The sequence below is a fragment of the Dendropsophus ebraccatus genome, chromosome 10 (genome assembly GCF_027789765.1).
Source record: "Dendropsophus ebraccatus isolate aDenEbr1 chromosome 10, aDenEbr1.pat, whole genome shotgun sequence".
Taxonomy (NCBI): domain Eukaryota; kingdom Metazoa; phylum Chordata; class Amphibia; order Anura; family Hylidae; genus Dendropsophus; species Dendropsophus ebraccatus.
In genome coordinates, this window is record NC_091463.1 from 94,468,621 (window position 1) to 94,540,709 (window position 72,089).

The 72,089-nt window shown below is 47.2% G+C and overlaps 4 protein-coding genes across 4 annotated transcripts; all 4 read right to left on the bottom strand.

Moving 5' to 3' along the window:
• Positions 1-12,630: 12,630 nt before the first annotated feature.
• Positions 12,631-13,557, bottom strand: LOC138766586 (olfactory receptor 1L6-like). The gene has a single exon (XM_069944177.1). It carries the CDS (start codon positions 13,555-13,557, stop codon positions 12,631-12,633), a length of 927 nt encoding a protein of 308 aa, XP_069800278.1.
• Positions 13,558-19,950: 6,393 nt separating this feature from the next.
• Positions 19,951-20,958, bottom strand: LOC138766587 (olfactory receptor 1L4-like). The gene has a single exon (XM_069944178.1). The coding sequence runs from the start codon at positions 20,956-20,958 to the stop codon at positions 19,951-19,953; it is 1,008 nt and encodes a 335-aa protein (XP_069800279.1).
• Positions 20,959-43,442: 22,484 nt separating this feature from the next.
• Positions 43,443-44,372, bottom strand: LOC138766588 (olfactory receptor 1f45-like). Its single transcript, XM_069944179.1, has one exon. The coding sequence runs from the start codon at positions 44,370-44,372 to the stop codon at positions 43,443-43,445; it is 930 nt and encodes a 309-aa protein (XP_069800280.1).
• A 15,701-nt stretch (positions 44,373-60,073) lies between these two features.
• Positions 60,074-60,997, bottom strand: LOC138766589 (olfactory receptor 1L6-like). Its single transcript, XM_069944180.1, has one exon. It carries the CDS (start codon positions 60,995-60,997, stop codon positions 60,074-60,076), a length of 924 nt encoding a protein of 307 aa, XP_069800281.1.
• Between the last annotated feature and the right edge of the window lie 11,092 nt (positions 60,998-72,089).

Below are 72,089 nucleotides of genomic sequence, written 5' to 3' on the forward strand. Positions count from 1 at the left end.
TAGTCTGATGTCTTTGGGTATAGAGATCCAGAGAACTGGTGCAGCACGAGAGAAGTCTTGGAGGCGTGAGTGAGAGGTTTAGATTATGGAAGAGGTTAGTGTAAGATTACTAGCAGAACAAAGAGCACGGGAAGGATGGTAGGTGGAGATGAGGGAGGAGATGTATGGAGGGGCAGAGTTGTGGAGAGCTTTATGGGTGAGGGTTAGGAGTTTGAACTGTATTCTGTATTTAATCGGTAACCAGTGCAGTGACTGGCACAGGGGGGAGACGTCAGTGTAACAGCTGGAGAGGAAGATGAGTCTGGCTGCTGCATTCAGGATAGATTGGAGAGGGGAAAATATAGAGAAAGGAAGACCGAGTAGGGAGTAGTAGGGAGTTACAGTAGTCAAGACGGGAATGGATGAGGGCGACAGTCAGTGTCTGAGCGGTGTCAGTGGTGAGAAATGGGCAGATTCTGGAGATGTTTTTGAGATGAAGATGACAGGAGCGTGCAAGAGCTTGGATATAGGGAGTGAAGGATAGATCAGAGTCTAGCATAACCCCCAGATATCGAGCCTGATGCACAGGAGTTAGGCTAGTACCACAGACTGAAAGGGAGATGTCGGGTTTATGTTTGTTAGAGGGAGAAAATACCAGAAGTTCAGTTTTAGAGAGATTAAGTTTGAGAAAGAGAGAGGTCATAGTCTTAGAGAGAGGGGATGGACAGTCACTAGTATTTTGCAGGAAGGCAGGGGAGATGTCACAGGAAGAGGTGTATAGCTGGGTGTCATCAGCATAAAGATGGTACTGAAGGCCAAACCTGCTGATGGTCTGTCCGATGGGGGCTGTATAAAGGGAGAAGAGGAGGGGGCCCAGGACTGATCCCTGGGGAACCCCAACAGAGAGAGGTAAGGGAGAAGAAGTAGAGCCCGAGAAGGGTACACTGAAAGCGTGGTCAGAGAGGTAGGAAGAAAACCAGGAGAGAACAGAGTCCTTAAAAGGACAGTGTCACATTTTTGAAAATTTTTTAACCCCTTAACGACATAGGGCGTATATTTACGCCCTGATGCCGTTAAGGACGTTCAGAGCGGGGCCGCGCGGCGAACTCGTTCTGAACCGCCGCGGTCCCGGGTGCCGCTTGTAGCCCGGGACCGCAGGTATTAGCGGGCACGGTCCGATCGCCGTGCCCGCTAATACAGTAATCAGATGCAGCTGTCAAACATGACAGCTGCATCCGATTACCGGACGCAGTGTCATCCCTGGTGTCTAGTGGGGAGATCGCTCCTCCGGGATGTTATCCCGGAGGAGCGATCTCCGTAACTGAAGCCGGCCGGGGACCGCTCCAAGATGGCGCCGTCTCCTGCTCGGCACTCGTTTATTTCCGGCTGCAGCAGCCGAAAATAAACGAGCGCCTATCTCATGGATCTCTGCAGCATATCTATGCTGCAGAGATCTCAATGAGAGATCAAAGCACTTATACTAGAAGTCCCCCAGGGGGGGATAACCCTAACCCCAGGGGGGGATAACCCTAACCCCAGGGGGAATAACCCTAACCCCAGGGGGAATAACCCTAACCCCAGGGGGGGATAACCCTAACCCCAGGGGGGGATAACCCTAACCCCAGGGGGGGATAACCCTAACCCCAGGGGGCTTCTAGTATAAGTGTAAAAGTAAAAAAAAAGTATTGTTATTAGTAAAAATCCCCCTCCCCTAATAAAAGTCAGAATCACCCCCCTTTTCCCAGGTTATAAATAAAAGTAAATAAATAAATAAAAAATTGTAATAAAAAGCGATCAAAAAGTCGTATATGCGCAATCAAGGTACCGATAGAAAGATCACATCACAAAATGACACCTCACACAGCCCCATAGACCAAAGGATAAAAGCGCTATAAGCCTGGGAATGGAGCGGTTTTAAGTGACGTATATTTGTTGACAATGGTTTGAATTTTTTACAGGCCATCAGATACAATATAAGTTATACATGTTATATATCGTTGTAATCGTAACGACTTGAGGAACATATATAAGTCAGTTTTACCCCAGGGCGAATGGCGTAAAAACACATTTCCCCCCAAATAAACAAAATGCGTTTTTTTTTCAATTTCACCACACATTTATTTTTTTTCTGGTTTCGCAGTGTACTTTATGCAAAAATTCAGCCTGTCATTGCAAAGTACAATTAGTGACGCAAAAAATAAGGGCTCATGTGGGTCTCTAGGTGGAAAAATGCAAGTGCTATGGCCTTTTAAGCACAAGGAGGAAAAAACAAAAACACAAAAATCTAAATTGGCTCCGTCCTTAAGGGGTTAATAAAGGTACTAAGATAAACTGTGTTGTATTTTTAATTTTTTTTTTACATAGGGCTTGATTGTTTTTTACTTAAATTGATGTATACACAGGGGGCTGCCATGTTTATAGTGTCTGTGTGTGACGTCATTTCACGACACACACACAGACACTATACGGCACCTCCAGAACATTGAAGTGAACCGACGGAGTCCGTCTGGTTCATTTACACTGGAGGCTCCGTCACTGTGTACTGCGCATGTGGATAGACATGCGCAGTACACAGCTGAAGTAAATGGGACGGGGTGGCGGCGCCATTTTCATGAAGCCCCTGGTTAGTAAGAAGCACAAGAGGGGAGGAGAGAGACCGCACAGTGAGTGGGCAGGAAAACTCTGTGCAGCTCTCTCCTCTCCCCAGACACACACACACAGTGCCGGACTGGACGCCCCCCCCACTCACCATTCAGCAGACTGTTGCCGCAGGCCAGCCAGGGGTGGGCTTGGTAGGATGGTTCCCCCCAGTACAATTACGCTCACAGCTGCAGCCGCCCGGTGCCCGGACTTCTCTTCTGCTCGGCTGCGGTCATGTGACATTACTGTTCGGCGGTGCCGCAATGTCACATGACCGCAGCCGAGCAGAAGAGAAGTCCGGGCACCGGGCGGCTGCAGCTGTGAGCTTCCGGGCTTCCGGGGGGACCATCCTACCAAGCCCATCCCTGGCTGGCCTGCGGCGACGGTCTGCTGAACGGTGAGTGGCAGGGGGGGGGCAGCCTGTCACCTCAGCCTCTCCCCCATCACCCCTGTCACCCCAGCCTGTCACCCCAACCTCTCCCCCATCACCCGTCACCCCAACCTGTCACCCCAACCTCTCCCCCATCACCCCTGTCACCCCAGCCTCTCCCCCATCACCCCTGTCACCCCAGCCTGTCACCCCAACCTCTCCCCCATCACCCCTCACCCCAACCTGTCACCCCAACCTCTCCCCCATCACCCGTCACCCCAGCCTCTCCCCCATCACCCCTGTCACCCCAGCCTGTCACCCCAACCTCTCCCCCATCACCCGTCACCCCAACCTGTCACCCCAACCTCTCCCCCATCACCCCTGTCACCCCAGCCTCTCCCCCATCACCCCTGTCACCCCAGCCTGTCACCCCAACCTCTCCCCCATCACCCGTCACCCCAACCTGTCACCCCAACCTCTCCCCCATCACCCCTGTCACCCCAGCCTCTCCCCCATCACCCCTGTCACCCCAGCCTGTCACCCCAACCTCTCCCCCATCACCCCTGTCACCCCAGCCTGTCACCCCAACCTCTCCCCCATCACCCCTGTCACCCCAGCCTCTCCCCATCACCCCTGTCACCCCAGCCTCTCCCCCATCACCCCTGTCACCCCAGCCTGTCACCCCAACCTCTCCCCCATCACCCCTGTCACCCCAGCCTGTCACCCATCACCCCTGTCACCCAAGCCTGTCACCTCAGCCTCTCCCCCATCACCCCTGTCACCCCAGCCTGTCACCTCAGCCTCTCCCCCGTCACCCATCACCCCAGCCTCTCCCCCATCACCCCTGTCAACCCAGCCTGTCACCCCAGCCTCTCCCCCATCACCCGTCACCCCAGCCTGTCACCCCAGCCTCTCCCCCATCACCCCTGTCATCCCAGCCTGTCACAACAACCTCTCCCCCATCACCCCTGTCACCCCAGCCTGTCACCTCAGCCTCTCCCCCGTCACCCATCACCCCAGCCTCTCCCCCATCACCCCTGTCACCCCAGCATGTCACCCCAACCTCTCCCCCATCACCCCTGTCACCCCAGCCTGTCACCCCACCCTCTCCCCCATCACCCGTCACCCCAGCCTGTCACCCCAACCTCTCCCCCATCACCCCTGTCACCCCAGCCTCTCCCCCATCACCCCTGTCACCCCAGCCTGTCACCCCAACCTCTCCCCCATCACCCGTCACCCCAACCTGTCACCCCAACCTCTCCCCCATCACCCCTGTCACCCCAGCCTCTCCCCCATCACCCCTGTCACCCCAGCCTGTCACCCCAACCTCTCCCCCATCACCCGTCACCCCAACCTGTCACCCCAACCTCTCCCCCATCACCCCTGTCACCCCAGCCTCTCCCCCATCACCCCTGTCACCCCAGCCTGTCACCCCAACCTCTCCCCCATCACCCGTCACCCCAACCTGTCACCCCAACCTCTCCCCCATCACCCCTGTCACCCCAGCCTCTCCCCCATCACCCCTGTCACCCCAGCCTGTCACCCCAACCTCTCCCCCATCACCCCTGTCACCCCAGCCTGTCACCCCAACCTCTCCCCCATCACCCCTGTCACCCCAGCCTCTCCCCATCACCCCTGTCACCCCAGCCTCTCCCCCATCACCCCTGTCACCCCAGCCTGTCACCCCAACCTCTCCCCCATCACCCCTGTCACCCCAGCCTGTCACCCATCACCCCTGTCACCCAAGCCTGTCACCTCAGCCTCTCCCCCATCACCCCTGTCACCCCAGCCTGTCACCTCAGCCTCTCCCCCGTCACCCATCACCCCAGCCTCTCCCCCATCACCCCTGTCAACCCAGCCTGTCACCCCAGCCTCTCCCCCATCACCCGTCACCCCAGCCTGTCACCCCAGCCTCTCCCCCATCACCCCTGTCATCCCAGCCTGTCACAACAACCTCTCCCCCATCACCCCTGTCACCCCAGCCTGTCACCTCAGCCTCTCCCCCGTCACCCATCACCCCAGCCTCTCCCCCATCACCCCTGTCAACCCAGCCTGTCACCCCAGCCTCTCCCCCATCACCCGTCACCCCAGCCTGTCACCCCAGCCTCTCCCCCATCACCCCTGTCATCCCAGCCTGTCACCCCCACCTCTTCCCCATCACCCCTGTCACCCCAGCCTGTCACCTCAGCCTCTCCCCCGTCACCCATCACCTCAGCCTCTCCCCCTCACCCATCACCCCAGCCTCTCCCCCATCACCCCTGTCAACCCAGCCTGTCACCCCAGCCTCTCCCCCATCACCCGTCACCCCAGCCTGTCACCCCAGCCTCTCCCCCATCACCCCTGTCATCCCAGCCTGTCACCCCAACCTCTCCCCCATCACCCCTGTCACCCCAGCCTGTCACCTCAGCCTCTCCCCCCGTCACCCATCACCCCAGCCTCTCCCCCATCACCCCTGTCAACCCAGCCTGTCACCCCAGCCTCTCCCCCATCACCCGTCACCCCAGCCTGTCACCCCAGCCTCTCCCCCATCACCCCTCATCCCAGCCTGTCACCCCAACCTCTCCCCCATCACCCCTGTCACCCCAGCCTGTCACCTCAGCCTCTCCCCCATCACCCATCACCCCAGCCTCTCCCCCATCACCCCTGTCAACCCAGCCTGTCACCCCAGCCTCTCCCCCATCACCCGTCACCCCAGCCTGTCACCCCAGCCTCTCCCCCATCACCCCTGTCATCCCAGCCTGTCACCCCAGCCTCTCCCCCATCACCCGTCACCCCAGCCTCTCCCCATCACCCCTCTCACCCCAGCCTGTCACCCCAGCGTGTCCCCATCACCCCTGTCAACCCAGCCTCTCCCCCATTACCCCTGTCACCCCAGCCTCTCCCCCATCACCCCTGTCACCCCAGCCTGTCACCCCAACCTATCCCCCATCACCCCTGTCACCCCAGCCTCTCCCCCATCACCCCTGTCACCCCAGCCTGTCACCCCAACCTCTCCCCCATCACCCCTGTCACCCTAGCCTGTCACCCCAACCTCTCCCCCATCACCCCTGTCACCCCAGCCTGTCACCCCAGCCTCTCCCCCATTACCCCTCTCCCCCATCACCCCTGTCACCCCAGCCTCTCCCCCATCACCCCTGTCACCCCAGCCTCTCCCCATCACCCCTGTCACCCCAGCATGTCACCCCAACCTCTCCCCCATCACCCCTGCCACCCCAGCCTGTCACCTCAGCCTCTCCCCCATCACCCCTGTTACCCCAGCCTGTCACCTCAGCCTCTCCCCCATCACCCGTCACCCCAGCCTGTCACCCCAACCTCTCCCCCATCACCCCTGTCACCCCAACCTCTCCCCCATCACCCCTGTCACCCTAGCCTGTCACCCCAACCTCTCCCCCATCACCCCTGTCACCCCAGCCTGTCACCCCAGCCTCTCCCCCATTACCCCTCTCCCCCATCACCCCTGTCACCCCAGCCTCTCCCCCATCACCCCTGTCACCCCAGCCTCTCCCCATCACCCCTGTCACCCCAGCCTGTCACCCTAACCTCTCCCCCATCACCCCTGTCACCCCAGCCTGTCACCTCAGCCTCTCCCCCATCACCCCTGTCACCCCAACCTCTCCCCCCTCACCCCTGTCACCCTAGCCTGTCACCCCAACCTCTCCCCCATCACCCCTGTCACCCCAGCCTGTCACCCCAGCCTCTCCCCCATTACCCCTCTCCCCCATCACCCCTGTCACCCCAGCCTCTCCCCCATCACCCGTCACCCCAGCCTCTCCCCATCACCCCTGTCACCCCAGCCTCTCCCCATCACCCCTCTCCTCCATCACCTCTGTCACCCCAGCCTCTCCCCCATCACCCCTGTCATCCCAGCCTGTCACCCCAGCCTCTCCCCCATCATCCGTCACCCCAGCCTCTCCCCCATCACCCGTCACCCCAGCCTCTCCCCCATCAGCCCTGTCACTCCAGCCTCTCCCCTATCACCCCTGTCACCCCAGCCTCTCCCCCATCACCCCTGTCACCCCAGCCTCTCCCCCATCCCCCCTGTCACCCCAACCTCTCCCCCATCACCCCTGTCACCCCAGCCTGTCACCTCAGCCTCTCCCCCATCACCCCTGTCACCCCAGCCTGTCACCCCAGCCTCTCCCCCATCACCCGTCACAACAGCCTCTCCCCCATCACCCCTGTCATCCCAGCCTGTCACCCCAGCCTCTCCCCCATCACCCGTCACCCCAGCCTGTCACCCCAGCCTCTCCCCCATCACCCCTGTCACCCCAGCCTCTCCCCATCACCCCTCTCCCCCATCACCTCTGTCACCCCAGCCTCTCCCCCATCACCCCTGTCATCCCAGCCTGTCACCCCAGCCTCTCCCCCATCACCCGTCACCCCAGCCTGTCACCCCAGCCTCTCCCCCATCACCCGTCACCCCAGCCTCTCCCCCATCACCCCTCTCACCCCAGCCTGTCACCTCAGCCTCTCCTTCATCATCCCTGTCACCCCAGCCTCTCCCCCATCACCCTTGTCACCCCAGCCTCTCCCCCATCACCCCTGTCACCCCAACCTCTCCCCCATCACCCCTGTCACCCCAGCCTGTCACCCTAGCCTCTCCCCCATCCCCCCTGTCACCCCAGCCTGTCACCCCAGCCTCTCCCCCATCACCCCAGCCTCTCCCCCATCACCCCTGTCACCCCAGCCTGTCACCTCAACCTCTCCCCCATCACCCCTGTCACCCCAGCCTCTCCCCCATTACCCGTCACCCCAGCCTCTCCCCCATCACCCCTGTCACCCCAGCCTGTCACCCCAGCCTCTCCCCCATCACCCGTCACCCCAGCCTCTCCCCCATCACCCCTGTCATCCCAGCCTGTCACCCCAGCCTCTCCCCCATCACCCGTCACCCCAGCCTGTCACCCCAGCCTCTCCCCCATCACCCGTCACCCCAGCCTCTCCCCCATCACCCCTGTCACCCCAGCCTCTCCCCATCACCCCTCTCCCCCATCACCTCTGTCACCCCAGCCTCTCCCCCATCACCCGTCACCCCAGCCTCTCCCCCATCACCCCTGTCACCCCAGCCTGTCACCTCAGCCTCTCCCCCATCACCCCTGTCATCCCAGCCTGTCACCCCAGCCTCTCCCCCATCACCCCTCTCACCTCAGCCTGTCACCTCAGCCTCTCCCCCATCACCCCTGTCACCCCAGCCTCTCCCCCATCACCCCTGTCACCCCAGCCTCTCCCCCATCACCCCTGTCACCCCAGCCTCTCCCCCATCACCCCAGCCTGTCACCCCAACCTCTCCCCCATCACCCCTGTCACCCCAGCCTCTCCCCCATCCCCCCTGTCACCCCAGCCTGTCACCCCAGCCTCTCCCCCATCACCCCTGTCACCTCAGCCTCTCCCCCATCACCCCCATCACCCCTCTCACCCCAGCCTGTCACCTCAGCCTCTCCCTCGTCACCCCAGCCTGTCACCCCAGCCTCTCCCCCGTCACCCCAGCCTGTCACCTCAGCCTCTCCCCCATCACCCCTGTCACCCCAGCCTCTCCCCCATCACCTCAACCTCTCCCCCATCACCCCTGTCACCTCAGCCTCTCCCCGTCACCCCAGCCTGTCACCTCAGCCTCTCCCCCCGGCCCCCTTAACTCCTCTACCTGTGTAATGTGACACACTGCTGACACCAGATAACAATAGCCTGTACACTCCTGTAAAAAAAAAAAAAAATATATATATATATATACACACACACACCCACGCAAACACACATGAGAGTACAGGCTATTGTTATCTGGTGTCCGCAGTGTCACACATTACATAGGTAGACCAAAGATCGTAGTGAGTATATATGCAGAGAATCCACAGCACTCCAGCATAGTGAAAAAGCTCAATAAGCTGTGTTTATTCAGTCAATTCATAGTGCAACACTCCAAACGCAACGTTTCAGTGACTCTCAGTGACGCTTGAAAATGCTTAGAATCACTGAAACGTTGGCTTTGGAGTGTTGCACTATGAATTGACTGAATAAACACAGCTTATTGAGCTTTTTCACTATGCTGGAGTGCTGTGGATTATCTGCATATATAGATAGATAGATTATATATATATATATATATATATATATATATAATCGATCTAATCCTCTTCTTGTGTAATACTGCGGACACCAGAGAACAATAGCCTGTACTCTCCTGTCTGTGTGTGTGTGTATATATATATATATACACATACACATACACACACACCTGCTCTACCTACGTAATGTGTGACACTGCGGACACCAGAGAACAATAGCCTGTACTCTCCTGTATTATATACCCTCTACCTGTGTAAGGTGTGACATGAGCTGTCTGTGTGAGTGTAACAACAATACTATGTGCATGCGGGGGATGGGCGGTGTGAAGTGCGGGAGGTGAGTGTGAGCAGGTGAGCTGTATGTGGTTCTGCAGCAGGTTGAGGTATATTAGGAGGTTCTACAGCAGCTGAGGTGTATTATGAAAGACTAGGGACATGCTTTTTCTATCTGTACTGCTGTGCAGACAACAACAAAATGGCGCTGCCCAAGAGTACACATAATATCACCTTTCCCCTCTTTTCCCCTGTGAAAAGAGGAGGGAGGTGATGATCTCAGAGCAGCTGAGCAGGGACTGCCTCTTTTTTTCAGCATCCCTATTTCAGGCTGCTTTTACCAGCAGTTTCCTGCTGGAGCTCCCCCTGGTGGCCATCACTGGGAAATATGAAAAATTAAATTGTACATTTTTCATATTTCCTTACATGAAAAAAAAAATAAAAAACACATATAAATTAACAAAAAAATAAATTCAGTTTTAACACTTTAAATTTTTTTTTATACTTTACGACACATTCCCTTTAAGACCAAGAGAGCGGAGCATGGAGAGGAGGAGCTGGTGGTCAAACGCTGCTGAGAGATCCAGGAGAATCAGCAAGGAGTAGTTTCCTTGTGACTTGGCCTTCAGGAGATCGTTTGACACCTTGGTGAGAGCAGTTTCAGTGGAGTGAAGGGATCGGAAGCCAAGACTGTAGAGGGTCAAGAAGAGAGTTATCAGAGAGAGAGCGGGTTAGGCGAGAGTAGACAAGCCGTTCCAAGAGTTCAGAGATGAAGGGGAGATTGGAGACAGGTCGATAGAAGCAGAACACCAGTCAAAAAGTCTTTTTTTCTTTCTTTTTTGGTCTCTTATTTTCTGGGGGTGCAATGGATCACTCCTAAGTGGGGGGGGGTTGCCCATCTTGCACGGTGCTCAAAACAGCTCTGAAACTAGAAGCACCAGCATGTTCACGTTGTATATACATAGCAGGAGCTGTATACAGGAGATAAGTAGAAGTCCCAGCATGTTTATGTTGTATACACATAGCAGAAGCTGTATATAGGAGAACTAGAAGCACCAGCATGTTCATATTGTATACACATAGCGAGAGCTGTATATAGAAGAGAACTAGAAGCACCAGCATGTTCATGTTATATACAGATAGCAGGAGCTGTATACAGGAAAGAACTGGAGGTGGCAGAAAGTTCAGGTATATATGCAGGGCCCGGGTTACGAGTGAGGCCAATGCTGGGCCCCCAGACACTGTCGAGTGGAAGGGATGGTAAGGCGTGGTGCACTGGAAAATAAGTCCAGAGAGTCAGAGTTTGTAGTAAACAGCATGTTTTTTTTACTGAAGAAATTTCACTACAAAACAGTACAGGCAAAGAACTGAGCCGGCTTCTCCAGTGTAAAGGCCTAAGCTAGCGGTCTTCTTTTAGGTCTCTGCAGGCTAGAGCTCTGGTCAAAGGGCTGGGGACCCAGGGTCTTCAGTCAGCGTCTTCTTCATTGTCTTCTGTGGGGTCTAGCAGAGTCTCTTCACCTCTATAGAGAAACACAGCCATAACAGATACAATGTTTCAAATTTAATCTGCCGTAGACTTGTATTGAGTTTCCATACTAGTCTATGGGAATAACACAGCAGTTTCATTCTAGACAAAAACAATATTCCAGACAGTTAAACGGTCAACGTGTCTGTTCTTCTTCCTCCAAAACACAGCCTTGCACAGTATCTCTCAAAAACAGTTGAAAACTACCACCTCCTAAGCTTCTTGTGTCATAGCTTAGCTTTGTATTAACCTCTTCAGGGTATGGTGCAGGTACAGTGCAATTACAGTAAACATAACAAAGACACATTACAATAAACATACAAAACACAAAAGGTTAATAAAGTGAGATGGTGATGGCCTTCCATTATAGCGAATCTTTACAAATGTCCATGATCAAGGGTATGCTTACTCATGGGCAATACATATGTATAGACAACTAGAAGCACCAGCATGTTCACATTGTATATATCACAGCAAGATCTGTTTACAGGAGACAACTAGAAGCACCAGCATGATCATGTAGTATACACATAGCAAGAGCTGTATACAGGAGACAACTAGAAGCCTCAAGCATGTACACATCTCTATTAGTTTTCAGAGCCCATTGTTCCGCCCCTCCATCATGTGACTGATCACATGACCCATAACATTATCAAAGATTCTTTGCCTCCCATAGCTGTAGCAGCTACTTGGGCTGTCGAGAATTTTTCTGTGACTGCTTAAGTCCTTCCTTTTTAGGGCAGGCACAACGTGCGCAGCACAGCGGATGAATCAAAGTCTGCCATAGGCAAGACTGAACAGTCCAGCCCCCAGGGGATTAAGTGAGGATGCTTAGCATCCCCTTTTAACCCCTTGGGTGTCAGACTGCTCTGTTATGATAGAGGTGATTAACTGATCCTTCTGGCGTGTGGCGTCTTCTATTTTTGGCTCCTTCATTTGCAGCTGAGGCGGGGCACCACTACAGACGCTGATTGGCTGAACAGAGACTCCTGCATTTTCCCTTCAGCCAAACAGCGAATGCAGTGGTGTCTTAGCTGATTGATGGATTGTAGAGATAGAAGATGCTATATGATGGGAGCTAAGGAGGTTCAGTTTAACCTCCCCCAACAGAGAACAGTCTGGCCCATAGGTTGTTAAGTGGTGATGGTATGCCTCTCCACTTAACCCCTTAAAGGGTCAGAGTGTAGCTTTTTTGGGCAGCAAAATTTGGCTCCACATTGATTTTAATGGGGTCTTGATTTCGTTCGTGTTCAATCCAATTCCCAGACCAGATTTTTATTTTCTTGTTTGGCCTAACCCAGTAAACCCTAATATCCAAGGGGTCTGCTCATCGCTACAAATTTTTTATGTGAATAAAGGTAAAGTTATATGCTTTAGCCGTAGAAATTCATGTACAACTATGTACTAGATAATAAAACACTGGGTAAAACTGTGAGTGTGATGGGCTTGTCAATACTATGAAACAATAAATACCCAACTCAAGGCTGTCGTTCTCAAGATGCCTCAATCCAATACAGCTATTGAGAAAAAATAAATAAAAACCAGTAATAAACCCAATGTAGCCATAGGATGGACAGAGCATATCCAGCGATATGTATATTTGCTCCTAGAATAATTTCGCTAAAGCAAATGCATATATTTCAGTACATGGTCAGCCTGCAATAGGAAAGCATATACAACCACGTATAGGAATAAGTAGCCCAGTCTAATTTGTAATTTTATTAATCTTTCCCTAATTAGAATAACAACGTCCTGTGGCCACCAGATTAAGGATCTACCAACATTTCTTAGCTTGAAGCTTGTAGTAAAACTCTCTTTACAGCAGATTTCACCTGCTTGTTCCTTAGGCTGTATATAAAAGGGTTAAGCATGGGAATAAAAAGAGAAATCACTATACTGATCACTCGGTCATTGGCTGGAAAATAGATGGAGCTTGTGCGAAAATACATAAATAAGATTGTGCTGTAGAAGATGATGACTATGGTGAGGTGAGAGGAGCACGTTGAGAAGGTTTTCCATCTTCCTTTTGAGGTCTGTAACTTCAGCACGGCTCTTACGATCAGTATGTAGGACACCAAGATGAAGAACAATGGACCAAGGATTATGATGCTGCTTTCAATGACCACTGCCATTTCAAGGTCAGAAGGCACTGAACAGAATAATGACAATAGCACAGGACAGTCACAGAAGAAATGAGGTATAACCCACTTACAGAAAGCCAGAGAGGAGGATATGACCGTGTACAGAGCTGAGTGAAGTATCACAATGACCCATGAAGAGGCCACCAGGCAGATACATGTCTTCCTATTTATAATGCTTAAGTAACGCAATGGATGACAGACTGCAGAGTATCGATCAAAGGCCATGACTGCCAGAAGGAACATGTCCATGTTACCAACCGCCACGAAGAAGAAGAGCTGCAGGAAGCAGCCATGGAAGGAGATGTAGGTGTCTCCAGATAAGAGCCCGTACAAGGCCCGTGGAATGGTAATAGATGTAAAGCACATATCTACAAATGCCAGACTCCCCACCAGGACATACATGGGGGTATGAAGTTGAGGTTGTAATATGATAAGTATAAGAATGGAGAGGTTTCCTACAATGCAGATGATGTACGCTGTCATGAAGACAGAGAAGAGAGGAAGAAGAAGGTCAGGCATGTCAGAGAAGCCCAGTAATATGAACCCATGATGAGTCTCATTCTTCACCTCCATTATAAGCGCGATGAAACAATGGAAGGCACGGTACCTCTTCTCTTACGTGTTCAGCTATGAAAACATAACATAACAAATCATAGTCAGTGGAAGACTACACGTATCAGAGGGCACTGGGATATCAGCTAATGTATTCATATGTCCCCAGCATACCTATCATTGCTGATCACAGACTATAACTGCCTAGACCCAATCCCTACTGGGGCTCACAACCTCGCTCAAGTATAAACAAATGAGGGGTAATATTTAATAGAAGGCCGATTACCTTACTAGTATCTTTTAGGAGTGAGGATAGAAACAGGCCGCTCCATGTGAGGTTCCCCAGTCTCCAGCAGCCGTTCCCTAATGATGTGACCGGGATAAGCTGGAGTATTGACATCCATGAAGGTGAAATTAGGCCAGTGGTGTACATACAGAGGCCCAATCATTAAAGGGGTATTCTGTCTAAAGTAAACTTTTAATATATTGCTGTTTCCAATGAGAACATAAGAAATTGCCCATTCTTACCTTTTCACACAAAAATGGGCATAAGTCACTTTACAACATGGAGGAAACAGCAATGATGAGTTAAATGATAAAGCATTGAACAACCAGACATCTAGTTACAGCTCCCGATCGTCTTTGGTATAGGTTTTTGTGGTGCAGCATCTGGTTCATAGCAAACACAACATGGAAACCTGACTTGCTTCATGCAGAACATTCGGCATCACATCTCTGTGAATGGACTCGTCTTACAGAAACATACGGGAACCAGAGGATTTTCCTATCAACCATCTGTATCCAATTCTAAACCAAAGGTTTATAAAGTTAATGTAGGAATCCATGGAGGATCCATTTCCCACAGCACTCAATTACAGGAGCTTATTTACAGAGGGAAATAAGACGTTGATGTGTAAATTGTAGAATATTCTTTATAGAATTCTCCAATTAGACAATTAGATGATTAATACTTAGTTCCCAATGTCCCAATGCTCAAGTAGTGCCAATGCTCCTGTTATAGGGCAGTAATGAGGACCACAGTGGAGGTAGTACAAGGCCCATCATCCCTGCTGCCATTTATACAAATGCTTCGACCCTTTTGCTAAAAGTGACCAATAAGTTTATGAAGTGAAATGAAAGACAAAAATGGCCAATGATGGTGTTAGCTCCACAGATGGCATCTGAGCGACTGTGACAAGGACCAAATAGTGACGTGCAGACGCCAGGGTCAGAACATCTCCAGAACATTGGTCTTGTGGTTTGTTCTCGGTATGTAGTAGTCAGTATCAACCAAAAGTAACCAAGGAAGAAAATCAGGAATCCAGGTGGCGGGTCATGGGGACATGTGTATGTGTGTGTGATGGTGTGGTGTCCCACCACGGGTGTTGCTATTAGGTACACCCTTCGTAAAAGCCTGTACTTATTGTATAAGTGGTCATGAAGGTAGCGATAAAGTTTCACCACTAGATGTCGCTGTATTAGATATATGTATTCAGATGCTGCACAGCTGAAGTATTTAAAGGGTTATTGTTTGTTTGTATGTCACATGGATCTGTAGACCTTTCTACAGTGGTCCTCTCTGGGCCCCGTATGGGTAGGAAGCAAGACAAGACACAGCTAACAGTTTCATCTCAGTAACACTACACAACACTATGCAGTGTTAAACCCGTTTCAGGAAAGGACAAGTCAGAGACAACCTCAACCAATGGACTAGGAGAGTCACAGAGCAGGACAATGTTCACACACAGCAGTAAGCTAGGAACTGATCCAGATAGAGCACATAAATCCTACAAATATTGTGCACACCAATAAATATACTGTAAGTCCAAAGGTAATAAATATTAATTCCTTTATTCAAAAAACATAATAGGACATACAATGTTAAAATATAGTAAGACATGCAGAAAATGGCACAGGTAAACCACAGATCACACCTGGACAAGATAATATCAGAAAAACCTGGGTAAACAGCTACACTGGATGTATATAAAGTGCATGTGCAGAAGATATATACTAAATGCAATCACTAAAGTGTAGTCAGAGTACGTAAACATATAGAATGCCTCCAAAAAGCTTCCAAAATGGCAAATGGCAAAGTGCTCCGTATACCTGTTGTCCAGTGGTCTATAGTGGCTCCCTCTCCCCAACGCACGTTTCGTGTGGCAGCTTGATCACGGGGGAGCAGTAAGCTAGGAACTGATCCAGATAGAGCACAGTTGCTAAGGCCTAGGAACTCTCTCTCGCAGCGCGGGTCACCCGACACTGGTGGGCATTAGGCGGTTTGAAGACTGTACATGGACACGAGTATTCTCTTCTTCTGTTTCTAAGTATTCTTCTACCTCATCCTCCAACATCCTGGCAGAGCTCAGTACTATTTGGGTTGAGACTCTCACGACATCCTCCTCTCTGCTACTCTGATTCTTTGTATCTCTCAACACGCTACTCATTCAGCACGACTGCACCCTCTGCTGCATTCCTATTCTAGATCTGGTCGTTGTATTGTCAAGTGTTCGTCCACAAGTATTATCAAGTGCTTTCTCAAGAGAAACCTATACTGTCAAAGTTAAAACTGTGCAACTTGCAGCACACAAGTACCTTTCAAGTAAAACCAAGTTTAATTATGATAAAGAGACTCGGATAGTCCGGGAGGGTCACTATACCACTCCGGACATCCGTGACTACACTAACCCAAGGGACCCCGTAGCAGCCCGTCAGGACACTGTCCACAGGGGAAAAGGTACAACCGGCCTCCTAAAATATAAGCAGGTGTGCCACCACATCTGTGTGCCCAGCTGGCAATGGCGTCACAAAGTAACATCTTATAGTCCGGCTGTATTTTGGCCAACCACCATCGGAGTGGCGTCACACCTCATCACCTAGCAAGTGACCAGCCGATCCTCCAACACAACATCACCGGGGGTTACCACCACAATGGCGGAGAGGCTATTCTGTCTGGACTGATCCTACAAAAGAACTGCTGTAGAGAAAAGTGATGAAAAAGGTCCTGCTGGCTAGGACATAGCAGCTTGCTGTGTATGGTGCTTCGCAGACTGGTCAGAGGGCCCATGCTGACTCTTGACCACCACAGAAGGTGTCTACCATGGAGCCTGAAACAATAAAAGCAGTTCTCTGGTCTGATAGATCACATTCTCTTCATGTGGACGGCCATGTGCGTGTGCGTCACTTACCTGGGGTAGAGATGGCACCAGGATGCACTATGGGAAAAAGACAAGATGGCGGGGGCAGTGTGATGGGCGATGTTCTGCTGGAGACCTTGTGTCCTGGCATCATGTGGATGTTACTGTGACACAAACCACCCAACTAACCATTATACACACCGTGTCCCCTTGTCATGGCAGCAGGATTATGCCTGGGGGCCACACTGCAGATATCGTTCAGTAAGGAAGAACATGACAAAGAGATCAAGGTGGTGACTCGTCCTCCAGATTCCCCAGATATTAATCCAACACTGCGGGGTGTGCTAGAGAAACGTCTAAGTGACATTGTCATGTTGTTAATAAAGTTAACTGTTAAAAAAATATATATATATAAAGGAAATGGAGAAGAATGTCAGAGGCTTCTCTAGACACTGCCGGACATGATGAGGAGAGGCTGGGGGTAATAATACTGTATAAATTCTGCTTCTCTATAAACGTCACTGGTTACATACATGCTTAGTGGTAACTGAATATTAAGAGTCACATGACACATGTAGAGGGTCACATGACTGTTACTATGGAGTAATCTGTGGGCTGCACCAGTTTTTCTTACTAGAAAGAGGCCGTCTGCACCAGTATAAGAAAGGTAAGTGGAATCTTAAATACATGTACTGTATATAGGAAAGCTGAAAGGCTTCAGATTCTGTATGTAATAGACAAAAACACTACTCCAAGTGTAGTGTGGATAGGTCTCGACTGTGTACAATGTATACTAGTATAGCATATACTTAGGTAAGCTGCATATGCTTCATTAGTTTGAATATTAACACCTTAAAGGGGTACTCCAGCAAATAGCTTTCTCCCAGTAATTGAAACACATTACAAAGTTATATAACTTTGTAAAATGCTTCAATCACCTATCTGCCCCCCCCCCCCCTTCCCTATCTTTTACCCTTTCATTCCCCCACCAGGAAGTGAAGTAAACTCATTCTTACCTAATGACTGTTGACCCCAGGCTGCTCTGTGGGAGCCATGTAATCAAGAGGGAGGCGGGTCTAAGCCCTGTTAGGCCAGCCTCCCTTTGTCAGATGACTCAGGTTGCTCAGCTCTGATTGGCCGAGCAAGCTGTAAGCCATCTAACAGTTTTACAGAGTCAGTTAGACATCACAGGAGACAAAGTGCATCATGGGAAACCCTGCGCAAATTTTGTTCTTAGTGTTTTCCCTCCTCCCCTTCTAAGAGCTCTAGCACTTTCAGTTTTCTATCTACAGGCCATGTAATGGCTTGTTTGTTACAGGAATAGTTGTACTGTGTAATGGCGTCTTCCATTCTACCATAACATGTATGATGGAATCCCAAATATATTATTTATGAAGAAATAAATTGGTGAAATCGTAAAGAAGAATGCAATATGGTAACGTTTGGGGGGTTCCTGTGTCTACGTAATGCACTATATGGTAACAGCGACATGATACTATTACTCTATAGGTCAGTCCGAACACAACCATATGCAGGTTACACAGATTGTGATATATATATATTTTTTATGAAATCCTTTTTTTTGGCAATTAAATATTAATAAAATGGGCCTATTGTGACGCTTATAACGGTTTTATTTTTTCACCTACGGGGCTGTATGGGGTGTCATTTTTTCCGCCATGATCTCTAGTTTTTATTAATACCATATTTGTGAAGATCGGACGTTTTGATCACTTTTTATAATTTTTTTTGTATATATAATGTAACATAAAATCGGTAATCCGCGCACTTTTTTCCCCTCTTTTCGTGGACGCCGTTCACCGTTCGCAATGTTATAATTGTTATAATTTAATGGATCGACAAATACGCACGCTACGGTATATTATATGTTTATATATTTATTTTTATATGTTTTATTTATATAATGGGATGGGGGGTGATTTCAACTTTTATTGGGGGAGGGGTTTTGGGGTAGTGTGTTAGTGATTTTAACTTTTTTTTAATGCATTTTAAGTCCCTTTGGGTACATTCATTACTTTTATTATTCACACTGATCATTGCTATGCCATAGGCCTAGCATTGATCAGCGTTATCGGCGCTATGCAGGCTCACTGACCAGAGCGCCGATCGGACCGCATGGAGGCAGGTGAGAGACCTCCGGCTGTCCGTTTTAACGATCGGGATCCCCGCAGTCACACTGCGGGGGTCCCGCTCGGTAAGTGACAGGGGACTCCCCCTGTCACTTACACGTAAACGCGAGGCCGCAGCGTTTATGGAGTTAATGTCACGCTGCAGCGCGATCGCTGCAGCGCGTCATTAATGGTGAGGTGCCGGCTGCTGATTGCAGCCGGCCCCCACCTGCTATGAAGCGCGCTCAGCTCCGGAGCGCGCTTCATAGCTCAAGACATACCGGTACGTCCTAGGTCGTCTAGGGGTTAAGGAACATAGATAACATGTCAGTTTTACCATAGGACAAACAGTGTAAACACGAAATCCCCTAAAGTGATTTTTTTGTGGTTTCACAGCATATTTTATGGAAAAGTTAAGTCTGTCATTGCAACGTACAATTGGTGTCGCAAAATTTAAGAGCTCATATGTGTCTGTAGGTTAAAAAGTGGTTGGGCAAATCAACACAGAGGAGGATAATAACAAAGGAATATGAGTAAGCTGGAGGGATGAAGAGAGAAATAGCAACTGAAGTTTACCATAAATGAATAGTAGAAAAGAAAGGAGCCAGCTTACCCTCTCCACTGCGCCTCCTAGCACCGGCTCTCACTTCAACAGGTGCTACTTGTAATCCAACAAACAAATGAGTCCAGCTTCGGAGTGGTTGCAAATGGATTTATTGAAGGCCTCCGTCCCTGTACACACATTGCAGCATGCCCCCAACAAGACGCCTACGCGTTTCAGCTGCTAGCTGCAGCCTTAATCATGGCTATACCCCATAGGGCAAAGCTGCACTAAATAGCTGCTTAGGCGGCAGTGCACGTCATCAGTACCACCCGTCGCCTCACTGAGGACGGCTGCACATGACACCTGCCGACTAATGAATGAGGTCACCCGTGAAGTAACAGACTGTGTAGTTAATAACATCATACTTAATAAAATAAAATAGGATGGACATAGAATATTCAGTGATATGTATATTTGTTTGCGCCTGGAATAATTTCGCTAGAGCACATGCATTTAGCTTTCAGTACATGGTCAACCTGCAATAGGAAAGCATATACAACCGCGTATAGAAATAAGAAGCCTCGTCTATGCACGTTCACAGGAATTACCCAGGGCCACTGTCAAACTTCATCTTCATCATGACAAATTCCTGCGGCTCCCAGATTGAGGATCTACCAAAATTTTTCAACTTGAAGCTTATAGTAAGACTCTTTACAGCAGATTTCACCTGCTTGTTCCTCAGGCTGTATATAAAAGGGTTAAGCATGGGGATAAAAAGAGAAATCACTATACTGATCACCCTGTCATTGGCTGGAGAGTAGATGGAGCTTGGGCGAAAATACATAAATAAGATTGTACTGTAGTAAATGATGACAATGGTGAGGTGAGAGGAGCACGTAGAGAAGGTTTTCCATCTTCCTTTTGAGGTCTGTAGCTTCAGTACGGCTCTTATGATCAGTATGTAGGACACCAAGATGAAGAACAATGGACCAAGGATTATGATGCCACATTCGATGAACACTCCTATTTGCTCAAGGTTGGAAGGCACTGAACAGGACAACAACATTACCACAGGTAAGTCACAGAAGAAGTGAGGTATAACCCACTTACAGAGAGCCTGAGAAGAGGTCATGATTGCGTACAGAGCTGAGTGAAGGCTCACAATGACCCATGAAGAGGCCACCAGGCAGATACATGTCTTCCTACTCATGATGCTTAAGTAACGCAACGGATGACAGACTGCAGAGTATCGATCAAAGGCCATTATTGCCAGAAGAAAACTGTCCATGTTACCGACTGCCAGGAGGAAGAAGAGCTGCAGGAAGCAGCCGTGGAAGGAGATGTAGGTGTTTCCGGAGATGAGACCATACAAGGCCCGTGGAATGGTAATAGATGTCAAAAAAAGATCTACAAATGCCAGATTCCCCACCAGGACATACATGGGGGTATGAAGTTGAGGTTGTGATATGATAAGCATGGAAATGGAGAAGTTTCCTACAATGCAGATGATGTAAGCTCCCATGAAGATGGAGAAGAGAGGAAGAAGAAGGTCAGGCATGTCAGAGAAGCCCAGTAATATAAACCCATGATGTGTCTCATTCTTTACCTCCATTATATGTGTGATAAAACTATGGAAGGGTAAGGTAAAATGTGTCTTCTCTTACACGTTCAGCTATGAAAACATAACATAGCAAGTCATAGAAGACCACATGTCCTGTTATATGGCCCCATCAGTGCTCCTCACAGACTAGTCACATAGACCCACTCCCTGGTGAGGCTCACAATCTTGCTCAAGCATCAACATATCAGGACCAGTTTCATAGAAGGCCAGTAACCCTACCAGTATGTTTAAGTACAGTGGAAAGAAACATTGTAGTATGGATAGAGTACATGAGCCTGGGGGACATTACATGGAATAGCCTACACTTTCTCCAAACCTGAACCCCTTTGTTTCACTGTAGCGTAAACTTTTTATGTTTTCCATAAATTTCACCCGCAAGCCAAACTTTTTGTGAGTAGTGCACATACATATCCAGTTCTGCAGAGTGTAGCAGTATATGGAATCCTCTGTACTCTTTTATAGGCAGGATAGTCACTCACCGGTCATTGGTGTCACTGATGGTCCATCTGTGACCTATGAAATCTCTAATTTCTTCAGAAATGTTAAATTTGGCTGCCTAAAGCCCCATTTGTTTTTCAGAATATCTTCATAAGTCACTTTACAAAAGCAATGATTAGTTATATTTCAAGCACATTGAACAACCAGACATCTAGTTACCGCTTCTGATCATCTTTGGAGTCAGTATTTGTGGTGCAGCATTTGGTTTATCGTAAAAAAACACACGAAATCCTGACGTGTTTCAGGCAGAACATCTGGCATCACATTTGTGTGAATGGACTCGTCTTATAGAAACATACAGGACACCAGAGGATTTCCCTATTGACCATCTGTGTCCAATTCTTAACCAAGTGGGATCAATAAAGCAACTGTAGGAATCCATGGAGGATCCATTTCCCACAGCACCCAATTACAGGAGCTCATTTACAGAGGGAAAACATCATTATTCCAGAAAGAATTAATGACATGAGACATCGATGTGCAATTGTAGAATATTCTTTATAGAATTCTTCAATTAGACAAAGTGACCGGATAAACCCTTAGATCATTACTACTTAGTTCCCAAAGTGCCAATACTCCAGCAGTGCCAATGCTCCTGTTATAGGGCAGTAATGTTGACCACTGTGGCTATAGTGTATGGTCCATCATTAGAGATGAGCAAGTAGTGAAATATTCGAAAGCTCAAAATTTGATTCAAACAGACCGAAATTTCCTGCACCCCTTTAAATTACATTGCCAATGACAACCACAGATGACATAGGCAAGGGGGAAATAAAACTGCACCCACCTCTAACTGTCAGTGTGTGTGATATGGTCAGACATGATGATCCTACACATAAAGGGGTGTGGATCTCATGGAAACCATGTAAAAATTTAATTTGAGGCCCTTGAGTGAGGTGACCCCTCCAAAAAACCTTGGAGGTAGTGACAAATTATTACCAATACAATCTTCCTAAGAGGCCCTGGAATTTGAAGGTGCAAACTTCTAATCCTTTAAAGAGTATCTATCTAGGAGAGATTTGATTTTTGTAATCCAGTCATAAAAAAGTTTGAGATGCATAATACTCTGATCCTCGTAAAACTGCAAGATCCTGATCCAAAGGTTAAATTGGAAAATTTTGCCCCACACCCTGATGGAGACCCTCCTATTAATTGTGCATTAAGGCCTGGTGGTGACCCTCTGAAATTTTTTTGGAGGTACTGGAGAACTAATAACAATACAGTCTTCCTAAGAGTTCCTGGAATTTTATTGTGCAAACTTTCAATCCTTTAAAGAGTATCTATCTAGGAGAGGGCAAGTGTGGGAGCCCTGGCAAACCGGGGTACGTTTAAAAAAGCGCTGAACCACCAAGTTGAAAAGAGGACCCAGGCATGACACTTGTTGAAGTTCGAGATGGAGGAGAGGTCAGTGTTGCAGAACTGGGAGACAGCACTCCAACATATACCTGTTTTTGAGGTGATTTTAGTTTAAAAAAAATGGACATAAAAATTTTAATTGAATTTGAAATTAAATATTAAAAAACCACCAACTACTACCGCCACTACCACCTCTACTGCCTCTACCAACCAGATTGATCCTGCCTGCTAAACAGTGACTACTTCCACCTAAAGGCAAGAAAATGAGCACTCCTGACATGGAGGAGAAGTGACGAAAAATAAGTCTGGCAGCTCTGGCAAACTGGGATATCTTTAATTTTTGGAAGCCAGTTTTAAAATGGTTCGAGATGGACAATACTCTGATCCTCGTCAAACAGCAAGATTCTGATACTAAGGTGAAATGGAAACATTTTGCCCCACACCCTGATGCAGTTGTGCATGAGAGGCTGGTAGTGACCCTCATTCTTGGAGATAATGACGAAGTAATAACAGTACAGTCTTCGTAAGAGGTCCTGGAATTTGAATGATCACACTTTTAATTCCTTAAAGAGTATCTACCAAGTTTGCCTGGTAGCTATGGCAAACCAGGGTACGTTCAATAAAGTGCTAAACAACCAAGTTAAAGAAGGACCCCAGCATTTAGTTTGAATCAAGTCATTTAAATTATTAAAGCAGCTTAGTTTTCACAGCGAATGATTCAATTATACACTATTCATACACTAAATTCTGATGTGTTTTTTATTTAGCCTAGCGGCACTAGTATCAGCCATAGGTGTGATGTGCAGCACTCTGTTTCTTCCCTGAACCGCATTTTGTTTCTCTCTTTTCTCCGTGTTTTGCACTCCTCCTGGTGAGACCCACATGACCGCAATTAGCAGGAGACACCTGAGTGCACATGGTTTTAATCCCTCCTGTTTTTTCCCATTCTGTTTGCTGCAGCTATGGTGAGTGTAATACCTTATCCAGACTTGTGCTGCTTGGGGGCGACCTTCTCCGCCGGCGGTGCTGGCCGGGTTCTGGTGTGGTGTTTTTGGGTCTGGTCCTGTGGCATGGGGGTCGCAGGGCCGTCCCATGGCCCCCGTTCCCTGGCTGTGCACGCCTGCGGGGTTGGTGGCCACTGACTGGCACGGTGTGGACTTAGTGTTGGGACCCATGTGTATCAGATACCGGCACGAGGTACATGGGGCAGTATGGCTTGATCAATTCATACACTAAATTCTGATGTGTTTTTTATTTAGCCTAGCGGCACTAGTATCAGCCATAGGTGTGAGGTGCAGCACTCTGTTTCTTCCCTGAACCGAATGATTCAATTATACTTCTGCTGAAACCAGGACATGGCTTCTATTTTGAAAATTTTTTGCATTGCAGTAATAGTTTTGCGCTTTGCACTTCCTGTCACCAATATTGAATCGAGGTCGCCCAAGAAGCACATAGAAATACAGCCCATAAATTCCTATGCTTGGGTGAGATGGAATTCCCAGATTGATGTGCCGCTGGATACCAATGCCAAAGTTTCCTTTGTCAAACAAGTTGTTCTTCAGCAGTTCATATTCTCTGACCTTAAGGACTTTCTGAAGAAGTTCTTTTGCATTACCTCCCCGAACTGTACAGTGAACTGCAATGTTTTCATTTCTCCTGATGCCAAAAGACCTGACTGTTTCCAAACTGGCACATAGTGCCATAAACTGTCCTGCGACATTTTTTAAAAGCAACATAAATTTTAAGAACCCTGGCCTACACAGTTGAATTAAAAAAACTTTGGCATATGGCAGCAGGCAATATGTAAGAGAGGTAAATTTTTTGACAACCTGGAACCTAGTGCCATAAACTGTCCTGCGACAATTTTTAGGCGCTTGAGGTGAGCCCCCCCAAAATTACATGTGAGGCCCTTGAAGTGAGCTCTCCAGAAATCAATTTTAAGGCCATTGAGGTAAGCCCTTCAAAAGTTTATTTTTAGGCCCTTGAGGTGAGACCTTGAGGTGATGGAATGCCTGGGAAATTGACAACTAATGGGACAAGGTGAAGGGGCAGATGCAGGCGAGGAGAAGCTGAAGGTGAAGGAGCAGATGTGCAAGTGTCATGGCTGGTGGACTGCACTGCAGTCAGTGCACAAAACAGGGGAAGAGGCAGTGGTGGCACCCACTGGTGCAGGTTCTTGTCTGTTTGCTCTTTCCAACTTAGTCCATTGCTTGGCTTCCAAGTGCTGCCGTATGCTGGTGCTGGTCAGGTTGCTTTTTTCAGAGCACCTTCTCAACTTCAAATGGCACAATGTGCAAACCACGCTTAATTTGTGGTCCCCGCACGTGTTAAAATATTTCCACACCGTAGAACAAGCCCTCGATGGGGGAGCTTTGTGCTAGGGGCTGTGGCCCTGCTGGCTCTGGCCGGTCTTCTCTGTATGGATTGTCCTCTGCCTCTGGCCACCCCACTACCTCTTCCTGCCTTTTGCAGTGCTTGGCATGCCAGGTAGCTCCTGCGATTCTTGCATTATTTGCAAGGAGCCTAATTCAAGAAAAGGACCTGAGAAGAGCTCCTGGGAGTGGGCAAGGGTGGAATCACTCGATTTGTAACATTGCACTGGTTGGGAGGAAGGAAGGTCAGAGTGAGGTTCCTGCAGTCCAGACATATGGCTATCGACGAGACTGGACTGTGTGGATGATCCATTTGACCACCTACTCCCGCTGCTCTGGCATCAACAGCGGTGTACCCTGCCCCGTCCTGCTTAAAGGGGTAGTGCGGCGCTAAGAAATTATTCACTAAATAACACATGTTATGTATGTTAATCGCCCCCTTCCCCGTGTTTCCCCACCCCCGCACGTGGACCCGGAAGTGTAGTGTATCATACATACCTGACGCACATCGTCCCCGTCCCCGATCTTCTGACAACGACGTAATCTTCGGGAGGCCGGCCGAATCGCTGCAGCCATCCCTGATGCCGGCCCCCTCAGCCGCGATTGACTGGCCGACCTCCCGAAGATTACATCTTTGACAGAAGATCGAGGACAGAGACAACGTGCGTCAGGTATGTATGGTACACTACACTTCTGGGTCCACGTGCGGGGGTTGGGGAACACGGGGAAGGGGGCGATTCACATACATAACATACATTACAAAGTTATATAACTTTGTAATGTGTGTTATTTTGTGAATAATTTCTTTAACTGGCCAATGAAGCCAGGGATACTGGATCAGCGCAATTCTGGCTGCCCCTCAGCAGCAGACATTGTTTTCATGCCTGTCCGAGGCTTGTGCCTGCACCAGCATTTCCCTGCCCTGTCCTTGTCCTAATTCCTTTTCCTCTACAGTACATTTATTATATACAGTTCTGAAAGTACATTCCCACCGATTCGTTAAAGACATTTGCGAAAGAACAAAATGTCAGCTGCACATGCTGTTTGAAGCGTCACTGGGCGGGAGAAAGGGATTAACCATAATTCCTACTGGCCGTCCAGTCAGCTGCATGCCCCTCTGTGATGTCGGCACCTCCCCCTTTACCCTCTATATAAGGCGGTTTGTTAATGGAGGTGGCCAGTCGGCTGTGTGTGGAGGAGAGAGCAGGATGGCAGCAGGCAGTTAGAGCAGAGTAGGGAAAGACTAACAGAGCTATATAGGGACAGAGAGGAGTGGAATGGCGGAAATTGGATGATTGACTAACTTTTTTAAATTGTGATTTTTGACACATGCTTTAACAAATTTGCTCTTCTGTAATAGTCCCAGTATTGCAGCTAGAATAGTTTTTGCTGTTTCAATGAAATTCGTTAAGATTGACGAAAAATTTCCGAAGCTTGCAAAACAAATTTCCCCCTGCTTTGCTGCTGGTTAACTTACCTTCTGGTCTTCTCCCCGTCTTTTTCTCTTCAGCGGCTGAGCAGCGACACTGATTCCGCTGCTGAGTGGCTAAAATGATGCTGGAGCCTTTTCATCTTAGCCAATAATCGGCTGCAGCAGTGTGCCGGCTGCAACTACTGATTCACAGGCTCCATCTTTGACGAGGCAGATGACATCCTCACTTAACCTCTTATGTGGTAGACTGTAAGCAGCCTCTTCCAAGATGCTGCCTACTGTAAGGTGCAGAACACCTTTTACAATGATGGGTGTTCTGCTCCTGCCTTTTTTTTGTGTTTTTCCCTTTTGTTTTATTGAATAAAATGGTCAAGGAGGGATGTGGGAGTGTTCTTTCTTTAATAAAAGAGTCTTCTCAATTGTGTTGTGTTTTATTTTTATGTCAGGCTTAGTGGTGGAAGCTGTCTGATAGTCGGTATCAATTACTAAGTCTGGGCATAGTGTTAGCTGGTATAAATGGCTAACATTAACCCCCCACACACACACAATATTACACCAGTACTCACCGCACCAGGGGTACTGAGAAGAGCCAGGTACCAGTAGTCCTGGAGCATCAAAATTGGTGCTCCTGGACTGGGAGGCAGCAGGCTGGTATTATTAAGCTGGGGAGGGCCAAAAAAAAGACCCTTCCCATTCTGGTACTACTAGGCTGCTGCTTGGTTTTTAAACCTGGTTGGTTATGGAAATAGGGGAAACCTTATACATTTTTTTCAAAATTATTTATTTAAATAAAATGCATAGGGTTGCCCCTATTTCCATAACCAGCCAAGTTTAAAAAGCAAACTGGGGCAGCCTAGTAGTACAAGGTTGAGAAGGGCCATATTTTTTGGCCCTCCCCAGTCTAATACCAGCCTGCTACTGCCCAGTCCAGGAGCACCAGGATGCTCCAGGAGTACTGGTGTAGTGTCCCACTACTGGTGTTGCACTAAGTTTTATTACAGCTGCGTAAAGTATCTCTGTTGGGTAACACACAAAGGGGATAAAGGAGATGTTATTATGTGTTTTCCTCTCTAGGTGTCACTCTCTTTCTTGTTGTATGTTATGTATTTAGCACATCTAAAGGTATAATGGGTTAATTGTTGTTTATCACATTTTCTGTTCTGTCCATTTACAGGTGCAGGTGCTTTACCTCACTTGGCATCCACACTTAACCCTTTGTGTGCCAGACTGAATAATGTGGCCCCAGGGGGATAAAAGATGCTACACAATGGGACCTAAGGAGGGTAAGTTTAACCTCCCCAACAGAGCATAGGTGGTTAAGTGGGGATGGTATGCATCTCCACTTAACCCCCCAGAGGGCCAAAGTATAGATTTTTTAGGTTCAGGTTCAGTCCAGGTACCCAAATCATATTTTTTTTTTTCTGGTTTGGCCTAACTCTTTGAACCCAAGTAGCCAAGGGTACGCTCATCGCTACAAATGATGTTTTATGTAGATTTATGTGCTTCGGCCATAAAAATAAATAAATGTACAACTATGTGTTAAATCATAAAACACTGGGTAAAACTGAGTGTGACAGGCTTGTCAATATTATCAAAGAGTAAATGAACAACCAGTTCAAGGTATTTTCCGGCATATAAGGCGACTGGGCGTATAAGACGACCCCTGACTTTTAAGATTGTCAGGGGTTCGCCTTGTATGCCGGAAAATGTTAACCCCTGCCTGACTGCAGCCCTGCTGCAGTCAGGCAGCGGTTAACTGCAGCTAAATTGAAATCAAACAAACATTTAACTCACCTTGGGCCGTTCCCGGCATCGGCACGCATCCCGTACTGCACCGGAGACGGAGATCCCTGAACCTCTCCCGGGCAGGCGAGCATCTCATCGGAGAGGCTTGGAGACGCTCGGCTGCCGGGAGAGCTTCTGGAGAATGAGAGAGGCTTCGTGAACTTCCGTCGCCTCTCTCATTCTCCCGAAGCTCCCGGCAGCTCCTTTTTTTCATTTAGAAGTCTGTATGCTGTTTGCCCATTCTATATAGTAAACGGTGGCCTGTCTGTCCATTCGCTGTTCATCTTGCTTTGGTAATCAGAAGGTTTACATCTCTCTCCATGTTCCCCTTATTTCTCAAAAAAAAAACAAAAACCCAACAACAATTGTACAAATGGTTCAAATGGTAATTTTGGGCAATTTGCAATTTTATTCATTTTTTTCCTAATAAGAATGATAATGTCCTGTGGCCACCAAATCGGAGGAGAAGTCTGGCGAAAATGATGTTTCAGCAGGCAGGGGGAAACATAATAAACAATACCTACTTACCTCTCCCCATACTTCTGTGAGCCTCATCAGAGGCTCTGGGACCCCGCTGGAACTCATTTTCCCCCAAATTCTGATATCGCCACAACTTGGGGAGGGAAATTACCTGAGCCGACTTATGGATTGCCTGCTCAGCTAATCAGTGACTGGAGCGTTGTCAGCTTGAAGCTTGCGGTGAAACTCTTTACAGCGGATTTCACCCCCTTGTTCCTCAGGCTGTATAGAAAAGGGTTAAGCATGGGAATAAAAAGACAAGACACTAAATTGATCACCCAGTCATAGGCTGACGAGGAGGCGGAGGTTGGGCCAGAATAAATAAAAAAGGTTGTACTGTAGTAAATGAGGACAATGGTGAGGTGAGAGGAGCACGTAGAGAAGGTTTTCCATCTACCTTTTGAGGTCTGTAGCTTCAGTACGGCTCTTATGATTAATATGTAGGACACCAAGATGAAGAACACTGGGCCAAGGATTATGATGCTGGTTTCAATGACCATTCCCATTTCAAGGTCAGAAGGCACTGAACAGGATAATGACAATATCACAGGACAGTCACAGAAGAAGTGAGGTATAACAAACTTACAGAGACCCAGAGAGGAGGATATGACCGCGTACAGAGCTGAGTGAAGGCTCACAATGACCCATGAAGAGGCCACCAGGCAGATACATGTCTTCCCACTCATGATGCTTAAGTAACGCAATGGATGACAGACTGCAGAGTATCGATCAAAGGCCATGATTGCCAGAAGGAAACTGTCCATGTTACCGACTGCCACAAAGAAGAAAAGCTGCAGGAAGCAACCATGGAAGGAGATGTAGGTGTTTCCGGAGATGAGACCATACAAGGCCCGTGGAATGGTAATAGATGTCAAGCAAATATCTACAAATGCCAGATTCCCCACCAGGACATACATGGGGGTATGAAGTTGAGTTTGTAATATGATAAGTATAAGAATGGAGAGGTTTCCTACAATGCAGATGATGTACGCTCCCATGAAGACAGAAAAGAGAGGAAGAAGAAGGTCAGGCATATCAGAGAAGCCCAGAAATATGAACCCATGATGTGTCTCATTCTTCACCTCCATTATAAGCGCGATAAAACAATAGAAGGCTACGGTACAGTACCTCTTCTCTTACGTGTTCAGCTATGAAAACATAACATAACAAATCATAGTCAGTGGAAGACTACACGTATCAGAGGGCACTGGGATATCAGCTAATGTCCCAGTATTCATATGTCCCCAGCATACCCATCATTGCTGATCACAGACTATAACCGCTTAGACCCACTTCCTATTGGGGCTAACAACCTCGCTCAAGCATAAACACATGAGGCTAATATCATGTCATATCATCATCGGTTACCTTACTATTACCGTACTAGTATCTTTCAGGAGTGTGGAAAGAAACCCAAAGACGCCCCAAATATCTCATAATATAATGAATGGGAAGGATTTATGTCTGTTCATTACCTACAGGAAGTCTATAAACCTATGGAACAGACACTCTCAATATATACAGCTATCAATCGTTCACATATGCCCATCTAGTGCTGAGCCGTGTAATAGGCTCAATAAAGGATCGCTGATCTAGGAGATTGGTACTCGTATTACGTTATGTATAAAAGCCTCTGCAAAGCCTTCTAGCTCAGAGGGATAAGGGAACGTTAGGGGCCCCTCTCCTTTTGAAGCTTGTGACAGATTACAAGGTTGTGTATTAAAAAAAATTCCCTAGCATAGTACAATATGGATCCTTAAAGGGAATTTGTCACCAAAAAATGTATTGTTTTAATAAAATTTCTCAACATCAATTAACGCTTAACAACGATGTCACATGCTGTTCACAAATCGCCTTATTGACTGCTGAGCCATGGCCACGGCCCTCGGGTCATTAAAGTTCTGGGATAAAGACTTAGGGGGGGATTTATGAAGACCAGCGTACTTGTACATATATCAAGCTCCACCCTTTTTTCGCGGCAGAATTCACTAAAAGAATCTACACCTGACTTGCATCATGATTTGTGCCTGCAAGCAGGCGTAAATCATGATAAATGAGGTGCCGGAGGAGGCCACGCCTCCTCCACGCCTTACCACCCCCAAGCTCCGCCAGCACGCCCATCGGGCGAGCCAGGCGTATGGGAGGCGTACGCCAGGGAGAAGGGGCGAATCTGCACCTTTTCCCTGGCGTACCTTTGATAGATGTCCCCCTTAGTGTACCAGCCTCTACACAGTGACTCAGCTCATTCCATGGGTTTTCTATGAGATTCAGGTCTGGAGAAAATGCATGCCGTTTCATTTGTGGTCCCCCAGTCTCCAGCAGCCGTTCCTTAAAGCGAGTCTGTACCCACAATCTGACCCCCCTAAACTGCTTGTACCTTCAGATAGCTGCTTTAAATGCAAGATCTGTCCTGGGGTCCGGCAGGTGATGCAGTTATTGTCCTAAAAAACAATTTTTAAACTTGCAGCCCCGTGCCCTATGGCCGTGGCCTAAATTTTGTATGCATTAGGCTGGCACAACCTCTCTGTCCCTCCCCGCCCTCCTCATCATTAGGAATGCTCCAGGCAGATTGTCTCCTATTCCTCAGCTGTGTGAATACTGAACATGGGCTGGATTGTTAAGACACCTGTGCAATGTTAACACAGGAGAAAATGTTCCAGTGGCATTCCTAATGAAGAAGAGGGTGGGGAGGAGGGATGGAGAGATGGTGCCAGCCTAATGCATACACAATCTAAGCCACGGCCATAGGGCACGGGGCTGTAAATTGAAAAGTTGTTTTTTAGGACAATAACTGCATCACCTGCCGAATGGACCCCAGGACAGATCTTTGATTAAAGGTATCTGAAGGTACAAGTGGTTGGGGGGGGAGAGGTCAGATTGTGGGTACAGAGTCGCTTTAATGATACGACCTGGATGAGCTGGAGTATTGACATCCATGAAGGTGAAATTACGCATGTGGTGTTCATACAGAGGCACAATCACTAAAGGGGTATTCTGTCTAAAGTAAAATTTAGGAAATCGCCCATTTTTACCTTTCCACGCCCAGGTGACAGAAATGGGACTGCGCCCAGGTGATCGGCTTGAAATTGGAGGAGGGATTGCTTTGCTAGGGACCCGAAAATGATGTAGGAGGACATCAGGGGGGGGCCGCGTGGAAAGGTAAGAATAAGATGCTTGTTGTGTTCTCACCAGGGGCAGCAACATAATAAGAATTTACTTTGGGCAGAATAGCCCTTTAATTATGTTATTCCAGTAGTATGTCACTTTACAAAGTGTAGTCTAGTGTATTGTATTGACTAAACACACCTGTCCACACTGGAACAGTGGCCGATGCACTATACCCAGGTCATTGGTCTCACTCACGGCCCATCTGTGATCTACTATATCCCTCATTTCACAAGAACTATGAATTGTGACTACCATATGTTTACCAGAAGATCTTCAGAAGTCACTTTACAACATGGAGGAAACAGCAATGATGAGTTCTGTATCAAGCATTGAACAACCAGACATCTAGTTACAGCCCCCGATCGTCTTGGGTATCAATATTTGTGGGGCAGCATCTGGTTCATAGCAAACACAACATGGAAACCTGACTTGTTTGATGCAGAACATCCGGCATCACATCTCTGTGAATGGACTTGTCTTATAGAAACATACGGGAACCAGAGGATTTGCCTGTTGACCATCTGTATCCAATTCCAAACCAAGGGTTTATAAAGTTATCGTAGGAATCCATGGAGGATCCATCTCCCACAGCACCCAATTACAGGAGCTCATTTACAGAGCGAAAACATCATTATTCCAGAAAGAATTAATGACATGAGACGTCGATGTGTAATTGTAGAATATTCTTTATAGTTTTCTCTATTAGACAAAGTAATTGGATAATCCCTTAGATGATTAATACTTAGCTACCAATGCTCCAGTGGTGCCAATGCTCCTGTTATAGGGCAGTAATGATGACCACAGTGGAGGTAATATAAGGCCCATCATCCCCTACAAATGCTTTGACCCTTTTGCTAAAAGTGACCAATAAGTTTATTACGTGAAGTGAAGGACAAGAATGGCGAATGTTGGCATCTGAGCAACTGTGACAAAGAACAAAGAGGGATGTGCAGGCGCCAGGGTCAGAACATCTCCAGATGTTCATCAAGTACAGGGATGGGGAACCTTCGGCCCTCCAGCTGTTGCAAAACTACAATTCCCATCATGCCTGGACAGCCAAAGCAAAGCTTTGGCTGTCCAGGCATGATGGGAATTGTAGTTTTGCAACAGCTGAAGGGCCGAAGGTTTCCCATCCCTGATCTAGTATGAACCAAAAGTAACCAAGGAAGGACAATCAGGAATCCAGGTGGCAGGTCATGGGGACATGTGTATGTGTGTGCGATGGGGGTAAGACTATTCTGTCTGGGCTGATCCTACAGAAGAACTACTGTAGAGAAAAGTGATGAAAAAGGTCCTGCGGCTCAGAGGGCCCATGCTGACTCTTGACCACCACAGAAAGTGTCTACTATGGAGCCTGAAACAATGGAAGCAGGTGTCTGGTCTGATTGATCACGTTCTCTTCATGTGGACGGCCATGTGCGTGTGTATCACTTACCTGGGGTAGAGATGGCACCAGGATGCACTATGTGAAAAAGACAAGATGGCGGGGGCAGTGTGATGGGCCATGTTCTGCTGGAGACCTTGTGTCCTGGTATCATGTGGATGTTACTGTGGCACAAACCACCCAACTAAACATTATACAACCATTATGTCCCCTTGTCATGGCAGCAGGAATCCCTAATGGCAGCGGTCAGCAGGATTATGCCTGGGGGCCACAATGCAGATATTGTTCAGTAATAAAGAACATGACAAAGAGATCAAGGTGGTACCTCGTCCTCCAGATTCCCCAGATCGCAATCCGACCATCTGTGAGATGTGCTAGAGAAACGTCTAAGTGACATTGTCATGATGTTAATAAAGTTAACTGTAAAAAAAATAAAAAATAATATACATATATACTGTATATCACTGCCGGATATGACATTCTGCTTCTCTATAAATGTCACTGGTTAGATAAATGCTTAGTGGTAAGGCTAGGTTCACACTGCGTTTTCAGCATCCGTTTAACGGATCCGTTTTTTTTAACGTCCAGAAAAATAGGGTCAGCAACGTTTTTTGGTCCGTTTTGGTCCGCCAAAAAAAACGGATCCGTTTTTTTTTTATAATGGAAGTCAATGGAAAAACGGATGCACACAAATGAATCCGTTTTTTGCAATCCGTTTTTCATGCGTTTTTTTCAAAAAACGGATGCGTTAAACGGATGCTGAAAACGCAGTGTGAACCTAGCCTAACATGTAGTGTGTAGAGGGTCACATGACTGTTACTATGGAGTAATCTGTGGGCTGCACCAGTTTTTCTTACTAGAAAGAGGCCGTCTGCACCAGTATAAAAAAGGTAAGTGGAATCTTAAACGTACTGTATATAAGAAAACTATAAGGCTTCATATTCTGTATGTAATAGGCAAAAACACTACAAACTGAACAACCGCTTTAAAGAGGACCTGTTATCAATCCCCTTGCCAGGTGACAGGCTCACGATCCCCCGCTAGAGCCCCCTATACTTACCTGATCGCATCGGGTCCCGCTCAGTGGCGGATTAAATGTACCCTGGGCCCCGGGCTGTCCACCCAACCTGGCCCCCCCCCCGGTCAATCCGCCCACATTATAATCCACTACTGCCCCCCCCCCCAATGCTGTCCCCAATAAACATGATTTTTGGTCCCTTGCTGCACATAGGATGTCAGGAGAGGAGGGTGCTGATCTTATAGGAGAGGTCACAGCAGCACAGAGGATGTCAGGAGAGGAGGGTGCTGATCTTATAGGAGAGGTCACAGCAGCACAGAGGATGTCAGGAGAGGAGGGTGCAGATCTTATAGGAGAGGTCACAGCAGCACAGAGGATGTCAGGAGAGGAGGGTGCTGATCTTATAGGAGAGGTCACAGCAGCACAGAGGATGTCAGGAGAGGAGGGTGCAGGTCTTATAGGGGAGGTCGCAGGGTCCTAGCAGCACAGAGGATGTCAGGAAAGGAGGGTGCTGATCTTATAGGGGAGGTCACAGCGTCCCAGCAGCACAGAGGATGTCAGGAGAGGAGGGTGCTGATCTTATAGGGGAGGTCACAGCAGCACAGAGGATGTCAGGAGAAGATGGTGCTGATCTTATAGGGGAGGTCACAGCAGCACAGAGGATGTAAGGAGAGGAGGGTGCTAATCCTATAGGAGATGGTCCCCCTCTTCCCCCCTTATAGATGGTCCCCCTCTTCCCCCCCTTATAGCTGGTCCCCCTCTCCCCCCCCCTTATAGATGGTCCCCCTCTTCCCCCCCTTATAGATGGTCCCCCTCTTCCCCCCCTTATAGCTGGTCCCCCTCTCCCCCCCTTATAGATGGTCCCCCTCTTCCCCCCCTTATAGATGGTCCCCTTCTTCCCCCCCTTATAGATGGTCCCCCTCTCCCCCCTTATAGATGGTCCCCCTCTCCCCCCCTTATAGATAGTCCCCCTTTCCCCCCCCCCCCTTATAGATGGTCCCCCTCTTCCCCCCCCTTGTAGCTGGTCCCCCTCTACCTCCCCCTTATAGATGGTCCCCCTTCCCCCCCCCCCCTTATAGCTGGTCCCCTTCCCCCCCCCCTTATAGATGGTCCCCCTCTTCCCCCCCTTATAGATGGTCCCCCTCTTCCCCCCCTTATAGATAGTCCCCTTCTTCCCCCCCCTAATAGATGGTCCCCCTCTTGCCAGCAGGAGGTGTCCCGTCCTATCCCTGGCAGCGCACGCATCAGAGAGCTCCCCGTGCGCCGGAAGTCACAGCCACAGGCGCACGGGGACCTCTCTGATGCGCGCGCTGCCGGGGATAGGACGGGACACCCCTGGTAGCCCTGGTAGAGAGTCAGTGGCGTGGGCCCCCCCGGCCATATTATAATCCGCCACTGGTCTCGCTTCTTGATCCGGTCCGGTGACGGAGATTTCAGCACCAGAAGCCCGACGCACGCGCTCCTGAGATGAGCGTCGGACTCACCATTCTTTCTCTATGGGCATCGGACTCATCTCAGGAGCGTGCGCCGGGCTTCTGGCGCTGAAATCTCCGTCACCCGGCAGGATCAGGTAAATATAAGGGGTTCTAGCGGGGGGTCGGGAGCCTGTCACCCCGGCACGGGGGGTGACAGGTTCCCTTTAAGTGTAGTGTGAATAGGTCTCGACTGTGTACAATGTATACTTGTATAGCATATACTTAGGTAAGCTACATATACTTCATTAGTTTGACTATTAACACCTTAATGACCATTCTGTTTTCTAATCCTGGATAACTCCTTTAAAGGGGTTATCCGGCGCTAAAAAAACATTGTCACTTTCTTCCAGAGACAGCGCCACTCTTGTCTCCAGCTTTGGCGGGGTTTGCTACTCAGTTCCATTGAAGTGAAAGGAGCTTAATTGCAATCCGCACCTGAACTGGAGACAAGAGTCGTGTTGTCTCTGAAAGAAAGTGGCCATATTTTGTAGCACCGGATAACCCCTTTAAGGCCACGTTCACACAAAGTATAAACAAAGGCCGTTGTTGCAGAATTGCAACAACGGCCGCTATTAAGTGAAAAATCAAATAACATTGTTTTCTATGGAATTCCATGTGGCCACACTTAAAACTGACAGGTCAAATTGTGCGGCCGCTATCTATTACAGATCCCACTCAGTGGTGCTCAGTAATTTAACGTATCAGTGATTAAGGGGTCCAATAGTACAATGAACAAAAGAAGAAAGATCACGGCATCTCACCTCCTGCTAAACTTTATTGATGCGGACACCTGAGCACACTAGAGGTGAGGTACCGTGATCTTTCTTCTTTTAATTATTATACTATAATAGAGATACAATATGTTGTCATGGCAACCCAAGGCCTTTATTCGGTCCCCATTAGTGTTAAGCAGACCTGGACGGTAAAGTCAAGGTCTGTGCCCAAATCCACATGTTTGGGTCTGGTGTTCATAGTTGAAAAAAAGTTTGTTGACAGCCTTCTGAGCAGACAAAAAAACAGAAGGTGCAACAGCAACCAACAGGTGCAAGGGCTTACCATATATACTCCTCCCAGCGTACAAACACGGTAAACACCTGCTCTGTAGATATTAAAAAGTGTTGATCTTAGCAAACTATTTGATAGTGTACCATGTCGGCACGTTAAGGCGTCCTCGAGACATGGTCCCTACTCTAGCATTTTCACACTAGCAATGGCCTCTCCTGGGCTGAATAAGCCTACAACTGGGCAGATAGGAGCCAAATGATCTCTTTTATAGCAGCCTTGGGACATGGGTGGAGTGCAAGCCAACAGGAGGTAGCCACACCCCCCACATTCTGCAGAAAAAAGAAAAAATTGCCCGCACATCTATGACTCTGTTCACACTGCAGGTTGCATGCTGCTTGTGGCTAAAGTACAGACAAAAAACCAGAATGTGCAACAGCACTTGTGAGCAGCCAATCGACAAAATTTATTGCAGTGGGCATTTCCACAGGCATCACAGCCAGGCCCGGTTACGTGTCCTGCCGCCATTCTGCTGCTGAATACACGGGTCATGTGCCGTACCTGCGGCTCTATATATAATATAGAAGCTGGAGGCTTAATACGGAGAACGCTGGGGGTACGGGCTTACTTTTCCCCTATCCTGTATAACTAATATGGCCAATAAATTCAAGTGTTGCCGGAGTTAGGCAAAAAGTGCAACCATCGTATTTATTAGCCGTATCACTTATTACTTTAGGCTACGTTCACACATGGCGATAGTTTTGCGTTAATAATGCATTTTTACCATGAATTACCCACTCGCAGTAAAATAGTGTCATGTTTTGCCGTCACTATGTCAACATTTTCTTAAAAAATGTTGCTTACTGCAATTGTGCAATTTGTGTCACAAACACATGATGAACACAAAATGAACGCAATGAACGCCAAGCGTGAACACAGCCCAAGGCAATAACTGCTGTGGTTAATAAATCCACGTGTTGCGTTTATTTTGCGTTAAGCATTTTTTTTGCCACAAATTCTGCATTCATGGTAAAATAGCGCCACTTTTTGGTTAATGCAAGTGCAACAAAAAGTTGTGTTATTTTACCACAATTGTGCAATTTGTGGCAAAATAGCATCAAAATCATAGCAAAAACCTGTGATTAATGCTAAATAAATGCCACGGGTGAACCAGCCTAATCATCCTTTTACACACACAGATTATCTGACAGATTTTTTTATGCCAAAGCAGAATTGGATTTGAAAAGAGGATAAATCTCAGTCTTTCCTTTATGACCTGTTCCATGTTTATAGTCTGTTCCTGGCCTTGGCTTCAAAAATCTGTCAGATAATCTGTCAGATATTTGTGTGTGCAGGGGCGGACACAGACTGCATAGGGCCCCTGTGCAGAAAATTTGCCTTGGCCCCCCATAAGCAAATCATGCCACCATATTCCTGGTTGCCCCCTTACCCACACACTACCCATCCTGGCTGACCCTCATCTGCACACTATAACCATCCTGGCTGACCCCTATCCCCACACACACTACTCATCCTGGCTGTCCCCCATCCCCACACACACCACCCATCCTGGCTGACCCCCATCCCCACACACACCACCCATCCTGGCTGACCCCTATCCCCAAGCACTACCCATCCTGGCTGACCCCTATCCCCACACACTACCCATCTTGGCTGACCCCTATCCCCAAGCACTACCCATCCTGGCTGACCCCTATCCCCACCATCCTAACCATTCTGCATGACCCCCATCCCCACACACAATACCCCACCTGACCTCCAGTGGTCCTCAGGGTCATCAGGATGCCCAATGCCGCGATTGCCAATGTACGTCCACTAGGTGACGTCACTGGTGCGCACGTCCCGAGACAGGGCTGGAGAGTTGTGCTGCTGCGCCTGGCCGTGGCTCACATATCCAATAGACGAGTGCGGTATGTGGTGCAGGCTGCAGCTGTTGGCGGGCGGCAGGGCATCTGATCAGCCGCCTGGTACATGGGTAGACGGACTATACATATAACCTATGCGATGGGGCCCAGAGCAGTTGAGGGGCCCGCTAGGCTGAGGCTCAGAGTCCGAACTTGGAGGGCCCCTCTGTTCGTCTGGGCCCCTGTGCAGCTGAACAGGCTGCAAAAGTGATATGTCTGCCACTGTGTGTGTGTAAAAAGACCCTTATACACTGTACCATCACAGGACAACTGATGATGAAATTGCCACTTGCTGCAACTTTCTTCAGTGTGGAGACAGCTGTGGACGGCAGCAGAGAGGAGTAATTAACGATTTAGAATCAACAATGTTTTTATCATAATCAGCGTCTACACGGAACGATACATCGTACGGAAAAATCGTTTTGCGATCGTTTTGCGAACGCTTAAGCCTATCTCATACATAGGTGAAATCGTTGAAAGACTGTTTACGTGGAACGATCTGCGAATTTTTTGCGAACGATCAACGACGATTTTAGAAGTTGTTGAAAGATCAAAATGAACAATTTCTCTCTCGTCACTTGATCGTTCGCTGCGTTTACACGTACGATTATCGTTCGAATATGACCATTATCGTGCAAATTCGAACGATAAATCGTTCCGTGTAAAACCACCATTAGTGGAAGACAATGGGAGGAGTGATGACAAGGTCCTAGACTCCACATGGACTGAAGCCGATGAGAGTCCAGAGGAAGAGGTGGTGGTCTTACTCATCTTACTCATTTTGGGGCACAGGTATAGTGAGGCATCATGGGGGGCAGTATTGGAAGGATTGCAGTAATCTGTGGGATACCACATACTGGTATTGGGTCAGCATTGGGCATCTTTTTTAAATATTAATAACCTTGCTAAGAGATTACAGAGTAGAATTTTAAAATGTTCACATAACACTAAGCTTCTTAAGGAAATCAACACAGAGGAGGATAACATACTACACAGGAAAATGAAGAAGCTGGAGGGATGGGGCAGAGAGATAGCAACTGATGTTTATTGTACAAACAGAACCATGTAAAAAATAGTAATACATTAATTACCTACATAAATAACAAAAAAAACCTAAATTTTTTGGTGCCTTTAGAAATAATAATAGTGTAATGGTGGAGGAGGCTGATTAACCCCTTAAGGACACAATGGATTTTTGCCTCAAGGACAGAGCAAATTTTCATTTCTGCGTTTTTTTTTGCTTTTTCTTCTTCACCTTCTAAGAGCCTTAGCGCTTTGATTTGATCACCTACAGGGCTTGTTGGGGAGTCATTTGTTGCGTCACAATCTCTATTTTTGTTTGTATTATATTTTGTTAATATTTTTAAAAATATTTTCCTTTTTATCTTTTTTCTCTACTGTATTTACAGAGGACAATCCAATCAGAGATTACCTAATTAGGGATAATGTCAATTATATCTTATCTATTAAATATTTGCAGATGCCACTAAACTGGGTGAAGTAATCACCACAGATGAGAATAATATAATATTACAGCGGAATTTGGGGAAGCTGGAGGCTTGGGAAGAGATACTGTATGTCAAATGATGTTTAATGTGGATAACTATAAAGTTATGTACTTAGGCTATAGAAATAAATGTACAATTATGACCTGAATACTAAAACACTGGGTAAAACTGTTACTGTGAAGGACTTATCAATATTGGTGGACAGTAAACTCATCTATAGTTATCAGTGCCAGGCAGCGTCTGCCAAGGCTAATAAAATAATGGGACTTATTCTTGTGATAGGACGTTGTATTTTTATGGGGCATTTGGCATCTTGCTCATGATGGTTATTTTTCTTCTGAATTAACATAGTAGGTGCTACGGCCACAGGTAGAGTTCGGCCAGGGAAGGGATGGGGTGGACACAGACAAAAAAACCCTGAACTCTTCCCCACCCACTGTCCCTGCCTGCTTGCCACAAACAGTCCTAAGGCACTGCGGACAACCACGGACTATAGTATGGCCACATGTAGTGTGCTCTGTTTTTCTTTCTCTTCTTACACCTTGGTAAAAGTGTCTCACTCTAGTGTCACAGGTTAGGACAGGAGGCCGCTGTACCTTACTCCAACAAATAGATGTCACACTCTCACAGCACAACTGCAGCTAACACTAGGTCTAGCTACACACACACTTCCCTTTTTATAGTAACTACCTCCCTTAAGTTGTTAGTTAGTGCCAGGCAAGACGTGTACATATTTTGTTCCTACAAGCTAGTTACCCAATCACTATGGGTTGCTTGATTAGACCCCTATGGAAATCGGGGGTCTTAACCCTTGCCTACGTTGTTGGTTTACATTCTAAAACAGGACAGTTGACCATCTTAGAGAAAAGGGACGGATAACTCAAGACTTGACCTGCAGTAGAGCACAGAGCCAGAAAGCCGCTCTCTACTGACAGGTGCGCAGCTTAGTAGGAAGGACTCTACCAACCAGATCCACCCAGAGCAGAGACCTGGGACTCGTACTACCCTAGTAGGATGGAAACCTGTGGGGCAGAAGGCAGTTTTGGGTCAGATAACTTGGACTCATCTATAAGTGAGTACGAGGATATTCTTCAACTGGGGCGTAGCTAGGATTAATGGGGCCCCATAGCAAAAAACTGTAAGGGGTCCCCATCCCCTATGCACAACACAAAGCACTCTGTGATGTGGCCAAAAAACAAAATCACTTGTGGCAAGAGGCAGAATCCCTCCTGCAGCCACAAGAGTGACTGGCAGAGCAGAGAGCCAATGGCTTCTTGCTCTGTCAGTACACTGTTTTTAAGTATAAGGGCCCATTAGGGGTCCTTATGGTTAAATACGTGGGTACAGGAGCAGACTACCTTTTGCTTAACCCCTTATGAACTGCAGTGTGTAAGTGACTCAAAGTTCAAAAGACAAGGGGATATTTTTTTTTACAGCTGGTGCACTGATAACCCTTGACCTCTGCAGGGAGCTCAGCACATTTTTCTACTTGATAGGTCAGGTGTTATCAGTGCAGTGATCTCTTTGTCTTCTGCTTATTAACCCTTTTTTGTGTTGCAGTATGTAAGTAAACATTAGGTCACTTACACACTAGAGTACATAAGGGATTCAGTAGAAAGGATGGGTCTTATCTTCTCCCCCGGGCCCCCCTCCTGCATGGGCCCGATAGCAGCTGCCTACCCTGCCTCTATGGTAGCTACACCACTGTTCTTCAACACTAGAAAAAAACACTTCACCACATGCTGGCAGAGTACCTAGTACATTAGGCAAGGGGCCCTCCTATCCGGTCCCTGACACCTGTTACTGTTTCTTAGATCAACTTACCTACTTCACTGTTGGATCATTATTACAGATTTTGAGCACTTTTTGTCATTGTTTACCCTTGATAAGTAAAGTTTGAAAGTTGCTTAAAGTGGGACTCGTCAGAAATGAGTGGGACTAGTCAGAAACCACTGCAAGAGGTCAGGGCAGACAGATAACAAGGAAAGTCAGGAAACCAAACCAAGAATCAGAGAAGCCAGGAAAGATAAACAGAGTAATACAGGGACCAGAGATGCGCAAATCACTGATCTCACAGAAGCAAAGTGCTTCATTTGATCAGCGCTCTGCTCATCAAGCCCACAGCCTTTCAGCACTGCTCCGCTCTCTGCCAGTCCTCCCAGGATGCTGGGAAAAGCTGGATCCAATCCTGGGAAACTTCTCCCAATTTCCCAGGATTGAGTTCAGCTTTTCCCTGGCACAAGGAGTAGAGCGGCAGGGAGCGGAGCAGCACTAAAAAGCTGCAGTCTTGATGAGCAGAGTGCTGATCAAATGAAGCACTTTACTTCTGTGAAATCAGCAGGGATGCTTAGCTGTAAGAGAGAAAACTCAATGCAAACTCAATAGCCATCCAGGGGTTAATACCCTGGAGATTTATATGAGGTCAGGGGTCTTGTACAGAACGTGATTGCACCATCCCCCTAATCACCAATCACAGGCACCTGATAACAACACACCCTGACTGGCAAGGAGACCTGCCAGTCACAAAAACAGCCAAAATAAGCCAAACAAGGTTAATTGTAAAGTTACCATTGGGATCTATGCAGGGAACAGAAAGGGTGTGGCAAGCAATAGGACAGTCTTCAGACAAATGAAAAAACAAGATACGAAACCAAAAAACCTGACTACTGGCGCCGTCAAGATCACACCCCATGAGCTGAGGGTTGCGCTCAAGTCAAGACAAAAGGTTTTTAAGATGAACCTGACTGGTTATTTTATGAACTATGTAATATTTTGGAGTATGTATACTGTTAGCCCATTCTTTATAGCCAAGGGTGGTCTATGAGTCCATCGACAGTTCATCTTGATGAAGGTTTACATCTCTCTCCATGCCCCCCCCCCCCCACTCCGTTTCCCCCCAAAAAACTAAATTACACAAACTTTGTAGAATTTTGTATGAATTATCATTTAGGTCAGTTTGTAATTTTATTAATCTTTCCCTAATTAGACTAACAATGTCCTGCGGCCACCAGATTAAGGATCTACTAACATTTCTTAGCTTGAAGCTTGTTGAAAAACTTTCTTTACAGCAGATTTCACCTCCTTGTTCCTCAGGCTGTATATAAAAGGGTTAAGCATGGGGATAAAAAGACAAAACACTATACTAATTGCCCGGTCATTGGCTGGAGAGTAGATGGAGCTTGGACGAAAATATATAAATAAGATTGTACTATAGTAAATGGTGACAATGGTGAGGTGAGAGGAGCACGTATTGAAGGTTTTCCATCTTCCTTTTGAGGTCTGTAGCTTCAGTACGGCTCTTATGATCAGTATGTAGGACACCAAGATGAAGAACACTGGGCCAAGGATTATGATGCTGTATTCTATGAACACTCCTATTTGCTCAAGGTTAGAAGGCACTGAACAGGACAACAACATTATCACAGGCAAATCACAAAAGTAGTGAGGTATGACCCACTTACAGAAGGCATGAGAAGAGTTCACGACCGTGTACAGAGCTGAGTGAAGGCTTACGATGACCCATGAAGAGGCCACCAGGCAGATACATGTCTTCCTACTCATGATACTTAAGTAACGCAATGGATGACAGATTGCAGAGTATCGATCAAAGGCCATGATTGCCAGAAGGAAACTGTCCATGTTACCGACTGCCAGGAAGAAGAAGAGCTGCAGGAAGCAGCCATGGAAGGAGATGTAGGTGTCTCCAGAGATGAGACCATACAAGGCCCGTGGAATCGTAATAGATGTCAAACAAATATCTACAAATGCCAGAATCCCCATTAGGGCATACATGGGGGTATGAAGTTGAGGTTGTGATATGATAAGCATGGAAATGGAGAAGTTTCCTACAATGCAGATGATGTACGCTGTCATGATGATAGATAAGAGAGCAATACGAATGTCAGGCATGTCAGAGAAGCCCACTAAAATGAACCCATGATGAGTCTCATTCTTCACCTCCATTATACATGTGATAAAACAATGGAGGGGAACGGTGCAATGTCTTTTCTTTTATAATTTAGCTGTGAAAACATAACATAGCAAATTATGGTCATTTGGAAGTCCACACATATCAGAGGGCACTGGGATATCAGATAATGTCTAGTTATACAGCTCCAGTATACCCATCAGTGCTCCTCACAGACTGGCCACATAGACCCATTCCCTGCTGGAGCTCACAATCTTGCTCAAGCATAAACATATTAGGGCCAATTTCAGGAGTGTGGATAAAAACCCAAGGACCCCAAAAATATCTCATAATGGGATAATCGGGATGGATTTATGTTTCTTTCTTGACTTTGCAACGTACAGGATGTCTACAAACCTATGGAGCAGACACTCTTAATATATACAGCGATCATTCTTTTAGGTCTGCCCACCTAATGCTGAGCTGTGTAATAGGCTCAATAAACGATCGCTGATCTAGGAGATTGGCACTCTTATTAGGTTGTGTATAACAGCCTCTACTCTGGTCCAAGATGCTGCCATGTAAATATCAACCGAAAATTCCTACAGATTGCAGAAAGGAAGATGCAGAAATTAGTAGTCTATAAGAGCTCAGAAGAAGCCATGACCCCCCCCCCCCCCAGCAAATCCATCTTTGTCCTCTTTGTCTGCATAATTGGAGGACATGACAGCTGATCTGCTGAGTTCTAGTATGTTTAAGTGGGCTGCCATATTTATCTACAATAAGTTACAAAATTTTTTTTTGTAAGGATGGGCAACTATTCGTAGGGTGGTACCTAGTGAGAGGCGGAGGAAGACACATTTCAGGCTTATCCATAGAGTGATGTATGTGTTCAATATCTCTCCCCATCCTTTAGCCCCAGACAGATTGTTGCCCTGCCCCAAGTGTCAACAAGCTTCCACCGATTTGACGCATGGGACCTGGTCTTGCCAGTATACAGTTCTGGTCTCTACTGGTTGCTCTGATTTAATATAAATGGCAAATTCTGCTGCCTATCACTCCACAGCTGTTCCTGTTTTCATGCTGTCCCAGAATCCATACAAGTGTTGTTAGCGATTCATGCCTTCCTGCTGGAGGCTAAGCATTGTATTCTACAGAAATGGCTGCAACCTGCTCTTTCGTCAATTGCGGAGGTGCTGCTGCAGATGGAACTATCTTGTAGAAACATTTCTGTCTGATCAAGAAATTGCTGTACTTATGGCTCCTTTATGGGAACTACTTGGTATCTAACCGCCGATCTGAGTTTTTAGGGGTAGTAGTGAGTGTTACTTGTATGTTACACTGCATCCGTGAAGGGGGAGGGTGGGTGTTGAAAATTTGGTAAAATAGCTATATTTTTGCACCAGACTATGGTCAAACACATAAAGTCTACTTAACCAGTTGTGCCTTACTTGACTGTAGTAACTTGCGTTACTCTGATTATTTGGACATGCTGTATACCTTATGTCCTATACCTATAGTTACGTAAAATATTTTTAAACTTTAATAAAAAGATTTGGACAAAAAAAGAGAAGAAGCTATGACCCGTCTTACTTTTAGGGCATGGTGTACTTATGCATGTGATTCCTAATTGCCAAGGTGAGGGGGGGATGTGGCTATTACTCCGTCAGCTCCCTGCCTCCTGACTACCTATTCTGGAGGAGTAAAACCTACATTATGTTCATCAACAAACTGGGGAAAGACTAAAGTGCGTAAAAAAATTGGAGGAAGGTGAAGGAGGAAGTTACCGTGTACAGTGCAGGTGTGTCTAGTGGTAGTGGCATTACCGTGCACGGGGAAAGTGTGTCTAATCAATATAGAACTTCCTACACTATGTGAATGGTATAGTGGCAAACCCATATTATTTGAATAAGATAATTAATCCAGTCATTGTGCCTCCGCATGAACAGCACATGCCTAATGTCATCTTCATGGAGGTCAGTGTTCCTGCTCATCCAGGTCACAGCATCATTAATGAACAGCTACAGTACATGAGACTGGGGGACCTTACATGGAATGGCCTAAACGTTCTCCAGACCTGAATGTAAAGGAAAACCTAATATCTCCTAATGTTGTGTGAACCTTTTATGTTTTCCATAAATTTTAGCGGCAAGCCAAATATCCCTAACTTTCTGTGAGTAGTGCACACAGATTTCCAGTCCTGCAGAATGTAGCAGTATATGGAGACCTCTGTACTCTTTGGTGGCCAGGACAATCACTTACACATCACTGGTCTTACCCACAGTCAATCTATGTCCAATGAAATCCCTAATGTTCCCAGAACAATTTATTTTTCGCGCCTAAAGCTCCACCTATTTACCAGAAGATCTTCATGAGTCAATTTACAACATGGAGGAAACAGCAATGATGAGTTATATATCAACCATTGAAAAACCAGACATCTATTTACCGCTCTTGATCGTCTTGGGTATCAGTATTTGTGGTGCAGCATCTGCTTCATCGTGAAAAGAACACAAAAACCTGACGTGTCTCATGCAGAACATCTGGCATCATGTCCAGTCATTTCTGTGAATGGACTCGTCTTATAGAAACATACAGGACACCAGAGAATTTCTCTTATTTACCATCTGTGTCCAATTCTTAACCAAGTGGGATCATAAAGCAGTCGTAGGAATCCATGGAGGATCCATTTCCCACAGCACCCAATTACAGGAGCTCATTTACAGAGGGCAAACATCATTACTCCAGAAAGAATTAATGACACGAGACATCGATTTGTAATTGTAGAATAATCTTTATAGAATTCTCCAATTAGACAAAGTAACAGGATAAACCCTTAGATACTTAAAGGTGTACTACGGGCAGCAGGTCTTTTTTCAGTATCTCCAGGGAAGGGGTGGATAAAAACAAAGATGTCCGCTCATCTCCCTGGCTCCAGCACAGAGTTGTGATGTTTCAAGCCCATTTAGCTGCAGTGGTGGGTCCCTGCTACCGCCACTGAATGGCTGAACTGGCTTAAAATGTCATGTCTCAAGCCCAAGGGAAGTCATTGTTTTCTTCCACCCCCCCCCCCCCCAGTGAAACTGAAAAATGGCCTCCTGCCCGGAGTACCCTTTTAATTCTCACTTTCCAATCTCTCAATGTTCCACTGGTGCCAATGTTCCTGTTATAGGACAGTAATGGTGACCAAAACAAAAAAATGTCTACAATGGATTCTTGAGCATCAGAACTGGAGTCTGGAGAAATGAAAAAATGTGTCTGGTCTGATAGATCACGTTCTCTTCATGTGGACGGCCATGTGCCTTACTTACCTGGGAAAGAGATGGCACCAGGATGAAGATGGCAGGGGCAGTGTGATGGGCATTCTGCTGTAAACCTTGTGTCCTGGCAGGATGTGGATGTTACTGTGAAACAAACCACCCAACTTACCATTGTTCATACCAATTGCGGAGGGCTTCAAAGTAGCGGAACCCCCCTCATGGCAGCAGTCAGCAGCTATTGCCCAGGGACCACACTGCAGGCATTATTTAGGAATGAGAAATATGACAAAGAGATCAAGGTGGTGATTCAGCCTTTAGATTCCCCAGATCTTATTGCTGGAGAAGCAAGTCCTATCTATGGAGACCTCACCTCATACCTTACAGGATCTGATACTGATGTATTAAATACTTTAGGAGCAAAGATGAAATTATTATAATGATTTTCAGGAGCATAACTAGAAATGGCTGGCCAACATTTGAATGGGCCTCCAAACCCCAGGGCCAGCAGATTTACTAAGAGGTGTGCACCAATGTTCCCTCTAAGCTACAGTCACAGCTGAGCGGAATGGCAAGAGAGCTGAGCAATGGCAAAGTTGGGCAAATCAAAAACTTGTCACAGGAACATTGGTCCTATCGACCCTCATCCCCACACACTACCCCTTCTGACCCCCTCCCCCACACTTCCTTACCCGACCCCCATCCCCACACACTACCCTACCTGACCCCCATCCCCACACACACTACCCGACCTGACCCCCATCCCCTCACACTACCTTACATGACCCCCATCCCTCCACACTACCTTACCTGACCCCCATCCCCACACACACACTACCCCACCTGACCCCCATCCCCCCTCACTTCCTTATCTGACCCCCATCCCCACACACTACCTTACCTGACCCCCATCCCCACACACACTACCCCACCTGACCCCCATCCCCACACACACTACCCCACCTGACCCCCATCCCCCCTCACTTCCTTATCTGACCCCCATCCCCACACACTACCTTAACTGACCCCCATCCCCACACACACTACCCCACCTGACCCCCATCCCCCCACACTACCTTACCTGACCCCATCCCCACACACTACCTTACCCACATACAGACTACCCAACCTGACCCCATTCCTCCACACACCCACACAATACCCTACCTGACCCATGCCCCAACCCCTATCCCTCCCCACACAAACTTACAATACTGCTGCGGTCCAGGATGCGGGTTGTGGCACCAGGAGATGACGCTGGCTGGAGGCAGGAGGAAGACGGGGCTGGAGGCAGGAGGAAAAGTTGACAGTAGATGCATCCAAGCGGTACGTGGGGCGGGGAATACGTGGGGTCGGGCCGCACTGTAAGGCTGCGGGGCTGTCTTGGAGCTTGCATGCGGCCGCATACTTTTCCGTATGTGGCCGCGTGTCAGTGACTATGGCTACGCATGTCATAGGTGCGCCATCTCGGGCTGAGCGGGCGGCTGGAGGCAGTCAGTGGGCCTCCCTGTGAGCTGAGCGGCCGTGCGCCGCACAGCTTAAAGGGAATGTTGGTGTACACCTCCTAGTGCTCCTAGAGCATACTCATATATATTACTGTTTCAGAGGTCATCCATCTTTCGGTGTATTTTTTCACTTACTCAATCGTTTGGGATTTACATTTAAATACATTCTATACTATATTATATATTTTTCTAATTACAGATTTAAGCCTTGACTTAATAGGCAAAATTGCCAACTACCTGATTGTGACATTAAGGGACAATATTTATGGTGTCTTAAATGTGTGGTGGGGACCCTTGTGATTAATAATGAATTCAGCATTACTACCAGCTGCTGCAGAACATCTTTGTAAGTGGACTTCATCTGGATTTATACAGCAGAAGTAGAGAAGGAGGGGACAGGATAGTGGGAAGACAACTTCTAGTACAGAGACCATGTGGTCGATTATAGCATTAAAATACCCAGCAAATGAATAGCAGCTAATACAGAAACTCTTTGGAAGCAGACCTGTAAATCACCCGATGAATACTGCTGAGGTGCAAAATGGGGCAATATACAGCTTCCATGTGTAATGGTGTAGGGGGTCTTACAACCAAATATTAGCGCTCAACATGGATAGCAACTGCTACATACACAAACACACACACACTTCACTGACACAGACACCATTGACACACACACACACACACACACTCCACTGACACACACACACACACTCCACTGACACACACACACACACACTCCACTGACACACACACACACACACTCCACTGACACACACACACACACTCCACTGACACACACACCTAGAACACACACACACGCACACACACTCTACTGACACCATACCTCCAACTTTTTGGAAGGCCCCTTGGGACACTTGGGGTTCACTCTAGGAAAATTTTGCAGACATTTCTATACTTCTTTATTCAGGGATACAATCACACATACATGATCTGCCACAGATTGATGCATTTAGTTACATTGCTATCTGAAAATCTGCAGCAGATCCTGTATCCTTATGTCCTATTTACACATCAGTAACCCTGTCTGTAGTTACATGACCCCGGACCGGCATTTGCAGGGATTCACTGTCAAATAGGTGACACGGACGCACAATGGCTTAATCATAATTTGTGTCAAGCCCTGGCATCGTTAAGGGTGTTCAGAGGGGGGGTTGCGCGGCGATCCCACTCTGAACAGACGCGATCCCGGGTGTTATCTGCAGCCCGGGACCTCGGCAATTAGCGGGCACTGGCCGATGGCCTTGTCAGCTAATTAGCCTTTTAAATGCAACTGTCAAATTTGACAGCTGCATTTAAAGTGCTTATTTTCCCCATCCGTGGTGTCTAGTGGGGGGGATCGCCCCTGCCCCCCACAAAGTGATCGCGGAGGAGCGAACCCCGCATCTTTACCGGGCCGGGGTCGTAATGGCGCTTATCCTGGCTCGCCATTCTATTGCTCTCGGCTGCAGCAGCCAAGAGCAATAGAACACCTATCTCATTGATCTATGCAGTATATCTATATCTCAACGAGAGATCAGAGTAATACTAGTAATACTAGAAGTCCCCCAGAGGGGATAGGCCTAACCCCAGGGGAAATAACCCTAACCCCAGGGGGACTTCTAGTATGTGTGTAAAAAAGAATTTTATGAATAAAAATAAGTAGAACATAAATAAACATATTTGGTGTCGCCGCGTGCGTAATCGCCCGAACTATTAATTTATTTCATTCCTGATCTCTCACGGTAAATGGTGTAAGCGCTAAAAAATTCGAAAGTTCAAAATTGAGCATTTTTGGTCGCATCAAATCCAGAAAAATTATAATAAAAAGGGATCAAAAAGTCTCATATGCGCAATCAAGGTACCGATAGAAAGTACAGATCATGGCGCAAAAAATGACACCTGACACAGCCCCTTAGACCAAAGGATAAAAGCGCTAAAAGCATGGGAATAGAGGAATTTTAAGGAACATTTATTTTTTAAAAAAGGTTTTAATTTTTTAAAAGCCTTCAAATAAAATAAAAGTTACATATCGCTGTAATTGTACCAACTTTTACAATTTTTTATTTTTTACATTAGGGCAAACGGCATAAACACAAAAACGCCCCAAATTTAAAAAAAAAGTGTGTTTTTTTTTTCCAATTTCACCACACGTTTAATTTTTTTTTTGGTTTCACAGTGCACTTTATGAAAAGATTCAGCCTGTCATTGCAAAGTACAATTAGTGGCACAAAAAAATAAGGGCTCATGTGGGTTTCTAGGTTAAAAAATGCAAGTGCTATGGCCGAAAGCGCAAAAATGGAAATTGGCCCGATCCTTCAGGGGTTAAAACAGATCGGTAACACCTACAGATGTGTGTATAAGGCCATATGAACTGCATGTGTGACATGATGTATGAAAGGGGAGATAATGTCTCTTGATTCATCTGAATATAACAATTTTTAGGATACAACTTGCACCACATGATAGAATAACATGCACGTTTGGGTCTATTATACAGTAAGAAACCAGACACTTTCTAGAGCAGCATGGAAAGTTTATTAATTTAAACCTAATTTCTAGGTCAAAAAGTATGTAAGGGGCAAAGAGGGACAGAGGGATGTGAGTCAAAATTAGGGACTGTCCCTTCAAAAGAGGGACACTTGGGAGGTATGCTGACACACAGTTCACTGACATATACACACACACTCCATTGGCACTGACACACACACACACACACACACACACACTCCACTGACACACAGTTCACTGACATAAACACACACACTCCATTGGCACTTAGACACACTGGCTGACACACACACACTCCACGGACACACAGTTCACTGACACATACACACACACTCCATTGACACTGACACACCCTGGCTAACACATACAGGGCCGGCGTCAGCACCCGGCTTACCTGGGACCACAGCATCCCTAGGGGCCCAGTCCCGCCAGGGCTGCTTTCTTTCTTCACTCAGACTGGCTGGAGGTAGGGAGCATTCACCTCCCTGCTCGGCCAGCGTCTCCTCCGTGCTGCAGATCAGCCTGATCTGCACTCCCTGCACCTTTCTGCCCTGGCCCAGACTTGATTAGAGGAGGCCAGAGCAGCAGAGCAGCTCAGCTCCCGGGCCAGGAGACTGGTGAGTATACAAAGGGGAGGGGGCAATGTTTTGTGGGGTGTTTAGAGACTATGTGACTCTCCAATTGCTGCAAAACTCCAACTCCAATCATGCACGGCTAGCAGGACGTTGTAGTTTGAAAACAACTGAAGAGTCACTTGTTGGGAAACAGTGATTTGTGGGACTGTATATATAGTATTGTGTTCCCTAACATATAACTTTCCAATTGCAGAAAAACTACAACTCCTACTATGCATTGCTGGCTGGGCATAATGGGAGTTGTAGTTTTGCAACAGTTGAAAAGCCACTGATTGGGAAACAAAGACATGTGACTCTCTAGTTGCTGCGGCAAAACTACAACCTCCATCATCCACTGCTGGCAGGACATGATGGGAGTTGTAGTTTGGCAACAACTGTCGAGCCACTGGTTGGAAAACACTGATTTATGGGGATGATGGCACAATTTATCTAGGGGGCAGTAGCACAATTTATGGGGGGGGGGGGCAGTAGCACAATTTATTGGGGGGCAATGAAAGTTTATTGTGGGAAAGGGGGGAGCAGTGGCACAGTTCAAAAGGGTAAAGTTCTTTTTGCAAAGACAGGGCCTTACTACAGATTGAAGCCCAAAGGGGCTTACCTACAGATAAGGGGCAGAAAGGAGGCCTGACTACTGAAATGCGAACTAAGAGGGGGCACAGCTACAGATAGGGGTGAAGAGAGGGGGCACAACTACAGATGGGATTCCAACTACAGAATAAGGCATAAAAAAGGACATACTGTAACTTTAGGCGCATGACTAAGGTCCTTCTCTACTCTCCCTCTCTGTGTGCAGCCCCTGCAGTGCCCACCCAGCAGTAAGTGCAACAGGAGCTGGGAGGAGGGGAGTGCAAATTGTACACAGTATTCCATATCTGACCAGTTGTCATGCCCTCAGCAGTTTTGTTATGTAAAATGGATGTACGCTGTTGTATAATGTTTTACATTATATAGTCACGCTGTAATGAATCCGTATGCAAGTCTTAAATGCTCCATCTAGTGGCCATTTGCATACACTGTACTCTGTATGTAACAGCTTGTTTGGTCCATCTCAGCTTCCTTATCTGTAGCCTATGACCCTGGTGACATCATCATCTTCATCATTTCATCATCTTCATCTGTAGGTACCACATATAGACCATGCTTGTCATATGGCTTGTACAGCATGTCATTACATGATTATATCTGTATTGCTTGCACAGTAATGTATGATGATGTACTGCCACATGTCTTTACATCCTAGTAACTGCATTATGTTTCTGTTTCTCAGTTTAATCTATCCTTCATGCCTTTGTCAATGAATTGCTGGGAGTGTTTAGTTGCCTGTCTGTCCTCAAACATAAGGAGAACAGAAGACCAGTCATCTATAATGAAGCAAAATTATGTTCTCATCTTTAGCATCTCGGCCTCTATTGATGTATCCCATTATTTTATTAGCCTTGGCAGCTGCTGCCTGGCACTGATCACTAAAGTTGAGGTTACCATCCACTTATACCCCTAGGTCCTTTTCAGAAGCAGTTACACTCAGTATTTTTTTATTTAGCACATACCTGTACTTGTTATTTCTACGGCCCAAATGCATAAACTTACATTTATCCACATTAAACTTCATTTGCCATTTCTCTGCCCAAGCCTCCAGCCTCTCCAAATCCCTCCGTAATTCAATATTATCCTCCTCTGTGGTGTTTACTTTAGTCAGTTCATTGTCAACTGCAAAAATTACTAGAAAAAAAAAAGAGTGAAGGACGCCTTCCGGTATAGTTTTTATTTTACTGGTACGTCAAGGCCGCCTGTCACCAGAGGACCCATGTTGTACACGTATGTCATAAGCTACTGCAGCGCTATAAAGCATGCTCCGGAGCGGAGTGCACTTCATAGCAGGTGAGGGCCGGCTGCAATCAGCAGCCAGGCCCTCACTATTAATGACAAGCTGCATCGCAAGCAGGCTCAATGAGCAGAGCACCAATAACACTGATCAATGCTATGCCTAAGGGTCCATTTATACAGAAAGATAATCTGCCAAAGATTTGAAGCCAAAGCCAGGAACAAACAGAGAACAGATCATAAAGGAAAGACTGGGATCTACCCTAATTTCAAATCCATTCCTGGCTTTGGCTTTAAATCTTTGGCAGATAATCTGTCAGATAATCTTTCTGTGTAAATTGACCCTATGGCAGAGCAATGATCAGTGTGTGCAATCTAATGATTGCATGTAAAAGTCCCCCAGAAGGACTTAAAATGTTTAAAAAAAAAGTAAAAAGGTTTTTCAAAATATCCCAAAGCCCCTCCCCCAATAAAGAATAAAAATACCCCCTATCCCATTATATAAATAATACCACATTAACTATGCGCCAGTCATGTGGAAGAATTCCTGTTATCATAGAATCTTTAAATATTAGGAATAAGGGTTTGTCTGACACAGTACTGAGGGGGACCAACATTTTTTGTTTTAAGTCTCTTAATTAGGGATGGTCCGAACCTGCCGAGGTTCGGGTTCATAGGCTGTATCCCAGTTTTCCAGGCGGTCCTCCCGCTGTATCCACCCTCTCCACGGAGCGGGCAGACAGCGGGTGAATCATTGCCGAGAGTTCAGGTTCGTCCAAACCTCGGCAGGTTCGGACCATCCCAACACTTAATATTTATATAGCTGAAGAACATATTGGGGGAGATTTATGAAAGGGCTGAGCTGTGATTGGTTGCTGTGGGCAGTTTACACCAGGTGTATATTTACACCCTTTCATAAATCTCCCCCGTTGGGTTTATTTGTTTCTTTCTGTTGCAATTTTTGCTTTTTTTTCCTTCACAATTTAATATTTTGCCTATAAGTGTTCATTGCTTCCCCACTACCTAAGGTTGTGGATGTTGAGTATCTAGACTGGACCTGGGGGAGGCTGTGGACCTTGTGTATCTAGAATTGACCTGGGGGAGGCCATGGATGTGTATCTAGACTTTTCAAAGGCATTTTACACCGTACTACATAAAAGGTTAGAACAGGGGTGGGGAACCTTTTCCATGTTGAGGGCCAGTCGGGCATTAATAAGATCATTTGAGGGCAGTTAGTAGCGTGGGTTTGCAGCACCTGGGGCAAGGCAAAGTATTGTGCCCCTAGTGCCCCTGCTATTGTAGTTAACCCTCTGTGATGCCCCTTGTACCTGATGTGAATCCTTAGTGATGCCATGTAGCCAGAGTTAACCTCCAGTGATGCCCCTGGTAGCTGTAGTTAACCCGATACTGATGTCCCTGGTAGTCTAGTTAACCCCCAGTGATGCCCCTTGTAGCCTAGTTAACCCCCATTGATGCCCCTGGTGGCTGTAGTTAACCCCTTACTGATGTCCCTGGCAGTCTAGTTAACCCCCAGTGATGCCCCTTGTAGTCTAGTTAACCCCCATTGATGCCTCTGGTAGGCCTAGTTAACCCCCCCAGTCAAGTTCCTGGTAGCCTAGGTAACCCCCCCAGTTATGTCACTGGTCGCCTAGTTAACCCCCCCCCCCCCCCCCCCCCCCCCCCCCCCGTCATGTCACTGGTAGCCTAGTTAACCCCCCCAGTCATATCACTGGTAGCCTAGTTAACCCCCCAGTCATGTCCCTGGTAGCATAGTTAACCCTCTCAGTCATGTCCCTGGTAGCCTAGTTAACCCCCCCAGTCATGTCCCTGGTAGCCTAGTTAACCCTCTCAGTCATGTCCCTGGTAGCCTAGTTAACCCCCCAGTCATGTCACTGGTAGCCTAGTTAACCCCCCCAGTCATGTCCCTGGTAGCCTAGGTAACCCCCCCCCCCCCCCAGTCATGTCCCTGGTAGCCTAGTTACCCCCCCCCCCCCAGTCATGTCCCTGGTAGCCTAGTTAACCCCCCAGTCATGTCCCTGGTAGCCTAGTTAACCCCCCCCAGTCATGTCCCTGTTGCCTAGTTAACCCCCCAATCATGTCCCTGGTAGACTAGTTAACCCCCCCCCAGTCATGTCCCTGGTAGCCTAGTTACCCCCCCCCCCCCCCCAGTCATGTCCCTGTTGCCTAGTTAACCCCCCAGTCATGTCCCTGGTAGCCTATTTAACCCCCAGTGCCTGTCCCAATTAAAAAAATAAACATCCCACTCACCTTTCCTCCGCTCCCACGCTGCCTAGGTCCTCTTCTCTCCCCTCTAGCCTGTGCCGGTCTTCTCCTACAGGTGGCGTAATGAAATGACGTCATCGCACGCGGCCTGCAGGGGATGGAAGATGTGCGCTGCTCTGGTGTGGAAGGGGTCGGCACAGACAGCATCCTCCTGTGTCTGGCAGCTGTCACAGAGTATGCTGTGTATGCCGGGTCCTTCCCCACCAGAGCGGCGCACATCACAGGGGAGCTCAGGGGCCGCATGCGGCCTGCGGGCCGGAGGTTCCCCACCCCTGGGTTAGAACATAAACAAGGATGCTGGGAATATATATTTTTTTAATGGTTAAGCAATTGGCTCAGTGACAAGTAAGAGAAGGTGAATGTTGACTCACAGGTATAGTGAAGCATCATGGTAGGAGTATTGGAAGAGTCGCAGTAAGCTGTGGGATACCACATATTGGTATTGGGTCAGCACTGGGCATCTTTTTTTAAATATTAATAACCTTGCAAAGAATAGAATTTGAATATTTTTAGATAACACTAAGCTCCTTGAGGAAATCAACACAGAGGAGGAAGATGAAGAAGCTGGAGGGATGGGGCACAGAAATAGCAACTGAAGTTAATTGTGAATAAAACATAATTACATAGAAAAGAGTAAAACACTACTTAAATAAATAATAAAAAAAACTGAAAACTGAATTTTTTAGGAATTAGGATTTGATATTTCTAAGGAATTTTTTAGGTTTAGGAATAATGATCTGTTCACACGGAGTAAAACTGGCGGAATTCCCGATGATTTTACCCTGGGGAATTCCGCCAGTTTTCTCTGTGTGAACGGAGCCTAAAATAGTGTAATGATGGTGGTGGTGGAGGAGGAGTAGAAATGCTGCCTTCTCTGCTGTATTTACTTAGGACAATCCAATTATAGATGACATGAGTAGAAATAATGTAAATTCTTAGGGGCAATCTGATCACAATGTACAAGTATATAAATGGACGCTACAGAGATCATCAAGGTTAACAAGCTTGGGGCTATTTCGTTTAGAAAAAAGACGTCTAGAGATAAAAAGGTTTCACAAGCAGCACAGACGAAGATTCTTTACAGTAAGGGCCCTATTCCACGGGATGACCATCGTTCGCATAATTGCCAACGATAAACGATCCAAACGACCACTATTACGAAAGACCTGAAATCGTTCACCCATTTACACGGAAAGATAATCGTTACTTATGATCGTTCTTGCGGCCATCTTGTCGTCGCTTTTGCGTCCGTCACTACTGCCAACGACCGAACGACGTCTTATTCAATGCGAACGATTTGCGTATGAGCAACAATAAAAATAGGTCCACGTCTTATCAAACGATCAACGATTTCTCGTTCAGTCATTAGTTAACTGCTATTCAAACGAACGATTATCATTTAGATTCGAACGATTTAACGATAATCTGAACGATAATCGTCCGGTGGAATAGGGCCCTAAGAGCAGTAAAACTGTGGAACTCTCTGCCACATGATGTTGTCAATCACAATACACAGTTTGAATTCTGCTGACTGGCATTATCAATTCCTTTGGATATCAAAAAAAAGTGAACGTTCTGAAGTGGCCATCTGCATCTCCTGACCCTAATATCATTGAGCCAGTCTCGGCGATCTCAAGCGCGCAGTTCATGCAAGAAAGCACAGGAATTTACAGGAAGAATGGGCAGGTTTACCATCTGAGAAAATAAAGAACCTCATCCACAACTACCACAAAAGACTTCAAGCTGTCATTGATGTTAGAAGGTGCAATACACGGTATTAAGAACCGGGGAAACAAACTTTTCATCAGGGTCATTTGGATGTTTTTGGTTTCATTTTGATTTAGAAAGAGAAAACACAGTGGTTTGACCATTCCGGGCTTCACCCAACCACTAACCATGAGTGGGAAAAAAGGTTTTATGTTATTATTCATATTCTCTGGAAAAAAGGACAAGAAAGAAAAAATTCTGTATGTATGTAAACTTTTGATTTCATGTGATACAATGTTGATCCAGGGATTATTCTGATGGAGACGGAAAGGGATTTTTCTCTCTGTGATGGGGCCATTGGCATCTGTCTCATAAGTGTTTTTGTCTTCCTCTGGATCAACACAGTAGGCTTTCTAGCTTATTGGTTTTCAGGAGCATGGGTAGGTTACAGTACCAAGACAGATTATCAAGCTCGGGCTTGTTTACTTTTGAAAAAATCAAAAACACATCTAATCACAATGTACCAATATTTCAATGGAGAGTTCAGAGATCTTTGTAGTGATCTTTTTAGACCTAGGCCTGTAACCATGAAAGGGGGCATCCTCTACGTCTACAGAAAAGGAAGTTTCATCATCATCATCATCATCATCATCACAGACGTAGATTATTTACCGTAAGAAACTATGGACAATGCAAGGGACTATGGAACTCTCTGCCATATGATGATGTCATGGCTGATTCATTAAATAAGTACAAGGGAGGCCTGGATGCTTTTATTTAACATTTAATATTACAAGCTATGGGTTTCTAGATTTCTGGTGATAGGACATTGATCCAGGGATTTATTCTGATTGCCATATCAGTCAGGAACATTTTTTTTCCAAAATTATGGGGCAATATCGGGCATCTGCCTCATGAGGGTAATTTTTTTTCTGGATCAACATAGTATAAGAGAATTATACAGTTATAGGATGAACATAATGGACTCTATTCTGAACTATGTAACATTTAGGAGTCTATATGCTGCTTGCCAATGCTTTATAGTAAACCGTGGCCATTCACAGTTCATCTCGATTTGTTTTACACTTCTCTTCTTGTTTTCCCCAACAAGAAACAAACAAATTTGGACAAACTTTGCAGAATTGTGTTCAAATTATTATTTTGGTCAATCTGTAATTTCATGTATTTCCCTAATAAGAATGATAATGTCCTGCAGCCGCTAGATTAAGGATCTACTAAGGCCCCATTCACACGTCCGTGTCAGTTTTTACTGTCAGGAAATCCTGATCAGGAGACCTTAAATGTCATCAGGAAAGTATCAGGATTTCCTGACAGTAATCCGTTTTTACCATCAGGAAACCATCAGGAAAAACCTTCAGGATTTCCTGATGAGATAATATGGTCTAGTATGCCAACATAAATCACAGGTACCCGTGTACCTGGATGGCCACAGGCTGCAGAACTCCCATCATGGCCTGTCAGCAAGGCATGATGGGAGTTGTACGTCTGCAACCTGGATGGCCACAGACTGCAGAACTACAACTCCCATCATGGCCTGCTAGCAGAGCCATGATGGGAGTTGTACTTCTGCAACCTGGATGGCCACAGGCTGCATGGGGGCGGGGGGGGGGATCTGCACCGCACTCTGGCCGGCCAGCCCTGTAGTGCCGGGCAGAGTGTACGGTGCGGTGCGGTGCGGGGGGGATGGGGGTGTGCGGGTGATCGGACGGCGGCCGGGGCTGGCTCTCTACCAGTCCGGAATCGCGGGCACTTTCCTGTAATACATCAGGAAAATGCCCGTAATTCCGGCGCTCCCATAGACTTCTATGGCGGCGTCCGTGACGGATTTCCGGACGAAAATAGGACAGGATCTAAAAAATCTGGTCCTATTTTCCGGAACGGACACCCTTCCGGAAAAATCCGGAAGGGTGTCCGTGTCTAATGTTCGCCTATGAGTCCGGAAATCCGTCCGGATTTCCTGATAGGAAATCCGGACAGATTTTCCGGACGTGTGAAGGGGGCCTAACTTTTCTCAGCTTCAAGCTTGGGGTAAAACTTTCTTTACACCAGATGTCACCTGCTTGTTCCTCATGCTGTATATAAAGGGGTTAATAATGGGGACAAAAAAACAAAACACTATGCTGCTCACCCGGTCATAGGCTGCAGAGTAGATGGATTTGGGGCGAAAATACACAAATATGAGTGCACTGTAGTAAATGATGACAATGGTGAGGTGAGAGGAGCACGTATTGAAGGTTTTCCATCTTCCTTTTGAGGTCTGTAGCTTCAGTACGGCTCTTATGATCAGTATGTAGGACACCAAGATGAAGAACACTGGGCCAAAGATTATGATGCTGCCTTCGACGTACACTCCTATTTGCTCAAGGTCAGAAGGGAATGAACAGGACAACAACATCATCCCAGATAAATCACAAAAGAAGTGAGGTATAACCCACTTACAGAGAGCACGGCAAGAGTTCATGACCGCGTACATAAGGGAGTGAAGGCTTACGATGACCCATGAAGAGGCCACCAGGCAGATACATGTCTTCGGACTCATGATGGTTAAGTAACGCAATGGATGACAGACTGCAGAGTATCGATCAAAGGCCATGATTGCCAGAAGGAAACTGTCCATGTTACCGACTGCCTGGAAGAAGAAGAGCTGCAGGATGCAGCCATTGAAAGAGATGTAGGTGTCTCCAGAGATGAGACCGTACAAGGCATGTGGAATGGTAATAGATGAAAAAGATATATCTACAAATGCCAGATTCCCCATCAGGACATACATGGGGGTATGAAGTTTAGGTTGTGATATGATAAGCATGGAAATGGTTACATTTCCTACAATGCAGATGATGTAGGCTCCAATGAACATGGATATGAGAGGAATACGAATATCGGGCATATCAGAGAAGCCCAGTAATATGAACCCATGATGTGTCTCATTCTTCACCTCCATTATATGTGTGATGAAACAATGGAGGGGTACGGTGTCTTTTCTTTTATATTGTTAGCTGTGAAAATATAACATAGCAAAACATATTCAGTTGAAGACCACACATATCAGAGGACACTGGGATATCAGATAATGTTCTGTCATATAGCCCCAGAATACCCATCAGTGCTCTTCACAGACTAGTCACATAGACCAACTACCTGCTGGGGGTTAAAATCTCACTCAAGCTTAAAGACATGAGGGCCAATATGAAAAAAAGGCTGGTAACCCTACTAGTATGTTTCAGGAGTGTGGATAGAAACCTGAGGACCACGAAAAACGTTTAATAGGATAATTGGGATGGATTTAAGTCTGTCTGTTTCTTACCTTAGAGAGCGTTCACACAGGCGGAATTCCGTGGTGGAGCCCGCGTGCCTGTGTCAATGGGATGCCTCGCACACCTCTGCTCTCCATGTCTTTTTGCTCAAAGAATTGACATGTTTTACTCAGTGTGAACATACCCTTACTTTGTAAACTTAAGGAAGTCTACAAACCTATGGAACAGACATACCTTAATATATACAGCGATCATGCTTTTAGATCTGCCCACCTAAAGTCAGGTTCTATGGTACAGAGTTACGAGCCTCTTCATGGTGACTCAGCTGATCCCATTTTCTATAGGATTCGGGTCTAGAGGAAGTGCACGACGCTCCATGTGAGGTCCCCCAGTCTCCAGCAGCTGTTCCCCAATGATGTTGTGGCCTGGATAAGCTGGAGCTTTGTCCTCCACAGGGCCGGCTCCAGCTTTTTGTGGGCCCTCGGGCGACAGAGCCTCGGCGGGCCCCTTTGAGGAGCAAATCATGGAGAGACAGGTGAGGAAAGATTTGCAGCAAAAGAAACATGTGGCTGCTGCATATCTTTCTCCTCCTGTATCTCCTGATCTCTCCTGCTGTGTGTGTGTGTGTGTATGTGTATGTGTATATGTGTATATATACAAGCGCACACACACAGAGCAGGAGCTGTATACAGGAGAACTAGCAGCACCAGCATGATTATATATATATATATACATATATATATATATATATATATATATATAAACATGGTGAGACCCCTAGTTCTCCTATATACAGGTCCTGCAGTGATATACAGTGTATATATATATATATATATATATATATATATATATATATATATATACATACACTCTGAACATCACTGCAGGACCTGTATATAGGAGAACTAGGGGTCTCACCATGTTTATATGATAGAGACAGAGAGACAGAGAGAGATAGAAGATAGATAGATAGATAGATAGATAGATAGATAGATAGATAGATAGATAGAAGATAGATAGAAGATAGATAGATAGATAGATAGATAGATAGATAGATAGATAGGAGATAGATAGATAGATAGATAGATAGATAGATAGATAGATAGATAGAAGATAGATAGAAGATAGATAGATAGATAGATAGATAGGAGATAGATAGAAGATAGATAGATAGGAGATAGATAGATAGATAGATAGATAGATAGATAGATAGATAGATAGATAGATAGATAGGAGATAGATAGATAAGAGATAGATAGATAGATAGATAGATAGATAGGAGATAGATAGATAGATACATAGATACATAGATAGATACAGATATCTAGTTGTTTTGTGTATAGAGGTCCTGCTGTAACATATATATATCCTGCTGTAATAGATATAGATATATTACAGCAGGACCTCTATACACAAAACAACTAGAAACCAGCACATACAGAACACTTAGTTTGCAGAGCCTACCGTGCTGCCCTCTATCAGGTCAGGTGTCCGATCACATGACCCGTGACATCATCAAAGGTCCCACACACTCAAAGGTCCTTTCCTACTAGGCTGTAGGGAAGATTTGTGAAGGAAGACAGGTGCCCGGGGGCCCCAGTATGTATCGGCGTGGCCCCTAACTGTCACATGCGGCCTCTAGGGGCCCAGTCCCCTTTGTTACTACACTTTTTTTTCTTTTTTAATAACAAAAAAATGTAGTAACAAACGGGAGTGGGCCCCTAGAGGAGCTGTGGGCCCCGGCATTTGCCCTAGTTAGCCGGGTGCTGATGCCGGCCCTGGTCCTCCATGATGATGACTTTGGGACTGTGCTGTTCATGTAGAGACACAATGACTGGATTACTGATGGTATTCAAGTAGTATGGGCTTGTCAAAAAGGCAGCAGTAATTGGTGCATAGCTCTCTCCTTCTACGCTGGATGAGGGACAAATGGGCTTCAGTGCTGTTCACTGATTAAAGTCGTTTCACGTTGAGAAGAAATGATGGCCACCAACAATGTTGGGGATGTCTAGGAGAGCAATATGCGTCAGCCACTGTTGCTTTGGTGGTGGTGTTACAGTGTTCAGGGCAGGTGTGTGAAGTGGTGTTACAGTGTTCAGGGCAGGTGTGTGTTGTGGTGGTGGTGTTACAGTGTACAGGGCAGGTTTGTCTAGTGGTGGTGGTGTTACAGTGAACATGGCAGGTGTGTCTAGTGGTGTTACAGTGTTCAGGGCAGATGTGTGTTGTGGTGGTGGTGTTACAGTGTAAAGGGCAGGTGTGTCTAGTGGTGGTGGTGTTACAGTGAACATGGCAGGTGTGTCTAGTGGTGATGGTTTTTGTTTTTTTGACAAGGCCATTCTACTTAATAACATTAGTAATCCAGTCATGGAGAGGCCAGCACTTTCTCTAGACTTGAATCCAAACCTAATATCACCTCATCTAAGTTTTTGTGAGTACTGTATGTTCACTTCCAGTCCTACAGAATGTGGCAGTATATGGAATCTTCTGTTCTTTTTGGTGGCCAGAACAAACACTCATCTGTCATTTGTCTCAACAAGAGTCTGTGACCTACCGTATTGCTTATTTCTCCGGAAAATAATATTTTTTCCTGCCTAAAGTGCCATATGTTTACCAGAATATCTTCATAAGTCACTTTACAACATGAAGGAAACAGCAATGATGAGTTCTGTATAAAGCATTGAACAAACAGATAGCTAGTTCCCGCTGCTGATTGTCTTGGGTATCAGTATTTGTGGTGTGGCATCTGGTTCATAGTAAACACAACACGAAAACCTGACGTGTTTCATGCAGAACATCTGGCATCATATCTCTGTAAACGGAAACATACGGGAACCAGAGGATTTCCCAACTGTCAATTCTAAGCCAAGGGTTTATAAAGCAGTCGTAGGAATCCATGGAGGATCCATTTCCCACAGCACCCAATTACAGGAGCTCATTTACAGAGGGAAAACATCATTATTCTATAAAGAATTAATGACATCAGAGATTGATGTGTTATTGTAGAATATTCTTTATAGAATTCTTCAATTAGACAAAGTCAATGGATAAACCCTTGGATGTTTAAAGGTGTACACTGGGCAGGAGGCCTTTTTCCGCAGTATCACTGGGGAGGGGGTGGATGAAAACAATGATGTCCAGCGATGGGGCCCGCATCATGCTGCTCCCGGTCTCTGGCCGCATCATGGTCTCAGGCTAGGCTTGGGACGTGATGTGTCAAACCCGCTCAACCAACGCTGAATGGCTGTACAGGCTTGAAACATCATGTCTTAAGCCTAGTCTCAGACCAGGAAGCCGCCGGAGACCAAGAGCAGCACCATCACTACTGCTGCCATTTATTTATGGCAGTAGTATGCCAGGCTAAAAGCATCTTGAGAACATTGGTCTTTTGGGGTGTTCCTGGAATGTAGTGGTTAGTACCAAGCAAAAGTGTTCAAGGAAGGACACCAGGGGCAGTGTCTTGGGGACATTCGTATGTGTGTGTGATGGGGGAAGCAACGGAAGAAGGTATCTGGTCTTATAGGTCCCGTTCTCTTCATGTGCATGGCCATGTGCGTCACTTACCTGGGAAAGAGATGGCACTAGGCTGAAGACCGGATAGTGAGACTAGATGAAGGGCTTTAGCCTAAGAGGAGGCTGACATGACAGGGTGTGGAGGGACCATACTTAAGTGATAGTTGGGGTCACCCATGGTGGGGACACCCAAGGTTTAGCCAAGGTAAAGGGTTGGGTATAGGTTAGGATTGGTGCTCCATCGTTCAGGTATTATATGGGGGTGGTGGTGGTCATAAGTTAGCTTATATACATGACAGGGGAGAAGGGAGTTAATCAGCCATTTTGTGGATACTGAGTTGGAGAAATCAGTGCTGCAGGATGGAGTCTGCCTCAGTAATGTCGGAGCAGTTGAGGAGGATGGTGGAGGAACAAGGGCCTCAGTGGTTGCAGGCACAAGTCCAGGGCCTGCTGTAGGGGTTGGGGGAGGCTACAGCTTTGGCCTCTCCCAGAGTCCCAGAGCTCCAAGAATAAATGCAAACTGCAAAGATCCCTATCAGACTGCGCAAGTCCTATCTAGATATTGAGAAAACTTCTCTTCCTTTAGCAAGGCCTACTTAACACTTTGGATCCTGTTTCAGGTGAGAGACTACACCAGATCCTCATTCCAAGGTGTGATGCAAAAATCATCTTGGACGTGTATCACCACCAGTCTGGACACTTTGGTGTACACAAGACAGAAGCTACTATCAGAAGACTCTTCTATTGGATTGGTATGGGGAGTGACATTGAAAACTGGTTTCATAACTGTCCAGCATGCAATCTGGCCAAGGCTGGCAAGAAGGATGCAAGAGCTCCACTCCACCCTATCCGTACTCTCAAGGCCACAATCTCATTGGGCTTGTATCATGTGAAACTTGCCCCTACTTGTGTTGGTTACACTGATGCCCTCACTATAGTAAATCCCTACAGTAAGTGGACTGTTGTCATGTCTGTTAGAGACTTCACAGTGAGAGCAATTGTCATCATGTACTACAACCACTACGTCAAACACTATGGTTGTCTATAGGCTGTTTTATTAGACCAAGGTCCTGCCTTCGAATCCCTGCTGTTATGTGAGCTATGTGATTTTCATGAATGTAAGAAGCTGTGAACAAAAGCCTACCTCCCTCAAGGAAATACATTTTTATCAACAATTTTTATCAACATGCTACAGACAGCATCAGTTTCTAAGCAGACGGAGTGGCTTGAACTCTTAAAGTGACACTGTTACCCCCTTTTTGCATTATGATTTCTCTACATATATGATATCATATGTCATTGTGCTTGTTCCAGTAAAAAGTGTTTTTTATTTTTATAATCTGCGGACTGTGCTACCTAGGCGGCCGCAGCACCACTTAGCCCCGCCCACATATCCACCTTATGCCCAGCCCCTCTGTGATGTCCTCACTGCATAGGCCCCGTCCACTCAGTGGCCATTAGTGTGGGCCAAGGGGGGGGGGGCAAATACCCAAAGACCGTGTTCTGGGCATCCATGTACCCGACTCTATCAAACCCCCATAATAGACAAGTTGGGTACCAGGGCACAAACACAGGATTTATAAGGCTCAGGAAATTGTTGACTCCATAATAGACAAAGCTCACAGAAGGCAAGAGAATGACTGCAATCAGCAAGCTAATGCACAGCCCCTACAAGTTGGTGACAAAGTCTGGCTGAAAAACCATCACTGTTCTGTGGGAAGTGGAGCCATACACAGTTGTCGCATGACAGGGGTATTGTCGAGTCCCTTGGGCCACCTTATTCTCCAAAACCCTTTCCCAAAAATGACAGAGACATTGCTGGAATTGAATCGGCCACAGCGGCCTTTTTATTAACAAAACAACACAAATAATGTAAACACCACCTCCCAAATGAGGTCCTATTACTGTCTGATGGAGACAGTCCTCGAGGCCCAAATATCCCTGGCGGTCCCCCTGGTATTAGCAATCGATACAGGATTTGCCCGCAGCTGATAGCACCCCTTGGCTCACTGGCAGCCCATTAAACACCTTTGTACATCCCCTACATTTCACAGTCCAGGGCTTAGGCCCCCCCGTGAACCCACCTTATTTCTATACGCCAACCGCCAGCCCGTCACGTGCCTCAAATTAACTAGGGAGTCCAGAACCTCCTTGGTTCCCCCCCTTACCTCTATCCCCATGTAATGTACTCCAACCTCGAGGACCCTCCCGCCACCCCGCCACAGCTGCTGCGACAAACCACCGTAGCCAACCCAAAAACCAGCCTGTCCCTACCCAGACCAAACACCCGCAGAGCCCCCCCTCCTTTTTCTCCGAACACTTCCATCACAACCTAGGGAGGGAGGGTGGGAGATTCCACTCCAGTAGTGGTTTACTGAAAAGTGGCTAACCACTTTCTCCTTGCAGCCCCCTATATCACTTTTTCTCCTCCCACCAAGCTCCTCAGCCCCTTCCAACCAATCCCAGCTCAGCTCCCCTCCCATGTCCCCTGTCTGCCCTTGCTGCCCTTTACTTGACCCCACTGCACAAGCTGCTGGTCCCTCCAAACGCTGTCATGTCGGCTTCCCCTTAGGCTGAAGCCCCTAGTACAGCCTCTCTTGACAGAGGTATTGTCGAGTCCCTTAGGCCACCTTATTCCCCAAAACCCTTTCCCAAAAATGACAGAGACATTGCTGGAATTGAATCGGCCATGGCGGCCCTTTTATTAACAAAACAACACAAATAATGTAAACACCACCTCCCAAATGAAGTCCTATTACTGTCTGACGGAGACGGTCCTCAAGGCCCAAATATCCCTGGCTAACCACTTTCTCCTTGCAGCCCCCTATATCACTTTTTCTCCTCCCACCAAGCTCCTCAGCCCCTTCCAACCAATCCCAGCTCAGCTCCCCTCCCATGTCCCCTGTCTGCCCTTGCTGCCCTTTACTTGACCCCACTGCACAAGCTGCTGGTCCCTCCAAACGCTGTCATGTCGGCTTCCCCTTAGGCTGAAGCCCCTAGTACAGCCTCTCTTGACAGAGGTATTGTCGAGTCCCTTAGGCCACCTTATTCCCCAAAACCCTTTCCCAAAAATGACAGAGACATTGCTGGAATTGAATCGGCCATGGCGGCCCTTTTATTAACAAAACAACACAAATAATGTAAACACCACCTCACAAATGAAGTCCTATTACTGTCTGACGGAGACGGTCCTCAAGGCCCAAATATCCCTGGCGGCAACCCCGGTATTAGCAATCGACACAGGATTTGCCTGCAGCCGATAGCACCCCTTGGCTCACTGGCAGCCCATTAAACACCTGTGTACATCCCCTATATTTCACAGTCCAGGGCTTAGGCCCCCCGTGAACCCACCTAATGTCTATAGGCCAACCACCCATCACATGCCTCAAATTAACTAGGGAGTCCAGAACCTCCTTGGTTTCCCCCCTTACCTTTATCCCCATGTAATGTACTCCAACCTCGAGGACCCTCCCGCCACAACACAAACGCTTGACACCTTAAGCGTTTGCGTCCCCCCACACCTTCAGCGTCAGCTCAATGCCATCACGCAATCCTAGCGACCACATATCCGTTCTGATGGCGTTCAAGTGAACCCCATCCCCCCTCCAAAAGGCCCCCTTCCCTGACTCCCCTCCCCTGAATTGCAATAGCTCCATTTCTTGCCATAAAACGACCCACCGCCCGATTCACCTTGATCCTGGCCTTATTGATCCCCGCGGGTGACCTAGCATCTCTCCATCGCTTGTGCGGGACAATATCCGACCACACCACCACTAAGCGCGGATACATCAACCAAAGTCGAAGGACATCAAACTTGATATCCACCACCAAATCCCGGAGGGGGTGAGCCCCCAAATCATTTCCCCCAACATGCAAAACCACAATATCTGGGGCCCTTTCCAACCGCACATACTTGTGGAAGTCTGGAAGCACCCTGTCCCAGGTCATGCCGCTCTTCCCGAGCCAGCGCACCACTGCCTCACTCCTCTGAAACCCCAGCTGCCGTCCGTTTGGCCACACCGACGCCCTCAGCGCTCCCCAACACACGTAGGAGTGGCCCATGATCCACACCAAACAGGCCGGGCGATCTAAAAAACAAAACCACAACAGTAAATACACCGATACAGCACAACACTGCAAAACTATCCCCCCCTAGTTCCACCCTAGTCGTCCTTTCCAATGCAACCCCATACCTACAGCATACCAAGCCTCACATAGGTCCGGAAGCGGACAGACTCCCACCTCCCGATCCTGCGCACCAGGTCATCAGGGAGGCCACAGCGAGCCGCCTCCGTGGCCGCACAAATCCTAAAAGAGTGCCCACTATAATCTGACACAACCACCCCCACAGCCCCCAAGCACTGCTTAAACACCACCAAAAACTGAAACCTTGACAAAAAGGAACCATCCTGATGCTTCAACAATGGGCCTTCCGAGCACCTGAAACGCCCTCTAAACGCCCAAAGGGACGTCACCGGACAGACCTCCGTGGAACCGCAAACAAAACTACCCTCCTACCTCTGCCCGCCTGGTCCGTTTTCGACCTGCGGATCCTAAATTCCACCCTTTCCTCATACAGATCCACATCCTCCCCAAACAAACCCCCCACCACCAACCTGGAACCACAAACCAGCTCCCCCAACTGCAGCGCCCCAAAGAACGCCAACCGAAATAATAACACCTCATCTCCTGACAAGCACACCGACCCCAAATGACCCACCAACCGTTGCAATAGAGTAAATGAAAAAGGCCTCCTCCGATCAACACACCTCCTACCCCTCCTGTACCCCTTTAAAGCCACCCCTGCCAACAAGCTATTAAGCCATGCTAATGACCAACCCAACTCCTTCCCATGCCCCAAACACAGCAACATTGCCACCTCATCACCCCCCACCTCTCTAATCCACCGTTTCCACTCTTCCCATCGTTCCCAAGCAGACACTTACTGTACCCACATCACCTGAGCCAGCGAGCTCCCGATAAGGCTGCTCACCGCCCGAATGGTAGATTCCACAGTTCCACTGGCACAGACTCCCCTTGGATCTGAGCTTCTGGAGCTAAACGCAGAAATAGGTCCCACTGTGAACGACAGATAGCGTCAGCAATTTCGTTCTGTATCCCAGGTACGTGAACAGCCACCACCCAAGCGTACAGCTACATACACATCAGTACTAAATGCTGAAGCAACCGAACCATCGGGGGGCGATGAGGCCGACAGCCAATTAATTGCCGACACCACCCCTAGGTTGTCACAGTGGAACCGCACCTTCTTATCCCTGAACCTGTCCCCCCATATGGAAATAGACACCACAATGGGGAACAGCTTGAGCAACACCAGATTCCCAAGCAACCCCGTATCCCGCCACGTCGCTGGCCACTCAGCCGCCCATCAACTACCCCCACAACCACTGCTCCCCGCCGCGTCAGTATAGAGCTCAAAATCCGGTGCCTTCACCACGAGTCAATAAACAACGACCTGCCATTGTATTGCAACAAGAAGAACGCCCATACCCGTATGTCATCCTTGAGCTCCTCCCTCAACCTCACCATGTGATGCGGGGCCCGCATTCCCGCTGTCGCCTGCGCCAGCCGCCTAGAGAACTCCCGGCCATGGGCATAATGCGGCAGGCAAAATTTAACTTGCCCAGCAGAGATTGCAAATCATGCAACGAGATCTTCTTACTCCGCACCGCCCTGCCAACCGTCGCCCTCAGGTCCTCCAGTTTATCTACCAGCAGCCTACATTACATCTTGTCCGTATCCAATACAATTCCCAAAAAACTCAAAACCGTAAGCGGCCCTTCCGACTCCTCCGCCACCCGCTCGGTAGTGTGCAAACAGACCGAACAGCCACCCCGATTCCTACCGAAACACCCATTCCAAAAAACTGCTAAATGCCTCAAAATAGGCACAGAAGATCGAGCAGCCCATAGGGAGACACCGATCAACAAAAAACAAACCCTCCCAACGGCAGCCCAACAGATGCTGACTATCTGAATGAAGCGGAAGCAGGCGGAACATCGCCTCTACGTCCGTCTTTGCCAGCAGCGCCCCACAGCTGTAACGCACCACCCACTTCACTGCCTCATCAAACGAGGTATAACAAACCGAACACAAATTCTGCCCAATCCCGTCATAAACCGAGGCCCCCTTTGGATACAAGTGGTGTATAAGACGACATTTTTTCGCCGGTTCACAAATGGACCCGCCATCCGCCCCAAAGCCACCTCTTTTGACAACTTCTCCAACACCACGTCAGCATGTTCCATAGCTGAACGCAAGTTCTTGACCTCTAGCCCTCCAACCCCCAGCACACACGGAATCCGAAAACCTGCCCCAAACCCCTCTTCCAACAAGGCCGCCGCCACCCTATCCGGATAATTACTTTATCCGGATTTTTTCCAGACGCATCGGCGTCCACCCCTTTTTCGGAGCCATCACCTCCATTTCGCTGATGCCCTTTAAAACACTGGGCCGCTCCATGGAACCTGCCACATATGGAACACTCGTGCTTGAACTTGCACTTGCTTCCGAATTTGCAAACTCCATCATTAAAGAGGAAGCACAACCCCTTTTGCATGGCGGCCAAGTGTCTGGACTGCCCCGAACCCCCGCCCCCTGAAAGGACTGACTGCTCCCCCCCCCCCCCCCGGACAGGCGCGGTAACCCTGAAGAAAGAAAATGCTCAGCACATCCTAAATAATACACAAAATATGCATTATTAAATATTTGCAGATAAAAACACACAAAAAAGAAAGAAAAAAGCTGTATACAGCAATTAAAACCAACTACATAGAGGGAGACCCTAATACGTCAACCCTCAAACCGAGGTCCTCTACGTGAATAAATCATGCTTTAAAGGTACAGCACCCCTCACTGGTATCAAAATACAGGTGTTCAATGCATGCATAGGTAATAATACAAAACAAGTAACATGTGAAAATAAAACATACACATAATACCCTAACACATGCACTAATGTACAAACCCCGGTGCTACCCTTCCCCACGCGTTCCGTCACCAAGCCTCTGACTTCATCAGGGGTCAGAATCTACGGCCCTGCTGACTCCAGGCACCCCCGGCCCCACACTCGCTCCCCCAGCCCCCTGCACCTCCTGAACGGGCCCACCACTCTGCCCAGCATGCCCCTGGGGCGCACTCCCCAGTCCCTTCCCCGCACCCCCTCTAAGCCCCGACACCAACTCCTTCAGCCCCACTAACAACTCCGCCATATGCTGCACCACCACCAGTCCCTGAGCCTCCCCCTTC

What these genes read in the sequence shown, in the direction of transcription:
- LOC138766586 (XM_069944177.1), bottom strand. Translation starts at nt 13,557, where the DNA reads ATGGAGGTGAAGAATGAGACTCATCATGGGTTCATATTACTGGGCTTC.
- LOC138766587 (XM_069944178.1), bottom strand. Translation starts at nt 20,958, where the DNA reads ATGGAGGTAAAGAATGAGACACATCATGGGTTTATATTACTGGGCTTC.
- LOC138766589 (XM_069944180.1), bottom strand. Translation starts at nt 60,997, where the DNA reads ATGGAGGTGAAGAATGAGACACATCATGGGTTCATATTACTGGGCTTC.
- LOC138766588 (XM_069944179.1), bottom strand. Translation starts at nt 44,372, where the DNA reads ATGGAGGTGAAGAATGAGACTCATCATGGGTTCATTTTAGTGGGCTTC.